Below are 72089 nucleotides of genomic sequence, written 5' to 3'. Positions count from 1 at the left end.
AGTTGTGGCTGCTTGGGGAGTCAATGGACGGAAGATCTTCCTCTCTTTCTTCCTCTCTACATATCTGACTTTACAATAAAAATAAATAAATTTTTTAAAAAATCTCCTGACCAACCAAGGACACAGTCAAGACTTGACAAACCTGCCCGACGTTCATTGAGGTTCCTGATGACTGTGTGACCCTGGGAGTTTTCAAGAATGGCCTAGAAGGTGCCTGTGAAGCAGTGCTTTTAGCTCAAGTCAGAACTACCCAAACTTTCTCCCAGTACAGAGAGACCCGTTGCTACAATACATGTCAGGTTTTGTTAATCATTTAAAACCATGCATTATTTTGGAACATTTCTCTAGAAGGTTAAATGTTGGATATTATTGTTCTCATACCAAATATCTACTATAGTATTCACAGTGCATTGTGTAAACAGGTAAAATAGCCCTTTTGGACCATCCTCTACTGCTTTTCTAGGTCACAAGCAGAGAACTGGATGGGAAGTAGAGCAGCTGGGATACAGATTGGCACCCTTATGGGATCCCACTGCCTGCAAGGTGGAGAATTAGCCAACTGAGCTAGGCTGGGTTCCCAGAAATCCATGTCTAACTAGCAATACAACCATAATACAAGTAATTAACTCTCCTCATTTACTTGTATCAGGCATTGTCTTAAAAACTTCGCATTTGTTCCTTCTTAATTCTATGACAATCCATGTGTATGGTATTAAATTACCTGGACTTTACATAGGAAAAACGTGAAGGTAAGTAGGTTCTTCACTGAAATTTGTGGTGGTGCTGTGAGGACAGTCAGGGTTTGACTCCAGGTAATCTGATTCCACACTAAGAGGAAGCTACCCTGCTCCTCAGTGTCTGCACTGATGTCCCTGTGTAGCGGACTGTTTGTACATGGACAGGAGATATTTAAACAGTTTACCGAAATGTACACTCTTTTATTTGATTTTCCGCAAGCTTTTTAAAAATCCTGTGTCAAAGCATGAAACAGAATATCAGTAACTGTCAAAATGGCTTTTTCAGTCTTCCCCCTGAGTTCTTGCTATGGCTACTAAGTTCAGCATCCTACCAAAGCACAATTACTATTCTCTGCAAAATTTGAATCTTGTTGAAGCTAGTTATTTCCATATAGATTTTCTGGACAGATCAGGAAAAGAATGACATGACCTGTATCTCTCATTACCCGTTTTCCGGTGCCCAAATCCACATACTGAAGTCTGCATGTTGCTGATTTGTATCTTCTGTGCAAGGTCAGGTTCATAGCTGCCCTTTGTCCACATTACAACTTTTGTCAGTTCTGGATTCAAAGAATTGGATAGGAAATAGGTTACTTCTTCATGTCCATCTGAAGTGCAGTACATGTAGTAGCCTTAGTAAAGAATTTAAGGTGATGTAATATGCCTGAGAGGTTCCTCACGTGAATAGACACCAACTCCACGACTGAAATGCGTGTGGGCTATCTCCATTTTGTCTGTGCACAGTCCCGTGTGCTAAGTGTTAATTTTTAGATTTCTTCTTACTCTGGAGGCATAGTAAAAATGATTAGGCTGAGAATCACAACCCTGGTAATTAGCTTGGAGATTCTGAATCAGGATGTGTGCTGCAGAAAAAAAAAATGAGTGATTTTTTTGAAGCATTTGGCCCTAAGGGGTTGGATAACCAGATGTCTCAGATTTTATACCTGCCAACATCTGGTTTGGTCAATAGTACTAGGAGATACAACAGAGCAGGTGGGACTTCTTTTTCTAACTGTTTGACCTCTGGAGAGTAAGACAAGCCCAGATTGTCTTATGGGAAAAAATACAGAATTATTTATATTGTATAGCATTTGCAATGGTTGGCAAGGATTTTTTTTTAATATTTTGCTCTCTGCTCAGTTTGAAGTGGACTTGCAAGCTATCTCCATGTTATGGTCTTTAGAAGAAAGCAGAAAGATGTAAATTTTTGCTTTGGTTTCCAAATGAGTTAATAGGACCCTAGAACAACTATTCAAGGGACCTTTCTGCTGTTTTTTTTTTCCTAGCTCCTATATCATCTTGTTTCAGATGCAAGTAAAACAAAGAGAGGGGAACAGAAAAGAGAATTTATAGAGGGATGAAGGAAGAAGATGTTAAAAAAGGAGGGTTTATGTACTGTGTTATCTCATTTTTTTGAATCTTAAATGTTGGTTGTGCTGTGTTTTACAAATATATTGCTAATCAGCTTAGAGGTCCAGAGAAAACATTACTAGTTTACTCTATAACTGGCATCATTTTGCTCTCTAGTGTCTACCCATCTGCTGCTAACCATTCTATATCAAGGAGAGAAAACAATACCAACGATGAAAACGGAAACTTACTCTAACTTACAGTGTTTAGGATACTTTAGACCTCCAGACTGCTTAATTAGTTCACAGTGGGGTTTTTTTTCCCCCCTTTCCTTTCTTTTTTGAAATGTAGCACCTGGGTTCAAAGCTGTAATGACCTTCTCAGGGTCATGCTGGTATTGGCTGCTGGGTAGCTTTGTTGGCCTTGGGTGAGCGTTGGCTGATCTCTGCTGACATGTGGTTTGATTGACAGCGTGCTGAGTGTTTTGGTCTCTACTGTTGTACAGCTAGTGTACTTTGTTATTCTTATTGCATGTCCTGGATTTGGTGTTTCTGAGGAGTGCATCCTTTCTACTCTCCAATGAATAACATCTAGGCCTTGGCCATCTCTTGTACTATGTAATTATACATTGGTTCTCTGGTTGCCATCTGTTTCTGACAATGGGAGGTGTTCCCTAGTAGGCCACCTGCTACCTTCTTCTGCTTCAGTGCACCAGGGGGACCTTCAGGTGACTTCCACAAAACAGGAGTGGAGCACTGTTTTGTGGCATTACCTCGGGTTCTTTCTAATATTCTGGTTTGGAAACTCATGCTAATGGTGGTAGAATGGCCACCAACTCAAATCTTGGAGTTGCAGAAGAGAAGAGAGGCAATGTCTTTTTGCTTTTGGTGTTTCTCTCAAAACATTTGAGACATAGGCCTCCTGTGGGACTGGTTCCTAGACCAAAGAATTACCCAGAGTGTTACCTGTTTCTTTACACGACCGAACTCTCAAAGGGTAATCTCTGTCTTTTTATGGTCTAGAAGAAATGTTTTCAACTTTGTAGTCTCCATTCTTTTATTTCAGTCTCATAATAATGAACAGAAGGAGATTTAAATCGTGATGTATTGAAAATATATAAAAGCTGTAAATCATGATATGTGTTTTTCATTGACCCAAGGAAATAGCTGCCAGAGAAACTTACACAGCAGAGTGATGGACTTGTGATTGATTGTGATGGAGTATACTGTTGTAATGATATGGAAGAATTACTGGAGGAGTGAGGATTTGGGGAAGGAGTTAGGGAAATCCCTGGAGCCTACAGAATTGTATCTTGGAATAATAAAATAAATAAATTTAAAACAGAGAACTGAGTCCTTAATGACTATGTTTTGACATGAAAAAAGAAAATCAAATCTGGTGATTCTAATCTCATTTCTATTTGTGTTGTGTTCAAGAGGTTAAAATTTTGGGGGGCAATCTTCACATTGTTGACAGTGTTTGTAGTTAGTGAATCTGTAGAAGTAGCACCAACTTGTACTATTGGAAGTGTGGATTCTTACTTTGTATGACTTAAAGCAATTTAACACGACGTAATTGTGTTTTCTTCATCTCCAGTACAGAAAAACAATTACATGTTATTTTAAAAATAAAATATGACTGCAGGTGGGAATGTCTTATATGAAGAGACTACCAATGGAGGTCTCAATTATTGAAAGCCTTTAGGCAGGTTCAGGGGTAGAGCTCAAGATTTCCTTTCTTACTTTCCTCAAGCATTCGTTAATGTCTGAATCTATCCAAGGTTGTTCCTTCAAGACTTCTTGTTTTTTGAATTTAGATCTCACTTGTGTGTTTGAATATAAAGATGACAGTGATTTTTAATTAAAAAATTTTTAGCCATGTATGGGGTTTTCCAATGGAGATTGAATGGTGCCATGGAGTTGTACAACATACCATCTGATTGTTATACAGTTGTCAGCATGATAAAAGAGTTAATATGGAGTAAAGCTAAATAGTCTTTAGCAGGATGTAGCCTATGTGATTATAAGAACAGTTCATATACCTATTTAAAATTTTAAAATTTTACTTTTAGTATTGTTTACATAGTTGAAAAGGATGCATGCCCATGTGGGCCTCCGGTTAGGTTAGAGGATCGAGGTATAGAGGAAGGTGGATGGGACGAATGTTTTTCTTCTCCTCCTTTTCCTCCTCCTCCTCCTTTTTCTTGTGTCCACTGTGATGAAAGTGAGAAGGGGAGGTATCTGCTCCTTCCTGTCAAACTGTAATGGGGATTGCCATTTGATGATGCCTTAGAGACCTCAATATGGGGGAGAATGTTCTGAAGATGTTTTGATAGTTCTGAGACATTGTTGGCTTCCTTGTACCAGGAGTGAGAAAATCTTTCCAAGGTTTGTTGACTGACCAAGTCCAGTGTAGTACATCCACAGACCCAGGAACTTGTTGCAAAGCTTGGCCAGGAAAGTTGTCCAGTCGTTTTTTCTTTCCATCTTCTGAGGAGGCACTTGACATCCTCTGGTAGCCAAATAAGTTGGTTGTAATGACCACCATGTACATCTGATTGTGCTGTCCATTGCACAAGCATCACAACTGAGGAGGCTAAGTCTTGATATATGTATTCCAAGGTTTGGCTGCATAATCTGATTTTCCCTGTGGCCATTAGAGTTCAATGATCTAGTTGGGAAGCCCCACAGGAAACTTAGTCTGGGGTGTTCCTGCTATAGCAGGATCAGGTTAACTTCCTTCATCAACCAACACACATACTGGTGGATACAGCTGCTGGGTCAGTCCCACTATCAGTCCAATCTCTGCAAGCTGATGGCTGGTGTGGCCCAGCCAGCACAGCCTACCACAGGCCCAGTCTTCATGTATACCACTGGGTGCTGTGGTCCAGTCAGGGTGATTCCCAATAACTCCCACCAGCCCTGTCCCAAGGTCTGGTCTTTGTGTGTGCTAGCATATACTGTGGTCTACCTTGGTCCATCCCACATCCTATCTGGCTATCCTGCACAACCATGGGTGCTGCAGCGTAGCTCAGCTCACCCTGCCCCCAGACCTGGCCTACACATACACTGATGGGTGTGACCAACCTTGCACACCCCAACCTTGCACACCCGAAGCCCTGGTTCTCATGCTTACCAGCAGAAGCTAAAGCCCAGCAGGTAAGTGCCTATAGTTCTGCTAGCAGGCCTGTTCCCCATCCTGCATCTTGCCACTTACACGGGTTGACTGCAGTTCAGTCTAAGATAACTCAACACCCAGTCCTGGCACTTGCCAGCTGCTGCTGCTGCAGCCTAGCCTGGCTGGTCTGCATCCATTTTGACTCTTTCCAGTGGGTGTGGCAGCCTAGCCTAGCTTCATCCATCTTCAGATCTAGCCCAAATGCCAATGGATGCTACAGCCCTGCATAGACCAGCCCACCCACCAATCCCAGTCACCAGTGGAAACAGTAGCCCGACAGGAGATTCCCCTAGGTTACACTACTTGACCCACTCTCAGTTCTAGGACTTGTGTGTGCCAGTGGGTGCCATGACCCAGTCAGCGATGTCCTGCCCCCAGTCTTGGCATTCACCAGCAAATGCTGCAGTCTGGCTCAGCCTTGCACACTCCCAGCCCCAGCCTGCATTGTGGTTCAACCTAGCCTGGCCAGCACCCTGTCTTGGCTCTTGCTTGTGTCAATGTGTGTTGTGAACTCGTCCAGCCTGGCCCTTGCCCAGACTCAGCCCACACATATGCTGATGGATGTTGTCCACCAGGCCTCGCAAGTACTGGTGAGTGTTGCTGTATAGCCTAACATTGCTGGCCCCCAGTACTGGCTCTCACCAGCAGGTACTGCAGCCTAGTCCCATTGGCCTACACCCATTTAGACTCTCACCAGTGGTGCAACAGCCTAGCAGAGGCTGGCCCATCCCCAGACCCGGTTCTTATGTGATTTGGTTGATGCCATGGCTTAGCCCGGCATGTCCCATACCCATTTGTGTTCTCATGAATGCCAGTGTGTGTGCTGAAGCCGCAGTCCAATCTGGCTTGCCCCGGACCCAACCCATACACATGCCAATGGGTACAGCAGCCTTTCCCAGCCTGGTCTGCTTACAATTCCAGCTCTCATATTTACCAATGGGAGCTACAACCCAGCAGGGAAGTCCCTAGAGTCCCTGCCATGCCTGTTCCCAGCCCTGGGTCTTGTGTGTGCTGGTGGGTGTTTAAACCTGTCCTGCCCCACCTAGTCTCAGCTCTCGCTGGTGAATATTGCAGTCTAACCCAGCCTGGGCTGTCCCCAGACCTGACTCAAAAATGCTGTTGAGTACTGCAGCCTTGCCTGGCCTGGCCCACTCCCAGCAGGAGATATAGCCTAGTAGGGCAGTTTTCCAAGTTTTCCCATTGATCTGCTCCCAGATCCCAGATCTCACAAGTGTTGGCAAATGCAGCAGATCTGTTTGCCATGGTCTGCCCTCAGTTCCAGCTTGGGTGCTGCAGCCTGGCTCCACCCAGCCGCCTCCTAGTCCCAGCTCCAGCAAGTGGCAGGTGCAGACTTGCTTGACCTATCATCAATGCCAGCTCTCACCTTAATTGGTGGGTGCTGCAGTCTCACAGGCAGTCCACAAGTCCCCTACAGAATCTGCCGCCAAGATCTAGTTCTCTTGTACCTTGGTGGGCACTGTGGCCCAAAACACAAGTGTGGCTACTGTGGCCTAACACAGCCAGGCCCTCCAGCCCTAGCTTTCCTGTGCACCAACTGCACCAGCAAGTGGTAGGTGATGCTACTTGCCTCAGCTGAGGTCTCCCATGTGGGCAGGTGCCTTGGCCTGTCCCAGGCATATTCCCTTGTTCCCCTCTATAAACTACCCTATCTCAGTTCCCAGTTTATGTGCAAGTGCAGAATGCCAGTCCATGAAAGCCCCCTGAAGTCAGTCCCCTGCATCAAACATGCCCTCAGTCACTTCCACTCCATGTCCCTAGACCTGCTTCTTTGGGTGATCTGCAGCACCCCTTGACTGTTGCTCCCCACAGTGGGGGCTGGGGTGGTGTGTCCCAGCCTAGCAGTCCCCACTTTCCCCACATATCTCTAGAAAAAAGTGGAATAGGCAACCATGGTGGCAGACAGATATGGTTAACACAGATTTGGCAAATTATGATAAAATCTGCCAGCTATTGGCTGTTTTTTTTCTCCCAGCAGTGAAACACTTGCCTAGGTACAAAGGCAACTTAGGCAGTTGCCTATATCTGGCAAAGTAGATACGTCTTTAATGTTTCATGTTTTTAAAATTTGATTTTATTTGAAAGGCAGAGTTAAAAGGGTTGGGGGAGACAGAAAAAGATCTTCCAGCTGCTGTTTCAGTCTCCACATGGCTACAATGTCTGGAGCTGGGCCTGTCCAGAGCCAGCAGCTTGGAGCTTCTTCTGGGAATCTCAGAGTGCGAAGACCAAAGGACCAAGTCCACCAGCAGGGTGCCCCATGGGATGCCGACACTGCCGCGGCTTAGTCTAGTGTACCACGTAGCAATCCCAGTTCATCTTATAGCTCATGTTTATTTACATCCTTTAATTCCATATCTGTCTATAAATGAAGTGCTTCAAAAAGTTCATGGAAAGATAAGACAAATTTATTTTGGTGCAAAAATTTGCAAACCATTTACAGCTTCTCATAATACCCATTTTCCATGAAATTCTCAAAAAAATCTTATTAGTATGAATTTCAAAATATTTATGCACCAAGTAAACTAATGTTTACCTCTTTTTCATAAACTTTGTGAAGTATATTTGTGTTTGCATACCATGTAATTAATATAAATTGATATAATGCACATAACAAACACACAAATATATATGCATACATATATATGTATAAATACAATTTTGGAAAGCTGGCATAAAACGAATATAAGCTCATAAAGCTCGTAGTGCCCTAGATTGTGGGTCTGTACTTCTAATTAAGTGAAGTAGTTGAGCTCTGTATGAACTTTGGTGAGATTGTTTTTCCCATATTATTAAGGAGTCTTCTCTATAGCTACTCTATAACTTCTTGTCTGGAGGTTTGCCAAAATAAAGTCCTACTACCCACACGAAAAATTGCTCTTGGCTGTTCTCTGTAATGCTAGCTCTTCAAGCTATTAAATCCCAAGCCAAAAGATTTTGTCTAACTTTTTGCATATACAAACAATTAACTTGTGGAATGGAGAAGCAGAAATCAAAGAGAAAGACAGTTACAGCTGGACTTCTTCAAATATCTATATGCTAAAATGGATAAACTCTTTGTTTTTCTTACTGTTAATGGCTGTGGACACAAGTCCCTGGAGAATCTATGTTGACCAAAAGTAATGGTGCGGGGGAAATATCTTGCTAACGTACCTGTGTTAATATACAATATTCAGTAGGCTACTTTCTAATCTTATTTTCTATGAATGTAAATGTTTCAAATCATAAAAGTTTTTAAGATAAATATGCTCAATGGCTAGTATCTGAAATGACTATAGATTTATTTTTAATGAAATAAAATGCCGTAATTTTTCTTATTTTGTTGATGTAATTCACCAAAAGAGGTATTATATCCCAAAACCAAGATGATGTTGTGAGAAATAAGATGAAATGAGACAATGAAAGTCATGATAATTTATAAATATTTAAAAAATAATACATTTACACTGTTACTTAAAATAAACAGTTCACAGTCAAGATCATGAGGCTCGGGTTTGTTGACATAGATCCTTTGAAGTCAGACAAGTTGGTGCTGTATTGAAGTAAGTATCTGGGGGATTTGGTTTCATATCACTTGAGGACCTTTTTTACATTAGCTTTCGAAAGGCAAGTATTCCTGAGCAGAGAAATGCCTTTACTTAATTTGGTATCATCATGGAAAATGCAAAGATAACATCAAAATGAATTACCAGCCTTCAAACGTAAACTTTTGTTTTTGAAATTGAATCAAAAGGGAGTTTGATTTTAGCTGCATCTATATGTATATTTAACTTGGGTCACTCATTTAAGGTTATTGAAGTAACCCAGTCTCAGAAGGACAAATATTGTGTTTTCCCTGATACATGGCAGCTAATATAAACCACAAAAAATGTACAGGACTGAGATAAGCACTTTGGGATATGATTAGTGTATTCAGCCTGTGTGTATACTATAATGCAACTGAGGTCTTCGTACTTTTTACTTGTTCTATATTATGATAGGTGGCAAAGTGAATATAGAGTGAATTCTAAGTATATCTTGTGAGAATTGATCAAGTGGGCAGAGGCAAGTAGGGATTCTAGGGGGCAGGGTGGAAGATGGATGCTATACTAGGGGAGGACATCCCCAAAGCTTGGGGTATGGTTCAGTAGTTGGAGTTGGAGGGTGACATTTTTGTTATCAGTTTAAAGAGTGGACTCAGTCCGTATTCCTCACATCTGAGTTCTAATTTCTTTCAGAAGCCTAGGATCTACTTGTATGTCCATTTTGCTTTTTTGTGGTGTTGTACTTTGATTTGAGATGAGCCATGTAGCTCAGTGACTGCAGTGTTAATTTACTCTTGATAAGAACAACTTAGTTTGACACTGACCTAGGCAGTTTTGTAGCCATAGACCAGACCTCTGATTTCTTAAGGGTACCTCCCAAATCCAAACTAAACGAACCCAATGCAGCCCAACAAACCAACCAAAGAAACAAACAAGAACTTGGCTTACTGTGGGGACAGAGTTAATGAGAGATGGGTACAAACATATCACCCACATCATTGAAATAAAGTGAAAAAAACCAAACTAAATTATGCCCTGCTAGTGACTGATGCTAAATCAGTAGTGTGAGTGGTTGCACCAAACAATTTCAGTGCATAGGCCTGGTGGGGTATACTAGGAACTAAAGTCCTTGCCTTACACGCGCTGGGATCCCATATTGGTGCTGGTTCTAATCCTGGCAGCCCTGCTTCCCATCCAGTTCCCTGCCTGTGACCTGGGAAAGCAGTTGAGTATGGCCCAAAGCCTTGGGACCCTGGACTTGCGTGGGAGACCTAGAAGAAGCTCTTGGCTCCTGGCTTTGGATCGACATAGCTACGGCCATTTTGGCTGCTTGGAGAGTGAATCAACGAACCAAAGATCTCTGTGCCTTCTCCTCTCTGTATATTTGTCTTTCCAATAAAAATAAATCTTTAAAAAACCCCAATTTCAATGCATTATTTTTCAGTGTTTTGCATTTTTGTACTGGCAACTAAGCTGCAGAAGTTCATATCCTAGACAGATCTCTGCAAACTAAATTCTAAAACAGAAAATGGTCAAAGTATCAATACTCTCTGTTCTTAGTTTAATTTCTGGAGTATTGGTTATTCAGAACTGTTCAAAGCCATGGAAGTAAGAGACATGGTAGGATTTACAGACAATAGCCAGACTTTTCTGTGGAGGAATGTCTTGGCTTCTACACTATTAGCATTAAAATGAATCTGCAAAGAATAATGTGCTGCTGCCTGGAATCATTTTGGTTTCTTAATTGAGCAGAGAAAATCCCTAGACAAGACTTCAACTTAGTTTTTCTCTGTCTTCTGATCATGATAGAGGACCTGTAGCAGCTTAAGAGGGAACAAAGAAGTCCAGATGTGGTTTGTCTGATTGCTAGAACTGAAAAGTGAGAATGCGAATGGCAATAAACAGTGACAAGGCTTATTGACCAGAGTAGCAGTGATGCCACCATTAGAGTTGTGTCAGGGAAGCAGAAATAATAAAAGAGAAAGTGAATTGGGTTGACAGAAGTTGTAAAAATAATTTAAGATGGATCTGAGTTCAAGAGAGTGTTTATGACCTTAGGAGCAGTAGTTGTAGTGGTGAGCCATGAAGAGGCACGGTGGGTTCTGGAGCACCTTTCACTGCTCCGTTAAGGTCATGCCTTTCTTGAGCAATTGCAGGTGGTTCATCATCAACAGACACTGAGAGCAGCAAAAGAGACAATCCCATGAATTAGTATATTAGTTGTAATTGCTCCAAGATTTTCTTTTATGACTATAATTTACCCTTAAATCTAAATGCAAACATTGGAAGAGCGAGCATTGTTACGGTTTTGTTAGACTTATGAAATGTCCATAAACTATTTATGTCTAAGCTTACTTTATGTGCTTAGAGTAATAGGTGGAAGCAAGTTTTAAGCAAATCACCGAAAATTACAGAAAAATATTGCAGTATGTCAAGTGATTTAAGTTGTCAGTAGGGATCAGGAATTAGTTCAGTTATTGAATTTCATGCTCAGTTTTCCTTTTCACCAAGTAAAACTGGAAAATAGAGTTTGGCTATTGCTCCTACTTTAGTACTTCTCCTCTAGATTAAAATTGACATCTTTATGTGGACCACAAAGCATACAAAATACAGCTATATTCCTGTTTTCCGAAAAAAAAAAAAGATTACATCACATAAAATTAAGAACATGCACTTGTTTCCATTTAGTTTACATTCTTCTGTTGGCAATAGAGGGCCTGCACTGATTTCCTATAGAAGATAGTTTCAGTAATGATTGTTCATGCCGCCCAAATACATTAATTTCCCAATCATTTTTGAAAGGACTGCTGCATACGCTATATTTTCTTGGTGGGCAGATACATTATTAAGTGGGAAAGACAGATTTCTGCTATAGAATTTACATGTGTAGAAAGGGGAGGCAGGAAATGAATAATTAAATGGTCAATAAGTAAGTTACAGTATTACAGAGGTGATAATGCTGCGACAGATGGCAAAGTAGATTAGTGTGGAGGAGTAGAGGCGTAACTTCAAGCTCAGATTTCATCTTACTGAAGTGACACACCTGAAAGCAAACTTAAAGAAGGTAAGGAATGTAGCTAAGATGATTTGTGGAGAAAGAAGAACCCAGAAAAAGAGCCTCATGTCCTTTTGAATTGGAAGAACAGCAGGAAGCCAGGTATCTTCTTCCTGTCCAGCCTGCCTTGTTAGGCATCAGATGGTTTGGGAAGTCGGGGATCTTCCGTTCATTCAGTAAATGCACGGCAAATGACTCTCTCAAAATCTCCCACAATTTTTTTTTTTTTTGAAAATCACCGTGTGTCTTGACATGTCAGAGTTTAAAATCTCTTAGAATTACTGTACAATAAACTGACAAAGCTTTCATGATAGTTGGAAAGTTTTCCAAAAGGTAAGAGAGGCCAGAGGAACATGACAGGAGAATTAAATTTTTAAAAAATTTTATTTGAGATAATGTGTGGTGATGTTCTGACTCCCAAGTACTTCATGTGTGGTTGTGTATGGAAGAAGGGTCATTGCAGGTGTCATTTCTAGTGTTAGGCCATGTGGAAGGGGCTCTTGATCCCGCATGCTGGTGTTCTGATTTGGAGGACCAAAAATGGAAACTCTTGGTGTAGACGAAGGGTAGAGTTATGTAGTCATTGGCCAAGAAATGCAGCTCAACGTCTGTAAAGATATCTTCTTTCAAATAAGGGAATATTCGCGTTGGTGGTATAGTGGTAAGCATAGCTGCCTTCCAAATAAGGGAATATTCACAGGTACCAGGAACTAGATTTTTAATGTATCTTTTTAGGGGGACATGATTTAACCTTTTATAACGCTATTGCCCTTATTCTATGAAAAATTGTCTGTAATCACTGTGTTTAATTTCTCACTATCTTATTTACTGCTGAATAATTTGGTTCCCATTTCCGGGATTTGTAAAGTAGCTGCTATGACAAAGGCGCCAAGAATTCCTTAATTGCTAAATCCCCTAAAACTTTTTAAGTCCTCATCTTTCATTTCTGAGTACTGGTGTCAAATGACTACTTTTTTTTTTTTTAATTTTCTCCACTCTTAGTTCCAAATGCAAAATTTTCATTTTCTTTATCTTGTTTAAATTTTAAACCTTGATTATATTGCTCTATTCCTATATTTATGCACTAACTACTGATTTTCTGAGAATCCTATGCACATGTTATGTTCATTCTTCTGTCTCTGTGTCTTTGTTCATTATGTGTTAAGTTGGGGACTTCCAAGCATGGATCTTCCACCAAGCCCATGTTGAAGTGCAGACTACAAAATTAAAATGCCTCTTGGACACCTCCAGTCACAGGTCCAAAACTGAGCTCTTGGTGTGTTTTCTGACCTATTATACTTACTCTTCATGTAGGGAATATTGTCACTTTCTATTCATTTGTCTGGGATTTCTGGAAGTTTAATTAGATTGCTTTGCTCCTGTCTTCACTCATAGTAATTTAATCTCAACATTTCCTTTTTGTTTTGTCTTTTCATCAACCCAGTCGAGCGTTTTTAACTGCTTTCATCTCCACTGCAGTTCCACCGTCCTTGGAACACAGTTTCTCGACTGCAACTTCGAACCTTCTCAGGTGGCTCTCCGTGTGGTCACAGAAGAACCTCATTGTGTAAACAGTCCACTTAGCCTGTGACCCTCTATGTTGCTCTAACTTTATTCTAGCTAGTCAGCTATTCTCATTCTGTTGAACTAAGTAGTCAGAGGTAACTCCGGGGGTTAGAGTATCCACGGTCAGCTGACTACAGCCTAATTTGTTTTTGGCTGGCCAGGTTGTAGATGTAAGTCACTCATACCTGGGGGGCTGCAGTTCCTCAAATATGCCAGGTACTCTCCACAGCACTTTTGTTTTGTTCATTCTCATGACTGTTAGTACAAGCCAAACTTCTGCTCTGCTCCACGCACCTTGGTGAACACTCTTCATATACTTTAAAATCTACCCCCCGGACTATATCTCCCAAGCTTCCCTGATCATCCCCATCTCTGAAACAGAAGAACACTTTGGGATGCTGCGTTATACCTTATGGCACATTATGAGTCATTTCTACTTCTACAGTACAAACATTTTGAGGGAAGGAACCGTCCTTTTCAGTCTTTTGAATAGTGTCTTAACTAGCTTTTTATGATTATTTTTTTACATTGTAGCATTGACAACTTTCAAATATTTCACTTTGAAAGAAAGAGCACACTGATTTTAGGATTTGGCTTCCCTTCATGTACCTGATTTCACCTCTGAGTTATTCAAAGGGAGGCCAGCCTTGAAGAAAATCTGGGGAAGACAAAAGATATCCAACTGAATAGGGAAAAACTTCCTAGCATAATAGATAATAAAATCCTGTACATCTAAATGTTTTTTATTTCAATATGGTTTGCTAATCATTTGTGTTTTAAATTTCTAAATTCATCAGTAGGTCATCACTCCACTCTGTCAACACCTCCCTCAGGAGGCAAGGCCTTTCTATCAGTGCTGGCATGAAAACACTTCACCAATACAGCCTTGTCATGGTGGAGGATGGGAGAGGTTGACCGAGCTGTGTGCAACAGCTAGGCCTGCATGGAAGGGCATGTCCAACGCAGTTTCCTCCTGGTGAGGAAACTGTTCCCAGCTCATTTGGAAGGCTTAGTGCCTCCTTACGCTTTTTGTGCATGGCTTTTCTCCTCTTTTCTCACTGCCTGGGCCCCTCCTCCAGGGCTCAGTAACACACTAGAGATGGTTTTTGACAGACAAGAGATAATCTTACACTTGACTTCCAATATCAAGGCATTTTAACTGGCACACTTTATATTGAATAATTCATGGGTATTCAAGCTTTCCTTCACTCCACAAAGAAAGTGCTTTCTCTTAGCAGCCACAGTAGATATGAGCAGCTAATTCATTATTTAAAGAGATTAAGTATTAGCAACTGGTACTGGCTCTTCAGAGCGCTCTTTATTCCCCTTGCTCGTGTTATCCCCAGTCTCTCAGCTGCTGAGAACAGTTCTTAGATTGATTTTTTACCATATTTAAGTCTTTTTAAAAAAACAGTGCTACCCCCCAAACCTCACTATTTTCAGAACTGCTTTGTCCTATTTTAAAAACGCAAGGCAATGTCTGTTAGCACTTTGAATCTCTGCAGGCTCACGGGAATACATACAATTGCAACTCTTTCTGCTTTCAGTTAAGAAAATGTGGCAGGTGGGAGGAATGTAAGAAATCCAAGTTCGCTCAAATTTACAGACCACTTGCTGCAACAGGCCAAGGAAGGTTTGGGCATTTTAAACAAGTTGTAAAAGTGGATGAAACCCTCACTTTCAAGTATTGTTACTCTGAAAGGAAAAGTCCCCATGGAGAACTGTCCTCTTTATATTTTCAGAGAAAAAGAGGGGAAGGATGTGTTTGAAATGTCCGTTTCTCCTTTGTAGACACATCCTCAGGTTGGCTCTCATTCAACACAAATTTTCACTCTTTCATTTCTCGTTAGGAGGAGAGAGGAAAGTTTGTCAAGAGGTTATCAGGTTTCTCTTTCCATAGACCTTGCCAGAGGGTAACATAGCAGTGTAATCGGAGCTGGAATGGTGAACTCATGAGAAACACAGACCTTGAAATACATCTTGAAAAAAGACATTCTAAAGAGGGATGTTTCTAGGACATGGGATGGAAGAAAACACTGGACATCATGTTGCTTAAAGCAGCACTCATCATAATAATAATGAAAACAGCAGTCTTCTTAATCTACATTATAGATGAGGGTTAGCTTTTCCTGAGAGTGTTTCGAAATAGATATTCTACTGGAGTGATTAAGTTGATGACTTTATTTCTACTGTGTACAACTTGAATAACAAGATGCTACTAAAACTTGGAGTCTGAACTCGGACAGCTTGCTTTTTCAGCCTGTTTAAATTATTAATGGGCATGGATTGTAAATGAATGCCCTGAATCGCTCGGATGATCTGGAAGTTTGGGAACCCTTTCCTTATTGCAGAGGGAAACAATATGGGGTCTTCACAAATTTCAAGGAACATGTATATGAAAATTAATCTACATGGATTTCGCAACTGTTATTATTTTACAGAAAAGTGAGCTGGTCTTTCAGCTCCATGTGTCCACACAAACTGTGTGAAGTATCCTTTTAAGTTTGAACTTCAATCATTCAAGAATTTCTCGAGTACAAAAATTAAAAAAAATTATGGTAGAGATTAGAAATGCACAAAAATGTATGCATTTATTAAGAGATTGATTCAACCTTGAAGTAGCTGAAGTTTGGATCACACTGTTAAAGGCAGAAGAATATGTGTGCATCACACATCAGTTCCCCTTTTGTTACATATACAGCAAAGTGCTGTGTGGTAAGAAATAATATCCACGAGTAAAATGTCCTTGCTCCCATTAAACGTAGTGTCTACATTGAACTAGGGTCCTTCAGAAAAGATGGAGGAAACTAAAAAACTAGAGATTTGCTGAGATTTTTACAAGTTCTTGCTTGGCTTAATATACACCAAAGAGCCCAACAAAACATTTTCTTCACAGAGGTGGTTGGTAGCTTGAGTTTTGAAGTTAAGGTGATCTATGTTTGAAATGGTTCTGCTATGCAGACAAGTGAGTTCGCATGAGTGGCTTTCATTCTGCTAAGGTTCATTTGTGTAAAGTGGGAATTTTAATGGTTTTTACCTCATGGGTGTGAAGATTAAGTAAGGTAATGCATGAAACTGTCTTAGCATGTGCGTTTCTGGAGAGTTGTTTCCTTTCTCCGTCCCTCCCTCCCCTCCCCTCCCCTTCCTTTTGTTTCCTTACCTTCCCTTCCTTTTTCCTCCTCTTCTTTCGTTTTCTCTGTCAGTTCCGCTCTTCTCCTGGCAGTGACGTTGGAATTTAATTTGTGATTGAGATGTTATAAGTTTACAAAATATTGTTTTGTACAACATTTGGAATTTTATGGAATGCTACAGTTGTCAATCATAGCTTAAATAGGCATTGAAGATCACTTTTCAAAACAAAACAAAACAAAAACCCAAACAAACAGGCTCGGTGTGGTAGTTCTTGCCTTGCATGTGCCAGGATCCCATATGGGTGCCAGTTCTAATTCCGGCAGCCCTGCTTCCTATCCAAGTCCCTGATTGTGGCCTGGGCGGGCAGTTGAGGACTGCCCAAGGCTTTGGGACCCTTCACCTGCGTGGGAGACCCACATGAAGCTCCAGGCTCCTGGCTTCAGATTGCAGCATCTCCAGCCTTTGCAGCCACTTGGAGTGAATCAACGGGTGGAAGATCTTCCTCTGTCTTTCCTCATCTCTGTATATCTGACTATACAACAGAAGTAAATAAATAAATAAACCATAAAAACATTGAGTCTACTCTTGCCTATAACTAGCTGTTGATGTTAAAAGACAGTTGCTCACAATGATTGAGCAGGTTCTGTGCCTTTTGGAGTAATTTTGCACACCTTCATTGAGGTAAAATAAGCCTTGGAAGAAAGAAATTGGAGCCTTGGTCATTTTGTAAAATTTTGTAACGCGTGTGATTTTTTGTACAAGTGATAAATTAATAAGATGTGTTGATTATTTTGACATTCAACTGAAATAGAGAAGCCATCTGAGCTTTTTTTCTTGAGTGGGAAAGATGATTTTTCTTCCTGGAAATAAAATCTCTTCTCCAAGAATTAGGATGTGAAATCAGGTTTGAACATTTTCCTATCATGTCATTCATCATACAGAATCAATATGTTTCTCGTATTGGATTTCTTCCAGAGACACTTTAAGACAGTGCTGGCTTTTTCTAACACACACACAGTACACTGATGTCCACAAAATTCTTGAAGGTAAGCAGTTACCCCACTTCCTTGGCATTGATGAAATTTCTGTAAAGGTGAGACAAGAATGAAAGACCAGAATATCGCGTATTTATAAAAAATTAATAAATCATTCTGAAACTTCCTGAAAGTAAGTTACTTTCCCCCTGTAAGCATACTTATTTTACTGTGGATTAAAAGTGCTGACGCACAGTCTGGAGGAACAAATTGTGTTTGACAGGTCTCATCTGCAATCAGCATATGAGGTCAGTCTTTAGTGGTAGGGTCACCTAACAGGAGCTGCATTATGTTCCATGACAACTATTGACTATTGACAACTGATAAGGTTATTCCTATAATGGAATCACTCATACTCATATATATATATATAAATACATATAAAATATATATATAATATATATTATATATATATAAATATATATAAATATATATATAAAAATATATATATATAAAATATATGTGTATAGGCAAATTGGCACATAAAAGCTGTGCTTAAGGAATACTATGTGGTGTTCCTGCGCATGTGCACTTTGTGTAGCAATCCTGTCTGCTCAAACATTTTCATTTCTTTATAATAAAAGCCTGTGCAATGGGACATCACAACTTACAAGCGTCTTTCCTAACAAAAGCTTATAACCTAGCACCTGTTACTCAGCTTCTCTCATTTCACCTTCCCATACCATTCACAGTTTCTGGTAATTACTGATTTATTCTTTAATCATGTATGTTCAACATTTTAGTTTCCAAATGGGAGAACATGAGGCATTTGTCTATGCTTGACTTATTTCAATGTAATAATCTGTTTCATCCATTTCATTGGAAATAACAGAATTTCATTCTTTTGTTTAATAATCTCCTATTCCACTCCGTGTATAAGAAGTTCTTAGCTATACTGTTTTGCCTAATAAAAGCTATTTTTTTGTAATTCTTAAAAGTACAATTCTCACGCCGTAAAAGTATTTTTTGAATTACATGCTAACTAAAAATACTACTATTGATCCGATTTTTCTCTTCTTAAAAAAGCAAAGCAAAACTTTTTTTTCCCCACCAAAATTTATGGCTTTTGGAAACATGATCTGATGTGTGAAGTATAATGGGGAAAAAGGTTGAGACACAATAGCCCAGTAGACTTCTGTGTACTTGTCATGTAAACACTATTGCAAGTATGCCTAAGAATCATTTTTTCCCCAATACATTGCCAGCTATAGATCTTGCCTCTGCTACTGTCACTGTTTTCTGAAGCTCAGATTTCCTGAAGTTCCAGGTTTTGTCATATTTCTCATATTCCTGTTAGGCCACTGACTGTCTACTTCTCCGAGAGGCTGATTTTAAGGTTGAGAAACTCCGATTACTGAGGAGTTCTTCAGATAGGCTGATCAGGCCCTTGAAGATACTCTTTGGACAGCTGGAGTTGTGTTTGAGGCCTGAGAATATAACTTTTTTTTTAAACCAAGAACAGGTGTGTTTTGGACTAATGTGAGTAACAGGGCTGAAAAAACTGAAAGTATGTGGTATGAAAAAGACCATAACAAAATACAAACGTACTGCTGGCCAGCTTTGGTGCTGAGCTTATGGGTTTTGCAAGTGATGTATCAAGTTAAATATGATGTTAGCAAAGGGGGAAAATGAGAGAAAGGAATAGTAACTAAAATTCTTTTGGTAATTTTAATGTATGATCCTAGTTCCTAAAGACCAAAGTTATCTCTCTCTCTCTCTCTCTCTCTCTCTCTTACCTACCTATGCATGTGCCTCAAATTTACTTTGTCCAAGACTACCAGATTTCAAACATAATAATTAGAATCTGACATGTGGCATGTGTAATCTACATGGTAAGTAATTTTGCGCATGGAGAACGCACAGTGATTTCCTGAGTGAGTTTGTTAAGTGGTATGTAAAAGAATCTTGTCAGAAACTAGGCAGCTATACCGTCTGCATCAGGTTATAAGGAATATTTAGTTCCGATTGTGAGTGATGACCCACTGAGACTTCCTGGAACATTTACTCTGTGAAATGGGACCAATAAAGATTCATGGAAAATATGAAACTAAGAAATTTAACACTTGAATTCTTCCTTTTAGTTGTCCTGGCTTTTGGGAATGATTAAATAAATATGTTTACCTATTCACCAAAGTCTTCTCTGTTTATATATCCATGTGCCAAATATAGCTTTGAATATATGCAAATATAAAATAATGTTAGATTAGTACTATGTTATATAAATAGATAAGATTTTTCCATACAGCCAAATCCTAGAGTAGGAAATGTTTTGGGTCCTAATACACAGAAGCTTGCAGAGGCCCTAGAGTATTTTGCCTGCACTTCTAGGAGCTCATAGTACTTCGGCTCTCAGACATCAGGATATTTGCTTTTATCCTTTATTCTTTCAACTGCACTTTGATTTGATGTCCAGTGGCCTATCTTCTGTTTCTCTATTGATCTCTGTTCTTTCTACTGCAGTTTGCACATTCCATATTACCTTAGACTAAGTCTCAGCTTAATAGAGTTGCCTGTACATTTTTGTTTAATAGGCTTCAGGGAAATTCCTGAGGAGCCACCTTCTGAGGATAGCACAGGGAATTGTGTTGAGGGAACTTGTGGAGCAAGCAAGTTGTATTTTTTCCTGTCATTCTCATTTATATCCCATGGGTGAAGGAGCTGATGGTCTAGCTGGTTAAAGCACAGATCTTTCACTGAACTGCACTTTCACAGGGAAAGGGTGACAGTAGTCCCAATTCTATGACCCATCCTTTCTCATATCCATCCAATCCATGCCACTTTTGAATTCCTTGATTAAATATATCAGTCCACTTTCCGGAGACACAGTTGGCTCACTGTGCTAAATCCTGCCCTCTCCCTTTCTGTTTCAGGCTTTCTTTGCCTATACTGTGTAGGCCAACCATATTTGGTGCATTCTGAGGCCTGGAAATATTAGAGTGTGGATCCTTACTGAGAGGCTGTTTTGGCAGTTAGCTGCTAATGGCAGAAGTTGTAGGGAGAGTGAACTGAGGTTGTTAAGAGACGCGAGGGGAGGCACTTTTCCAAACTGATAAAAACACCCATTTTCTCATTCAATGGTTCTTTTTTTTTAAATTTCATTTCATTTTATGACACAGTTTCATAGCCTCTGGGATTGCTCCAACCCCTCCCCATGCCCTCCCCCATGTTGGATTCCTCCACCGTGTTGCAGTGTTACAGTTCAAATCCAGTCATGATTCCTTCATTGCAAGCATGTACCACCATGCATAGAGTCCAGCATCTTATTGTCCAGATCAATTCAGCAGTTTCTTGGGGAGACCATCTCTGGTCTGAAAGCAGAGCTGGCAGAATATCATCCCGTCCAATGAAAAGCCCCAACATAACATCATCGACATTTTACAATATTATGGAGTTAATTGACATGGTATTGAGTAACCAATATGTTAGAAAATGCAAGTTCTTAACCACATCAGGTGACTACTTCATTGACATTTTCAGTTTATGCACAACTGGCTGCTATACACCTTAAAATAGCTATAAGGTACTATTCAGCTGTCTCGTGTCTATTTTCATTTTTCTATTTAGCAGTTTATAGTGTTGAAACACAATTTTTACTGAACTTGGTGAATTTTAGGATAATCCAAACTGGCTTATAACTCTTAACAAGGCATACGTCAACAATTGAGTTGCAGAAGAGTTTGTGCATATTCCTGGTCCAGAGTGAAAAGGCAGAGGGAGTGTCCTGAAAGCTTGCCCTTCCTGCTGACATGTCGGTGTGTGCTTCGTCTAGAGATGGTGCCATCTATTTTTCGGCTGTTTGGAGACACTAGTGTTCCTGTTTGGATTCTCAATAGAGACAGTTTCTGTCTAATTCAGTACTGGATATCAGAAATGCAACCCTAGCTATTTTAAGAATACATGATGCTTTTCCCTATAGAAACTTGCCTTTATTTATATGGAAAATCTTGTGGATGGAAGGAGTGTTAAGTTGAACTGATTTTGTTGTGCCATTTCACCCATTCAAGTAAAATTTGATTTGGAGAATCGGAGGCATTCTTTCCAGAAAGCCTAACCTAAATAATTTTCAATGAAATTTCAAACAACTGTTAGTTTGTATGCTCTCCATAAAAGGGAAAACTACCGGAGGTAAAAGCTAAACCCTAATTCAGATCACTTGTAGTAAGCTCCATTTAAGAGGTTCATAATTTTTTCATTAAAGGAAAAAGCATTTTCTTTTCCATTTCATTCTGCAAAATACTCTCCTTGTTGTGGAGGGTTTGCTCTAATGGGTATAGCTTGAGCCAACCTGAATTGCCCTTGTAGAGCCCAAGTTCTGATCGACTGAATTGTACCAAGATTATCAGAAACAGCAAGGATTGTTTGCCTGGAAGCTTTGAGGTATGGGACTCATAGTATGCAGGCAGGACAGAACAAAAAAACCCAGGAGAGGGAAGGAGTCCTGGCTGTTTCGGTGTGTATGCTGTGACTGGACAGTTATCTCAGACTGCTCTGATCAGATTTCAGTGAAACAAGTGCCTGTTGGTGTGGGTGGAGAGCTTCCACCAAGAACCAGACCCTTTGCATGTTGCCTTGTTTGGATGCTGCTTGGGCCCGTGGTGACTAGGGTGAGCTTTGAGCTGCTAAAACTCTGGAGTTTCATTTTGCGTACCATGTAGTCATGAGGGACACAGAATTTCTTTGAATTACTAAGGGATTACTTTTGAATTTCATGTTAGGCAGGTATCCCAGGGTTTCTACTCAGCATTTTTCTAAACCACTTATAGGATTTTCTTCTGGAACTAGCAAAACTCAGCTCTGGCAGGCACCTGATAACGTTCTAGCCCTGGATGAGAGTAAGAAATAAAATCTCATTGCAACCCTGTCTTCCAGGGAGGATAGATAAACAAGACTCATACGAAATGTATGTGTGTTGTGTCTCTCATTTTAGGAGGCCCCTCCACTCCCTGAGTACAGTCTGGGGAACTGTACTAAATTCCAGCTGCTAAAGAGTGATGCTGCAACTAAAATTAAAGACATGCAGAAAACGCAAATAGGAGCTAGCACTCTGTGTTTTAGATGGACTTGAAATTCATTTCAACCTTCCTTCTAAATACCTATAGACTCTTCAATAACTGGATCATGTTATCTTCATCAGACAAATTGGAAGGAAAACGCATAGCTATGTTCAGTTATCTCCCTGAAATATCTTTGACTTGAAGCTGTTAGGCTTGTATGGCCAATCCTAAGAGTTGCTGTTAAGCTCAATTGTTTTGGAAACAGCGTTTATGTTGCTTTATCCTCAGAATATAATCAGTATCAATAAGATTATTCAGAAGCACTGTATTAAACAGATTTTATTTACATTAGTTAACTATTTCAGGATGGAGGGAGAGAGATCTTTCATCTGCTGGTTCACTCCCTAAACTTTGCCATGTTCAGCACTGGGTCATGTTGATTCCTGGAACCAGGAGCTTCTGGGTCTCTTACTTGAGTGCAAGTACCAGAGCACTCAGGCCATTTTCTGTTGCATTAATATGTGCATTAGCATGGAGCTGAATCAGAAGTGGAACAGCCATGTTTCAAAATGGTGCCTATATGGGATGCTGACAGCACAGGTTGAAGCTTAATATACTATGCCACAATGCTGGCCAAAAATCCATTGGCTTTTACTTTTTTTAATTTTTTTTTTCCATTCAGTAGCATGTTATTTAACTTCATGGTGTTGTAAATTTCTATTTTTCTTTCTGTTAATTTTGTTTTGTGGCTTTTCATTTAAGGGGATGTATAGTAACTGTAATAGAGACTATTATATCCAGATGTGAAGGTTCAATGTAATATACATCTCTACTTCCACATCAAAGATGAATTCCCAATAAAACATTAAATATATTTTGACATTACGTTGCTGGGCTCTGCCGTTGTCCAGGGCTGCAATGATGGACTTATGATTGTTTATGAAGAATTATATATACTATTGTAATAATAGAGGGTAACTCAGTGTGTTTGGGGGAGGAGACTTGGAGAGAGGGTAAGGGAAATTTCAGGGCCTATGGAACTGTATCATAAAATTACAATAGTAATACATGAAAATATCCATTGAATTTTCTACTTGCAAAGAATTTCAAAATTTAGTTTCGTTTCATCATTTCAATCCTTTGAGAAAATACCCCCCTTTCCTTGAGAAAATACTTTAATTTAATAGTCTCCTGCCGCATACCAATTTGTACAGATAGGTTCTATACATGTAAAGGATTGTGGGCATTACAATTCCTTAAGTGGGCAGGGTTTTGGAGGGAAAGTGAGGTTGTGTTTGGGAGGAGTGATCTTTCTGTTTCTTTTTAGTCCACCACTATTTTAAGCAGTCTTTTCTCAAGCCCAAACTAGTATAATATTAAGGAAATGTAAAATTTTCCTTTTCTCGCAGAAAAAAAAAAAAGGAATTTGAGAGGTCCCTGCTTTGTTGCCACTGGCCATTGTCATTTCCCACCATGTGTGTCTTCCCTGTACTTAGACAACTCTATCTTGCTTTCTTGGTATTCTGACTTAGTGACTAATGAGTCCTCTGAAGAAACAGGTGAATACCACCGCCCTCCCTAGATAATGGCTGATCTGCAGGGACGGAGTGACTTGTGACTCAGCGGGTGCTGCTCCTGAGTCAGCCAGGAAGAAAAAAAATGCCCCTGGCTCTCTGAAAGACCCCTTAGATCTGACACCCATGGACACTGCAGTTAGGACACAGCAGTGAGTAATTGAGAATGGTCTTAGGAGAGCAGTTTTGTGCACGTCTCAATCTCTAATGAGACCCTCAAACCTCATGTTTCTGAACGTTTGTCTCACTTGCTTTCTGATCCAAGAAGGTGACCTCCTTCGTAGCAGGCCTGGCCTTGATTTACAATGAGTGCTGGGAGAGATGCCAGCACTGGCCTTTGGTCAATATGGAGTCTTCAGAGTGCGAAATTGCTGGTGACAAGCACTGCAGAGACAGAAGGTGATCATGTTGGGTTTCTGCTTTTCACAGAATACCGGATGGGATGTGGAAATGCCAAGTTCGGAGGTGACAGAGTTAAGGTGATTAGGGCTCTATTGCTACTCCAGAAGGCCATGGGCATGTGGGTGTGCATATTGGGGAAAGTTGGGCTAGCATGAGAGGAAAAGGGAGGAAGTGAGGTACCAAAAAATATGCTAAATTTCATAATGATAACCTTAGAATAGGAAGTGCAGGAGAAAAACAATCACTAAATTCAACCATCAGTATTCAAATGTGGTTATATAATCTATTTTTATACACACACATACACACAGATGCACCCAGTCAACCAGCAGCATGCATACACACATGAGAGTTCTTCAGAAAAGTTCATAGAAGTGCAGATTATTTAGAAAAAGTGCATGGATTTCAAAACTTGAAAATCTAGAGGAATTAAACTTTTACTCCTATTTCCCATGACCTACTTGACATCGTATTTCCGAGTTCATGGGAGAGCTCCCTTTCCACCTGTGCTATGAACTTATTACACCCCTGGTAATATATTGGCTGCTAGAAAAACAAAGATAAACAACCCATGGTTTCATACTTACATTTTCCCATTCCTTTGTATCTTCCAGGGTCTTTTTTGCGTAAATTAGCCTCTCTCTTCTTGTGACAGAGGGATAGTCTTGCTTGGGATATGATGGCTTCTCCGAGTCTCTGGGGAATGGTGTTGAGTATATTGATCTGTATCTTTTCTTTAGCTATGACTTTGGAAAGAAAGGAAAACTATAAAATCTGTGGAATCAGAACTGTCACCAGTGAGGATTAGCAGGTACTACTGTGTCTAACTCCTTAGCTCCTGGAACGCTGAGACGATAAGAATAATAGTTGGCGACACATACCTAATGTAGCTCCTGATTTTGCCTCCAGTATTCTGTGTGACTGACATGGGTCGTGCAATGGCAGAAGCAGAAGAGGGGGCTCTCCGTCCCAGAGCTGCTCGCCTCGCTGGGCTCCCTTTTCGCGTTCCTGATTGTCCAAGAGTGTGACCTGGGACATAGGCTTTTCTGTGCTGGCCTGCAGTCACTTCACAGGGAATCTCGGCATGGCTTTCTGGTCCTTGTCACTCCATGCTTCACTTTTCTCCTGCAGTGCTTACCTCTGTCGTCTTGAAAGTTAGCATTGGAGAAAGGTAGGCTTTGAAAGTGCGACTTTTTCTTTTCTTTCTTTTTTAAAGAGAACTGGAGTAATGAGTTCTGTGACATTATTTTGTGGTGAGAAGATAATTCTAGCGCAAACTTTTTGTATGAATCTGTTCCCACACACATTGGTAGGAAATATGCAAAATTTAAGCTACAGAAGAAAAGTGAAATAAAAGTCACTTTATTTTTAAAATGGAAGATCTAATGTTAAGTACATGTACAGTAAATGAAATTTTTATCCGTTATTTGAAAATAGAATGCACCGTGTTACTTAAGCATCATAACATATTAATTTCTTAAAGCTTTTTGTATTTTAGAAATTTGGAAGTCATTTTCATTTCTTAACAACACACCCATTTTCTGTTTCATTATAGTGTTGTGTTGGCTTTTCATGCCTGTTTTCTCCAGCTTGCTTCCACATGTGGCTTCTTATTTTTCAATAGAGTACCTTATGTTACCTCATGTTTGGTATTTTTAGTCTCCGGTGATTTGCCGTTGAAGTAAGAGTAAATTCTTGAATAAAAGCATGAGATTCTTTTATATTTGAAGCATATGAACTTAAATATGACTTCTGTCACACTAATTTTGCTCTTGGAGGCTTTTCATTTATTAATTTTTTTTAGTAAAAGTTGAAAAACATTCATGGAAAGCTCATATTCATTGTAAGTGTACATCATGAAAAAAATGGTGTATGGAATTGTTAATTGTTTTGCCTCCACCCCCAGGAAGAATCCACACACTCCATACTAACTTTTTATGCCAGTTTTAAGTAGGATCTAGATAAAGGCACTCAGAAGAACACAGTATCAGTCTGAAGAAAAAAAGTCCACCACATTGTAACAAAGATCCTGCTAAAATTGAAGGAAAAAAGTAGACCTCAGTTTTATGGTGAACCCTTGTTGGGAGATTGGGGAAATCACTGATGCTTGTTCTGAGTCGATGGGGACACTACAGCAGAAAAACAAGCAGTTTACAGAGCATGACATCTCGAGCAAGGATGCAGCCAGGTTAAACGTGCAGCCAGTAATCATCAGCCTGTGTGAAACAAATTCATTTTGTGCGTGTCCGAGTTGAATAGAAGTGATAGTTAACAGCACACACAGTAGTCAGCCCCACGGGCATCTAAATGGGCTCTGCTGATAGGATTCTGTCTGAAAAGTCAGAGTGGAGGAATGCTTGTGCTCGATGGGTGCTGAAGCTGTTGTGCCTAAATCCGCTACAGAGAAGGTTGACACTGGTATGTGAAGTTTGAACACATGGCGTCGAGATCCTAAAGAGTTCATTCTGAGAATTGGAACAGGCTTTGAAACGTGGCTTTGGCAGTATGTTTCTGAAGGCAAAATGCAATCAAAGCCAAGGGTACTGAGAGGTGTCTGCTGTTCAGAGAAACCTCAGACAGCCTGTACCACATGCAATAAGATATTGTGATATAACCAGTGAACCAACAGTCAATGTGAGTCAGACTGCTTATGATCTACATCAAAGAATTGTGAAACCTATTATACTTTTAAGACCCTATACTGCTCAGAAATGGGGTGGGGGGCCACAGAGAAATCTTCCATTTCTTTAGAATGTGTGAGGATGACGTGAAGTAAAACCTATCAGAAACATAACAGGTAACTCATAGACAACAGACTCAAATCAGCATTAGGCAATAGTAAAACTACAAAGACATATAGGGAATCAGGAGTGATTCCTGACAACGTCTTAACAGGAGGGCATATGCACAGAGCAGGGGGGACCCCAGAGTGGAGCAGGTGGACAGGAGGCGGCTTGCATCCCAACCCTGGAGACTCCCGGATCCTCACCAAGGACTATCAGTACAGGCACCAAGGACTACATCCCAACTGCCAAGGAGACCACTGGGAATTGGAGTGCCTTCAGAGACCGAGAACTCTGAGGTCATCTACCCTGCTGCCATACCTTCCCAAGACTCTCAGGTCTTTTCTTATTGTCCGAATGGCTAGTGTCATCTCCTACAGAAATACCTTGAACTTGATATGGCTTATGTTGGTATTTTTATCTTCTATTTCTTCATATAGGTTTTAAAATCCCAAAATGAGTATTTTTGTATAGATCTATTTTATCCAATTAGTAAATAACCATTTTTAGCTATAACTTTTCTATGCTTGCTTTTGTTTCTAATAATTTTATCTCAGAATCAATGTTAAGCATATTCCATGTGTGTTATGCCAAATAATATGCAAATAATACATCATGAATCTCTTCTTAGTGATATTTCGGAACTAGATGAATTATTTTCCTTCTTTTTCTGCATAAATAGAAGTAGAAGTTACAGTCAATATCCAGGACTGTTTAATAATATGAGTATATTTAATGATAATGAACTTTGCACTCCACAATCATGAATATGATAAAAATTACAAAAAAAAAAAAAAAAAAAAACCAGAATGAAGAAAGGGAAAGAAAAAAAAAAAGGTACTAGAAAGCTCAAGTGACTCCATGCTGGGAAAGAGGAAACAAAAAGGAAAAAAAAAAAACCTCAAAAAATGAAAACAACAAGAGTTTATTCCACAAGATATGTCCTCATGGCCTCAGGAAGAACGAAAATAAAGAAAAACAGACCTAATAATAAAAATAGCAAGTAAGACAATTGTAATTATTTAATTATAGAATTTAGAGTAATGCTTTAACTACATAATTCTGAGCAGTGATCAAGACAGTAGCAATTATTTAACCACAGTGTCCAGAATCGCATTGTTCTAGTGTTTCAGTGGTGGAACAAGTTGACAACGCAGAAAGTGCTGGGGAACAAAGGAGCTTCCCTTTCCTACAAGTTTGATGGGAAAATAACGTAACTGTAGCTTAAGAAGAGAAAGTGATTGGAAGGAGGAAAGGTGGGGCTTTATTGTGTAAGAGTTCTTGTTTCATCTTTATAGGGACATTAATGGTACAGCAAGGAAAAGCTTCAAAAAAAAATTAACAATTGAGTAGAAATTTAGGAACGATTTTTGGAAGAGAGTTTGAATGGCAAACTAAATAATTTTCCTTATTCTGCACTGAATACAATTTGAAAAGATTTTATTTGGGAATAGTTTCAGACCTAACCAAACACATATGAAAAGGGTTTCTTTATCAGTCTTTCACACATTATATAATCAGTTGTCTGAACCAAAAGTTATTGCTATTAATAGGTTTAATTCGCTTTATTTTTCTTGTGTACATTTCTATACATTAGCCATAGTTAGAGCATGTCTCTTCTGTTGGAGAGACTATGATGTGGGTCTGTAGTATGATCAGTGTGTTGTCTACAAGGGGTATGATATACATAGTCTCTCCCAAAAAGTTGGCCGTCAGAGAGTTTTAAACTGGTCCCGGATGACGTTAAAGATGGCCTTAACCAAGTTACCCAGGATGGCAATGTGTCCTTTGGCCATCATTAACAGCAGTTCCCTAGGTACAGTAATGAAATTATTAAATATCAGTTTAATTCTTATGCATTTTTCATATTCTATATTAAGTACCATGCATTAGAGCAAACATGATATTTACCTTTTTGGTACTAATCTACTTCTAGGAGCGTACTGATAGCAGTGGTAAAAGTGTAACATTCTTGTCTGGTTCGGATCTTAATGAAAATGTTTTCAGTGTTTTCCTATTCAGTATGATGCTGGCTGTGTTTTTTTTTTCATGTTACTGTTGTTTTGAGGAATGTTCCCGTATACCCAATTTTTAAAGGTTTTCTTTATCATGAAACAATGTTGTGTTTTATCAATGCCTTCTCTGTATTGAGAAAATTGAATGGTGTTTATTCTTCAGTTATTAATGTGCTATGTAGAATTTATTAACTTGTGAATGTTGAGACATCCCTGCATACCAGGAATAAATTCCACTTGGTTCATGTGAACGATTCTCTGGTTCTCTTATTGGATTCTCTTAGCTAGTATTTTTCATCTGTGTTCATAAGGGATATGGGTCTATAGTTCTTGTTCATTGTATCTTTTTCTTCTTTTTTTATTAAGGTAATGCTAGTCTCAGAGAAGAAGTTCGGGAGGATTTGACATTTTATATTGTGCATGCTAGTCCCCGGCCATATATATATATATATTGTATATATTGCCATGTATATATTGTATATATTGTATATATTGCCATGTCCTGATTTGAGTTTTTTTCTCCCCAATAATCAGCTACAAAGAAGTACATGCTGTATATTTCTGTTTTGTGAAGCTCCCGAAGCAGGGGACCTTATCAAGGTGTTGGCGTTGTGTTCATGTGTGCGCTTGTGTGTGGTGTGTGTGCGTGTGTCTTGCTATTTCAGTAAAAGGCAAAGCGTTGAAATGCATCAAAATACTTTTAGACAGAATCTACTTTAGTTACTGTCAAAGGAGGGGTGCTCAAGCCACTTAAATGTGGAAAAAAAGTTCTCTGCCTTCGGCAGTGTTGTCAACCCAACCCATGTGTATCTGGGTATTTTACAGGTACTCAATGCTCCCTGGATTAAGTGTGTCCTCAAATTAACCACTCCTTTTGGATAGATCGGCTGTATTTACCCTGTTCATCCTTCAGTCATTCAAACTTACCACATGGACATATCATCAACCAAACACCGGTACCTGTTGGTTTATTTGGTCTGCCTGGGTATTGCGTAAATCACGTTGTACAAGCAAACTTGCAGCCTTCAAGAGGTTTCTGGCTAGAACTCTGTTTTTCCTTTCATTTACTTTAAACTGTCTTCAAAGTTTTCCAGCCTTTGTAACAGGCAATTAACCATTGGAAATGGAAATGTTACCTAGCCTTTTCTGTAGCAATCTGTAGAACTTCTTGCCTAATTGGAGAATCTCCTAGATTTCTGGGTGCCTGTTCCTCTGTCTACTCTAAAGGAGGAAGTGTAAAGCATGCTGCATTAGAGTAAGCATCACTGTTGTTTCTGTGTGGTCTCTATATACCCTTTTCCATGATTGTAGCTACTGTCAAACAGTTTTGTCTTAATTTTTAAAAGTTACGAAGGATATAGTTTCCAGTTCACAATAAATACTTCCATTGTAAACTTAAAAACTGTAGTGTTATTCTTTTAAAAGTAACCTCATGGGATGTGTTGTACACACTGATATCAGATGTGCTACTGTAATGTTTGAGAAATGCTGTGCTTGACCTCATTCTCTGCATGAAATTTACAGATGTTATTATTTGTCTGAGTGGCAGAGTGGGAGTGAGTGAGTAGGATAGTCTGTCTTTGGTTCATTCTTAAATCCCTGCAGCAGCCAGAGCTTGGCTAAGCCCCTGCCTTATTTCATGTTTGAAAATATTATTCATATGCATAGGTGCGCAATTATATCTGTGTGAAAAATTAACTAAGATGGTTTTGAATGTCGGCTTTGTATCTACAGCGTTCAAACATGGCAGATGAAAGACAAGGCTTTGTGTGATTGTTTAGTGAACAAAAAGGCATGAATTTACATACTCTTTTTTTAAATTTTATTTTACCCTTCCTTTCAGGATTGCAGATGCCAGGATATCACGAGATGCTAAGCTATTTCAACAGACATGAGAAGTTAGGAGAATGGCTTGCAGTGTTAAAACTTAAAATCCTGTCTTTTCTGAAAAGGTTACCTACTATCTAGCTACAGAATAAGGTATTGGAGTTTATGGAAAATAGACACTGTTTGAAACTTACATGAAGAAATCCAAAATAGCATTGGATTGAAGAAACCTACTACTTTGAAGAATTTGGGTCATGAATTAAGAGAAAAGAGCATAGATACAGCATCCACATTTTTTTTCTCTTACATCTTATGATTTTTAAAATAAAGTCTGAACTCCAATTAGTTTCTTTTTTTTAAAATTTATTTTTTTATTTTTGACAATCTTTATGTAGTTAATTAGGGTAAAAATGTTCAAGGGCTATAGGAAAGTGGGCAAGACTATTATTCCCGTATTGTTTCCTTCATGCTTAAAGGGGGTTATTAAGGGAGAAGGCCCACCCAATTTCCCACCCTCCCCAGGTCGGATGTATGGCATGCTCCGAGTTTCTTGCTCAAGTGGTTTTGATTGTTCACCAGTTATGAATTGTTGCCAATCTTGCCACTCCAAGCACGATGAGGTCTGAAGAATCCACTGATTGACACAGTCCATCATAGAGTCTCCGTTGCCCCATATTTTGCTGCCAACATATAGCTGAGATGGTTGATTGACCTGTTCTGCCTTCTGTCTTTTCTTGGTTAGGGTTCTGAGTCCAGCATTTCGATTGGGGAGATCTCCAAAGAAACTTTGTCTGAGGTGTTCTCAGACCAGATTCTTATATGTACTAGCAAGTACAGGGCCCGCCACAGTCCATTGCCCTGCAGTTAGTTTCTTTGAGCTTGACTGGAGAGAAGGAAAGAGAAGAAAAATGCCCCAAGGAGATAATAAAATATTTGTCTATGAACATGGATGGCTAATTGAAATTGATAGTATCATTTCAAAGAAAGCATATATATATTTTTAAAGATTTATTCATTTTATTACAGCCAGATATACACAGAGGAGGAGAGACAGAGAGGAAGATCCTCCATCCGATGATTCACTCCCCAAGTGAGCCACAACGGGCAGTGCGCGCAGATCCGAAGCCGGGAACCTGGAACCTCTTCTGGGTCTCCCACACAGGTGCAGGGTCCCAATGCATTGGGCCGTCCTGACTGCTTTCCCAGGCCACAAGCAGGGAGCTGGATGGGAAGTGGAGCTGCCGGGATTAGAACCGGCGCCCATATGGGATCCCGGGGCGTTCAAGGCAAGGACTTTAGCCGCTAGGCCACCGCGCCGGGACCGAAAGCATATATTTTTAAAGGCAAAGATTATAAAGTTCATTTGGAATTTAGGAAGGAAAAGACACAGATGCGGACAACATTCGAAGTTATCACACAGAGAAGCTATGATAACATACTTTGCCGTAATCCTGAGTCCATGCAAGTGCATTTTCCTCGTAGTTAAAATCATATTTCCTGGCATATCTCGCTCTTACCATGTTTCATCAGATAAACACTTCAGAAACTTAATTTAATGACTGGAATTTTTCATCCTGTGGGTGGAGTATGCATTTAGCTTTTATTCTCATACTTCTGCTGTGATAGGTATCACAGGAATTTTTGAGTTAAAGAATTTTTAAAACAAAAAGCTAGAGATTCTGAGTTTATATTTCTAAATGTTTTTTACAGGAAGGTAGCAAAAATTGTAGTTCTCTTTCCAGTGTGAGTCAATGATCATTTCTTTGTATCCTCTCCATACCTGAATACTGAAAACTTTAAAAAAACTTTGCCAGTAGGGTTGGAGGGAAAGGCATTTTACTTCATCGTGTAGATTACTGCTGAGCTCATCAATTCCTCTCTCTCCCTCTGGCTTGTGTTTCAGATAATTCGTACTGGATAAAATATTCTTCACAAATGACTTCATTTAAAAATTGGTTAGGTTTTATAAATCATGGATGTTCCTAAAGGATATAAAGAGTGAATAAATCATAGCATACCCCAGGCGCCGTTGGTTTTTAGTATAGCCACACTATAGGTTTAATTTAAATGCGGTTCTCAAGTTTCAATCTCAGTAAACTTTGATGTTGAAAGTTCTTTGCAGTTATTTTCTTCATTTGTCTTTCAATACATGCTTCTCCAAATACTTTTTTCTTGTCATAATAGTGTATATTTGAAGGGGAGATGAGAGAAAGAGAAAGAGAGAGAGAAAGGGAAAGAGAGGAAGAGAGGAGGAAAGTAAGACTATCTTGTGTCTGCTAGTTTACACCTCAACTGACCAGAACGATTCGGGCTGTCAGACCAAATGTAGGAGCCTAGATCTTTGCCCGAGTCTCTCACATGGGTAGCAAGGACCAGATGATGTGGCACATCTCCTACTGCTTTCTCAGGTGCATTGGGAGATGGATTGACAGTAGAGTAGCCAGCCTCAAACTGGTGCTCTTACATGGAATGCTGGCATTGTAGGAAGCAGCTTTGCATGCTGTGGTCCACTAAATATCTTTTCAATGGTGTATTAGTTATACTAGAGTACTTCAAAAAGATTATGGAAAAGTGAAATTAAGAGGTAAGTTTGTTTCTGAGATTCATGAACATTTTTTTTTCGTGACACATATTTACAATGAGCCTTCTGATCCCTCATACTCATAATTCATTTTGGTAGACAGAATAAAGGTCTCCTGAATGTGTCCACATCCCACTTCATGTGGCTGTGACACTTGGCATGGCCAAGTGGTGTGATTCAGGAGGATGATCAGTGGATTGTCCTTAGACCATCTGAGTGGATCTGCTGTAAAGGATCCTTAAGAGTGGAATACGGAAGCAGGAGCCAGAGTAACTCAGCATGAATATGATTGGCTCACAGTGGCTGGCTTTGGGACTGGAGGACAATAGTCAGGGTCCACTGGGCCAGTCAGCTTCTGGAAGCTGGGAAGGATCAGGAACCCCATTGTCCCCTAGCACTTCCAGAGAGGAACACAGATCTGCTAACACCTTGCTTTTGGTCAGGGTGGCCCTTGTCCGACTTCTGATCAGCAGTAATATCTGTGCTGCTCTGGCCCACTGGATCTGTAGTAATCTATTAGAGCAGCAATAATAGACAAGTACAAACATGCATGCTTTTTTGGATATGTGATTTAGTAAGGATTTGGAATATTAAAACCATCTTTGATTCATGTTTTTTTTTTCACATTTCATTAGTATTCAAATTTAAAATGCTTTTGCCAAAACACTAATTGATATATTTTCTTCAGTTGGATTTTTTCCCCCAATAGGACTTAATAATATAGAACAGATGTTTACTTACTAATGTCACTTTGCATTTTTTGTGCACACTCATATTTTCATTTTTGGTACTGATCAAAATCCATTACTTTAGTACTTCGACTGGTATTTGTTGGATTGGCTTATAGCCCGATTTTATCATTTTGCCTGTTTTTTCGATAGTATTGAGGACCAATATCTTTTTTTTTTTTTTAAAGTTAAATGGTTGATTGCATTTATTGCCTGTCAGTCCCAAGCTGGCTTCCGTGGGTCCTAGCTTTTTTTTTTTTTAAGATTTATTTATTTTATTACAAAGTCAGATATACAGAGAGGAGGAGAGACAGAGAGGAAGATCCTCCATCCGATGATTCACTCCCCAAGTGAGCCACAACGGGCCGGTGCGCGCAGATCCGAAGCCGGGAACCTGGAACCTCTTCTGGGTCTCCCACGCGGGTGCAGGGTCCCAAGGCTTTGGGCTGTCCTCGACTGCTTTCCCAGGCCACAAGCAGGGAGCTGGATGGGAAGTGGAGCTGCTGGGATTAGAACCGGCGCCCATATGGGATCCCGGGGCATTCAAGGCAAGGACTTTAGCTGCTAGGCCACCGCGCTGGGCCCTGAGGGCCAATATCTTAACGGAAGAAAATGAAACAACAACAAGGAAACAAAGGTGATATTCTACTCTTCCACTGCTGTGAATCATCCCAAATGATTTCCAACATACTTCTCTGTGTTCAAGGTTTGTACTGCTTGGGCCTCCTTAGGGTCTGATTTTCTTTAAAGGGTGTGTTGGTGTACTTATTTAGTCAACGTATGTTGAATGCTACAGTTCAAGTTCTTGGTGAAGTGCTGATAATGCAGTGACGGAAATTTTTGGAAAGGTCACAGTTTCATCATGACGCAGGCAGGGAAGCCGATGAATGGGAAGCTCCCCAGAGTGACCCTCCGCAGGAGAAGCACAGTGAGATTCCCCATGTTCGTTCTTCTGACCAGCTTTCACTTTCTGAACTGATTTGCAAGTTTGCTTTTGGATTTCAATATGATTCACGGCTGAGACAGAATCCAGAGAAGTCACTTAGAAATAAGGCATATGGTGACGCTCAAAGCACCAACGTCCCGTGTAGTTCTCAGCTCCCTCATTGTGTGCTGACCTCTTCCTAGGGCCTGTGGACTGAAGGGGCCAATGTGTCTTACCAACTCCCAGCTCCTTTCTGCCCCAGAAGCACAGTTGCAAGTACCTTTGCATCTTCCACTGTTTAAAACGTAGGAAGCATGTTCCAGTCTTAGGCCTTTTGCACTTGCTGTTCTGTCTGGTGTGATTTTGTTGTAAGCATACACCTGGCTTGGTTCCTTGTTTGTTTGGGATTGCTACTGAAATAAGCTGTGATTCAGATTTTCACAGGCCATTCTGTTTCAGAGCAACCCTTCCACTAGACTTGCTGCCCTGGACCTCTGTCATCCTACTGAGTTTACTCTGACTTACTTGTTTCATATTTGGATTGTTGAGGAAACATCTGGGCTAATATGATCAGCACTGTTATCTTCAAATTGCAAAGCAGTGTTGAAATGAAACAAATTTGGTTTAGTTTCAGTGTTTTGGAAAGATTTACTTATGGAATTTACATTTGAAATAGTTAAAAGTAAAGAAAGCGTGATTGATTTATCCCATGTTCTCCACAGCTACGGCTGGGCTAGATGAAGGCTAGGAGCTCGGAACTCAACCCATGCCACACACATGGGTGGCAGAGACTTGGTTGATCATCTTTGCTGCCTCCAAGGGTGGACGGACAAAAAGCTGGAGTCAGAATTAGAGCCAGGGCTCTAGGCACTGTGATGTGGGTGGCAAGCATCCTGACTGATATCCTCACTGCTACAGCAGATGCCTGCTCTTGAGCTTGGTGTTGAAAGCTGACCGTGTGTGATTCTGAATGGGGAGTGAAGGGTGATCTAAACCAAGGACAAGGTCAGAGCTCAGGACAAAGTGCCCCTTGTGAAGCTCACGGGAGGCCTAGATGTGGGTGGAGGGAGGTTGCAAAGGAGGCTGAAGGCCATCAGAAGGGACTGATCCATAATAACTTGGGTGTGGGTCTAAGGGCTTAGATTTCTCTGTTTAATTGGAGAGTCATGAAAACGTTGAGCATATTATAACAGAACAAAATGTATGTTCTTAAAGATCACTCTGGCGTCCACATTTAGAACACATTGGACTTGATGGACAGTCTGGAGAAGGCTACAATCTAGTCGAAATGTCAGAGCCCTTGGCATTGTGATTATAAGCCCAAGTCTTCTATATTCAGTGGTACAATTATCTTCCCAAGGGTTTGACTCTCAGAGGATACTGAAGTTATGGCAAGGATTTTAGGCTTGACTCCAAGAGAACGTGTGGGCTATGACAGTGTGAGTGTCTAATCTTCCCTGCTTAGCATGGCAAATCCTTCTATAAGAAGTGCATTGAAGGTGGGTGGCCAACACTGTCTAGCTTGGGCAAAGTATTTGCTCTACTTTTGGCCAAGAGTTTTTGTTTTCAATTTTGAAAGTAAACACTGGTGATATCTCTGTTTTAACTAGTTTTTCTAATAATTTTCGTAGACATCTCAATGTAGGAAGAGAAAGGATATGTCTACCTCTCAGGCAAAAGAAAATCTTCAATAAGCTGTAACTTAAGCCTGGGATGGTATGGGCAGTGTTAGGTAATTTATGGAACTACACAGGTAGTATGGTATGGTTATTGCCTTCAAGATACTTATAATTTAATGAATGGAATGAAATAAGCAGCATATTCTCAAAACCACTATTTATAGAGTGTGTTACCCTATAGATATGTGACTTCATAGAATAATCATTTATCACTCAAAATTATTTATGGGTTAAGTGCTATTATCTATTTTTACTACAAATTATTATTATCATTATTATTATTTTATAATACAGTTTCATAGACTCTGGGATTTTCCTCACATCCTTCCCAAACTCCTTCCCCCACATTGAGTTTCCCTATATTAGTACAGTAGTATAGTCCTTCATAAACAGTCATTAAATCCATCATTCTGCTATTTAAGTGTATCCTGACATTGTAGGTATGGATAATTTGTAGCAAAGAGTCCAGAATCCTATTGTTAAGATATAGTTAACAGTTTCATTGGGAGTTCATCTTTGATTTTGAATTAGAGATGCATACTGCATTATAAGTTTACGTTTGCATAAGATAGTCAATATTATACAGTTACTATACATCCCCTTAAATGAAAAGCCGTAAAATAAAAATCAACAACAGAAAAAAAAATTAAAATTTACATAGGAAGAAATGATATGTTTGGGGGGGGGATAAGGAATTTCACCCAAGTCACAAAATTAGAAAAGATCAAGGCCAGTATTTAAATGCAAATATGTTGATTCCTAAAACCATGTTTTACTATACACTGTTTTTATGCCTAAACACAAAATTACATGTTTTGAAGATTCATTTCAATAAATAGCATTTACTATCCATATGTGTGTTGTCTCTTGGTGTCCAAAGTGTTGGTTCCAGAACCCTTTGCATACCAAAACCCACAAATGCTCAATTGCCTCATACTAAGTAGTGTGGTGCTTGCCTGTACCCAGTGCACATCCTCCAGGTTAATGATAGCAAATATCTGTTACGCTGGACTGAAAGAGTGCACACAGCTTCAAAATAGATACCATTCCTTTCCTGACTCTGAATATTTTTGGCCCAAGATTTTTGTGTCTCTGAATGTGAACCCATGAGTAGGGTTGGCTGTCTATGCACTTACTGCCTGTATTATCAGAGTATTAGAATAATTAAGTATGGGTTAGTCTCTGTTCTAATTGCACATGTGGCTACTTTTAAGCACCAGAAATCAGAAGATGGAAACATTCTTCTGCCCTGTCATTTTGCCTTAGTAGCAGGGTGGAAGGTTTTCATGGTTTAATCAGACTATTTTTTTTTTTTTTTGCCTTAAGGCAAAAAAATCAAATATTGTTTTCATAGTGTATTTGCTTTTGTTTGTGGCTTTTATGTTAAGTAATGGCTGTTATTAAGAAATCTAGTGGCATCAGGCTCTGGGCTGACACCTGCTTTCTAAGTAGGTCACTTTGTAAAAACTTGGCATGTGAAGAGGAGCAGTGGGTTTTTCAGGCCCAGTTAGTGTCTTGTGGGGTGACTCATTGGTTAACTATGCACCCCCCTCCCCCCCAGTGCTTTGCTGGAAAGGAGGAAGTTTTTTTCTGTTTAAACTCCAGAGACTGTGCCGGCTGCTGTAGAAGTGAAATGACTGATTAAAACAAAACTAAACATGAAAAAAGTAAAACTCATGAGATTCTGTTGTAAATTTTGAAAACCGTTTTCACTGCTGCTGTGAAATCTCAATTTCCTGAAATCCTTAAAAATTCAATAAAATCTCATTAACTTGATGTTGATATTTTAAAACCATTTCTAATTTGAGAGCAATTCTCACTGCACCTCAATTGGATTATCTTTATAAATACAAAGTTTGGAAATTTGGCCCTGGAGCTGTGTAACTCTAAACACAGCTAAATGTCAAACAACTGGGTGTTTGTTTTGTTTTGTTTTGCTTAATTTTTTTTAAACTCTGAAAGTGGTCACCATTAACTCACAATTTGTAAAGTGCCTAGCAGAAAAATAGAAAGGAAGAGGATTAAGCCATGTTTGTTTATTTTTTTCTCTGCCTCTTTTTTTTCCCCTTAAATCCCTTGTCAAATAGTAATTTGTGTCAATAGCCAGTGTTTTGCCTGAAGGAAAAATCTCGTTATGTGCTTGCTTAACTCACTTAAAAGCAAATAATGTTGAATTTATATATCTTTAATTCAAAGATGTTCCTTCTTAGTCTTTGGTATCTGAAATCATTAAGATTTAACATGAACTATTTTTGCATTCTCACCACAGAAACATAAAATTTTTTTAAAAACCAAGATTTCATAAACTGCATTTCATAAACACAAAATCCTTTTAAAAAAACAAACAGAATGTTCTCTCTTTTTTTTTTTTTTCTGGATAGAGCTTGAGTCAAACAAGTTAAAGAATCCTCAGGCTTGTCTGAAGCGTACCCCTTCTTTTCTTTGCACTCCCCCCTCAGAAGTGGCCGAATCGTCAGCACCTTTCATTGCTTCCTATTTGTGTGTGCCTTTTGCAGTCAACAATTTGCGGTGTTTATTGTAAAACACCTGGCATCCTGGCACTGCTGCCACACTTTGCAGTCCCCTTTATTCCTTTCTCTGGACACCCCATCCAGAATACACAGGAATTTAACTTCCTCTTTAAAAACTCAATAACTTGCTAGAATTCTAATTTTAAAAACTCAAACATGATTTTTTTTTGGTATTCCATCAAAGGGCTGTCCAAGTTGACTCTAATTCTGTCTTTTCAGATTTTATTTTACTGCTCTGGATATGCCCTAGATGTTGTAAGCAACAGTAACAATAATGCTCTTGGCGTCTGTACAGCCTTGCTAGTCAACTCTTGCAAACAGTTTTCAGTAGTGTCAGATGGAGCCGCTTGCAGAGCACACCTGCGTTTATGGCAGTCTAGAACAACTTCATGCCACAAATGTTGCTTTTAGCCACTGTAAGATGATGCATCTGCATTGTGTAATCCTCAGATGAATGAATTCTACGTATTTTTCCCCACCTAATAAAGCATAGTGCCTTATCATCCTGAGAATAAGCATTCTGCATGTTTGAGAAAACCCTGTTACCAGCATATAGAACTTCTGAGCAGGTGTAAGGGCTGCATAAGGGCATGGGCTCTCGTCACAGAGCAGCGGGAATCAGGTCTTGATTGCTGCTTGCTAACTCCCCAAGCTTGAACCTGTCTGCAATTCACTCTCCTGTCTGCAAATCTCACATGCTTATAACATGGATTCAATTAGTTAATGTTTGTAAAACACCTAGAACAGTGTCCAGTCTTGCAAACTAATAGTGTGAGTTCTAGGTACTAAAACCTGTATGCTACAGATGCACATTACAGGAAACCCAAATTCAGCATTTTCTCTTGCCTCGCTAAATTGAATTGTATCCAAGTGTCATTGCTGGATACTGGTTCTCCCATGAATTGTATGACATCAAATGAAACAACCCTTTCAATGTACTCCAATGAAGAGCTGTTGATGAACGTGATCAGGGCTGAGATATCTCACATGCCTTGTCCTCTACATCTACAGTCAGTTCTGGTGATCCAAGGCCCGTCCCCACAACACTGCACAGCCCTAGGAGATAAGCTTGCACTTAAATGGCCAGAGACCCTTCAAATAATTACAAAGCTCCTTAAAACATTTAAGGTTCTCGATCAATCCTATATGACAATCACACTGTATTAAATATTTTGTCATGTATAAATTTTAATACAACCCGACATGGTTTAAAGTATCATAACATCCATTTTGTAGAAAAAATTTGCTTAAGGGCATACCAGGAACAAGAATTCTAAAGTAGATGCATTTGATTTATTGCAACCTCTTTATCCTGCCACTTTCATCCCTAAGGATATCCCCTCTCCCCAACCTGTAGCCAATACAAATACTTGACTTTTGTCTTTGTAAGTACTGCCACAAGTGACAATAGTATGTGGCTTAAGTAATGAACGTTTATTTGGTCACAGTTCTGGGGTTAGGAAGGCAACGGCAGAAGCTGGCAGGTTTGGTGTCTTCTGGGGCCTTCCTTATTGACTTGCTCATTGCTGCCTTCTTTTGTGCCTTTCCGTGGTCTTTCTGCTGTACAAACCCATGGCTGGGGTCTCTCTCAATTTCTTCCTCTTGTACAGCTTCCAGTCAAATCAGATCATGGCCCTTCATCACCTCTTCAGTGACTATCTCAAAAAATGCAATAACATGTGGAAGTATTCAGAAGTAGGACTTCACCATGAATTTCTTTTGGGGGGGGGGTGGAGAGAGGACAATTCAGTTTATAAAATCTCTGTAATTTGTGACCCCTGAAATCCTTTCCAGAAATGTGTTTCCAAGATTGAAAACCTATCCCAAGCAAAATTTTCAGCTCTGTTCATATTTCTCTAGATTAATAAATGTTGAACAATTTTTTTCAACGCCAGTGGCTCAAGTCTCCCATCTTTTCCTGTTTGCTGTCATTTCAGCTCCTGGGGAGCTTAGCATCCTGTATCCCAGTGGAGCACCTGGGTTTGTGCCCACGTGACTCAGTTACCTTGTTCCCTCCATTTTTCTGCTCTCAGAGTGGATTTCATTGTTCTCTTTGGAGAGCCTGCATACATTGATTCAGGCCTCTTGTCTGTTCAGCTGCAACATTCCTGGAATTGAGAGAAGGAAAAGTAAACATTTTCTGCAATCAGAGCGTTCATGTGTATGAACTTTTACAAGACACCTGCTGGGAACCATGCCCTGGTGAATGAAGAACCAAGCTCTCTTCCACCTTAATTTCCTAAGTTGCTTCAAATTATTGCTCCAAAGATGAGAAAACTGATGATTAAAGGAACTGTGGTATTAAGTGCCAGAAAATTAGTAGATGGTGAAAATAGTGATTCACACATCAGGACATGGCATCTCAATCCAAGTTATATATAATGGCCTGGGTTTGGTAGAGTTGTGTCATTGTATATCACATTGTTGAGCAAGTCTTCCTATTTGTGATGGTGGTCCTTGTAGAAATTCACTTGAAAGAGGTAAGGTGTAGCGCTTTGATCCTCCTGATAGATACTGAAGAGTATAGAGATGATCAAAATGGATACATCTAAGTTGCAAAATGAGTATATTGTTGAGCATTTTGTATCCTTATACCAAATGTCTTTTTAGAGCCCCTGGGCTGTGTGCAGGTGCCAGACATAAATGGGGCTCTTATAGGAGCTGAGAAAAAGAATCCCAAGCTCCAAGTGTAAGTAGGAAAGCCAAATATTACACTGATTCTTGCTCTGGCAGAAGTACATACTGCTATATTCCTGCATGTCAGAATTTTTCAGGAATGAGCCTGGCGCCTTGGAGTGGAGCCAATGTGATTTTTCTACCATCTAAGTCTTGTTTCTTTTTAGGTCTCTTTGCCGTGTTCATTATGCAAATGACCACTTTCTGTCTCTGTGACTTTCCTCTTTCCCCGCACTATTGGAAACACCCTCAGCATTTCCCAAATTCTTGCTGATAGAACCAATGGTTTGTTGCTTTATAGCTAGCAGCTTGGCTTTGTACAAATTTGGGGGAAGACACAATTGATGAACCAGCATTGGACATATGGATCCATACTTTTAATTAATGACTATTGATTTTATTAATACAAATGTTCCAATAACAATCCCTACATTGTTCATTTTTGGTAGAACGAGGAAGATTTCCATTTATTTGTGCTGCTAAATATTGGAAACTTGTCTAAACTTTATTATTTTATTTTTTTATTTTCACTGGAAAGTCAGATATATACAGAGAAGGAGAAACAGAGAGGAAGGTCTTCCATCTGCTGCTTCACTCCCCAAGTGCACACATCCGAAGCCAGGAATCAGGAGCTTCTTTTGGGTCTTCCACATGGGTACAGGATCCCAAGGCATTGGACTGTCCTTGACTGCTTTCCAGCCCACAGGCAGGGAGCTGGATGGGAAGTGGGGCTACCAGGATATAGGATCCCGGTGCGTTCAAGGTGAGGACTTTAAGCGGCTAGGCTACTGCGCTGGGCCCTTGAATCTAAACTTTTAAAAAAGAATGATATGTTAAATTTAAAATGCATTTTGCTAATTACCAATGTAAAATCATCCTGGCAGATTCCTTCAGAACCTTTGGAAAGAGATAATTTCTCAATTGATTTAGAAAAATCAACAAACTCAAATCAGTACCTAAATAAAAACAGTGGTTCATATCATTTAGAAGTACTGATCGCTGCAATCTGTGATTATAAAAGCATTCAGTTAGCACACATGATCCGTATTGACTTGCTGTCAGCGAGACTCTAGGGTCAATTTTTAAGGTAACTGAATCTAAATAAAGTAGTTTCCAGATTCCTAGCATTTATGAATAGATTTTAAAAAAGCAAATGTGTCACACTGGAATGAGTTCAAAGAAGTATGCATCTTGTAGAAATCAAGCCATTTAGAACAGAATTCCATGGTTGCCTAAATTACAGAATTAAATGATGACGTGCTCTCAGCTTCTGAGGGGGAGTAGAAGTTTTGTTTAATGCAGTCAGTAAAAGAGGCCAAATCTGTATAGCGAAGATTTGTGTCTGAATGTATGTACTTATTTGAAAGGAAGAGTGATCAGGCAGAGAGAGAGAGAGAGAGAGAGAGAGAGAACGAACCTTCCATCTGCTGATTTACACCCCCAAATGGCTGCAGCAACCAGCTGTGGGTCAGGCTGAAGGCAGCAGGCAGGAAGTTACCTGGATCTGCCCTGAAGGTTGCAGGGACCCAAGTACTTGCCCTTGCTCTGTAACTTTCACATTAGCAGGGAGCCGAATCAGAAGCCGGTCAGTCTGGGCCTCAGGCTGTGACATGGGAGACCAGTGCCGCATATATGGCAGCTTAAACCTGGTTCCAGGATTTTTTGCATATTGAATTTCCCAAATCTTGCCTCCTGCAAACCTTCATTATCTTACTGAATACTACTCCTGAGTCACTCCTGAAAACATAAGTTTATTCCCATGTTTATGATGATCCATGAGTCCATTGTCACCAACTTCTGCAACGCTGCTGGAGTGGACAGCACAGTGGCGAATTGGCAGGAAGAGATGTGCCCTGATCAGGAAGGGAGGGGAGCAATCAGGAAACCCAAGCGGCTCTCCAGATCTTGAGTAGGGGTTCCCCACATGCTAATGCAAGGTATTAGGTATTTCTCTTGGGAAAGGGTGTTGGGTTCTGTGTGGAGGGGCCCTAGAACCATGCCCAAGCTCAACGATGCTTCAGGTGTCAGGAACGGAAGACTTGGTAGGCTCGGCATGGCTGGGATACCCCCAGTCCTTACAGCCACGAAGAGATCAAGATTGAAACCGGCAGGTTACAAAGGCCCTGGGACCCCACTGTAAAGCTGTTGGATGTGGAGTTCCCCAAGGACATGCCCGCTTACCTTGTGACCCGCTGAGCAGTTCAGCCGTGCCTGGTGCTCGGGGTTGTGCTGTGGTGCTTCTGGTGGTTGAAGGGCACTGTGCGACTGACCCCAGCCCCACAGGGAAGCTCAGTGCCCAGCCCTCAGGCAGGACGTTCTGGAAGCCCAGGTGCCTTAGCAAGAAGCCAAGGCCAAGGGCTAGTTCTGAAGAAAGGCCTTTCCTTGCGCTGTGCTGGACTGAGAATCCCAAGCTTGAGTGTTAACCCTTTTAGTAATCTTTTAGCTACAGAAAAGAAGTAGGCTATTTTGCTACAATTTTGTTCAGGGTAGCTCTTGATGTAATTAATAAAGCCGTTTGGCTCCTATCAATGAGCACTTCTCCATGGGAAAAACTATTGCACTGTTTTTGTTTGTAATTTGTAAAGAATTTAGTCAATAGCCCAGCGGTCTTGAAAGATAGCTGTGCAACTCAGTAACTTCTAATGATAAAAGAGGTGCATTTTAAATAAAATACTTAGATTTCTTTCCCTTTTTGGGACTTCGTATTTCTTTGGAGCAGCCAGAAGAACAAGACACAGAATACCAGTAATTTCAAATAGCGGCATAACACTTCCTTCGGGCACACTGCTTTACAAGCGTAACCTCCAGAGGCACTGATAGGCTTACTAGCCAGCTCTTAATGTCCAGATGCATAATGGGGCGTGAGGTGTGTTTGCGTAATAGGTTACTCAGCGAGAAACTCATTTGAAGCTAAAGAGCTGGAGTATTTCTAAAGTGTTGGTTTTGCAATGTGTCATTAAAGCTTTAGATGAAAGCCAGAACTGTCATGCATTCTAGTATTATCGGGTAAAAGTCGAAATACATTTGCTACTTTTGTTAGCAAAAAAATTTTGTTTGCTTTCTTGATTTTAAAACTAATAACTCCCTTCACTGTTGGAATGAGAGGAACAGTGGTTAGTACTGAAATCAGTTTATCATGAAAAATACATGTGGTTAGGATTCTACACAATCTGCATACTGTGGAGTCTAGGTACTATTGGTTTTTTGCTAATGGTTTATGTTGACACTAATGATCATTAACAGAAATTGTAAGAGTCATGCATATGTTTTGTGGCTTTTCTCACACTTTGGAAATTCTAGTTCCCATGAAAATAATTTCTTCAGTTAAATCATGGTATATCTAGCTTCCTCCATTATAAACTCAGAAGTATATTTATTTTTAAAATAGCAAAGTTGTTTAAGTTATTTGAAAAAGCAATATGTCTTGAGCTGATACCAACAGATATGACTGGTTTTCGTAAAAATCGCTTCTGAAAGAGTGAATGTGATAAGGGATTCTGACAAAGAGAAACGCAATGACATATAAAAACCAGTACCCTACTTACTCCGGGATATGATATGAGTAAAACTTCCATCATTGCCAGATTCCTCCAAGTGATAAAGTCCAAGACATGGGCCCAAGACATGCAGCCCCATGGACTAAGCTGCATGGAACAGGCGATGGTCTTGCTTTCAGTAAAGAAATGAAAATGGGCATCAGAAGTGTCTGTGTTCAGGACCCATTTCCAAAAGCCCAATTTAGTAGCTGCTCCCACCATTCTTATTACTTCTTCTAGCTGTTGTTTTTCTTATCAAACTTGACAGTTCTAGATAGATGTATGACAACTCCATTGTTAGTTTGACATTGCTAGATAAACTAATTCATGTTCGGAATGAACTCAATGTCCAGTGGCCCCAAGGGCTGTACATGGAGTATGGCAGGAATTTCTTCCTAGTTACTAAACTGTTCCAGTAATGATAAATGAAGAATTAAAATTTTTGTGGTAACTATGTTTTTTTCTGGCTGTGTTGTATTTTTCACACTGAGGGTCAGCACAAACTCCTGTTTTTAAGTAACATTTCTTGTCTTTTTGTTCTTGGAAAGTCAGAGATACAGAGAGGAGGAGAGACAGAGAGGAAGATCTTCCATCCATTGATTCACTGCCCAAGTGACCACACAGCCAGAGTTGCACTGATCTCAAGCCAGGAGCCCAGAGCCTCTTCCGGGTCTCCCACATGGGTGCAGGGTCCCAAGGCTTTGGGCCGTCCTCCACTGCTTTCCCAGGCCAGAAACAGGGAGCTAGCTGGGTGGTAAGTGGGGCCACCAAGATTAGAACTGGTATGGGATCTTGACACGTGTAAAGCAGGGCATTAGCTTGTAGGCTACTGCACCAGGCTCTAGTCAATATTTCTGAAGTGATTTTCACTGAAAGAAATCATGATTTGCTTTTGAAATAGTTGACTTTTCAAATATAAATATAGATTGACTTATTTTTAAAGTTCAAACACTATATCCAAGTCAGTTTAAACCTCTATATTGCAATAATGACTTGCTTTCCCACTTGGAGAAGATAAGCTGGTAAGGGTTTTTTTTTTTTTTAACTCTTTCCAACATTCCTAAGCAAAATACAGCTCAAACACATGATGTACAAGGTTTCTACAATGATACGATCATACTGATTATAGTAGTTACCTCCCAAAAGTTCCAAATATGGAAAAATAACAAAGCACAAGAGAATCAGTTACATCCCAGATGTACATATTGAGGCCTTACTTAAGGCAAAGCACAACATTGTATCCTTTGAGGGATATTATAAAAGTTAAACCTAATATTCTAAGGAAAAATGGTTGATGTCTTTTCTCAGAGTAGCTCAACCTACGCAGAGGTGATGATGCGTTCAGAAACGACCTATATGGAAGAAGCTCATGGAAACAAAAAGATCTGAAGGCAACTCCATGGAGGAAGTGTTCAAAATAATCATCTGGGTGGTAGATACGGTTCAGCCATGCGGTGGAAGGATAGAAAGATGTGTTGGGATAAACTAAAGGACTCGGGAAGGTGGGAGAAGCAGGCACGGTGTTCGGAATGATGGCAGAGTGCTTCCAGCCGTCCCAGCTTTCAGTTGCTGGAATGTGTCACTAATGTGCGCTAGTGTCCAGCGCTTCTGGACTCCCCATTTGCAAGGGAAATCTGAGTGTTGTAGTTATTGTCTTCTTATATCTAAACTCTGTATCCTGTCCTCTTGCCTGAATGCTTGGGTGTCCTACAGTGATTCTTGTCAGCAGTAGGATTTAGGGGAGCCAGATTGGGAAGGACAGTGGAAGGAAATTCAAATATGTATTTTTGATGCTAGCCTTCTACTTTTCTAGAAATCTTGCAAACCTGAGGAGTATTGGAAGTAGTGTGATAAAAGTGCTTTTCCTATTTTCTGCAAGCTTCCAGCTGATTCAGGCTCTTCTTCCCAATACCCACACAGCTTTGCTCAGGATCTCTGCAGGGGTCTGTCTTGATGTGCATGTGACATTTGTGATTGACAGCCCATGGGAATGACTCATTTTCAAGTGTTCACAGATAAAATGCCGTTTTCTGTCTGCTTATGAGTTATTTCCAGAGATACTGAGATCAGGGAGGCAGGGTAGGGAGGAGTGCTTTTGGAAAGTGGTTTGTTTCTTTTGAGATTTCATTGAGTGTGATGCTCTCGTGGCTCCTACAGGGTGCAATAGATGGGAGTGGAAAGGCTGATTGCTCCAGAATTGACTAGGCTGAGATGCCTGGGATGCGGGCGAGGAGGAGGGAAATCTCACGACGGAGCAGAACATCCTGCTGTCGTCTGTAGATGCCAAACTGCAGCTTTAACCATGCAACCTGCACACAGCTTGAAGCCCTAGAATAAACCACCTGGATTTGCCCCTGGATCATAACCTAATACTTGCTTTAAGGCAAATAACAAAGCTCTTTATAAAATTAGGAAAATGCTGGTACCATCTTCAGAACTGTCGGAATCATTTGCTCTGAAGTAGGTAGGTACTCATGGATAATGGAAGGTACTCAGAACAGTACTCAGTGGGAGAGTTTACATTTTAGTGTGTATTTAAGCTGCTCTCCTTTATGATGGCATGCTTCATTCCTTTTTTTTTCTTTTAGATTTATTTATTTTTATTTGAAAGTCAGATTTATAGAGAGAAGGAATGGCAGAGAGATCTTTCAGCTGCTGGTTTGCTTTCTAGATGGCCACAACGGCTGGAGCTGAGCTGATCCAAAGCCAGGATCCAGGACTTTGTTCTGGGTTTTGCATGTGGGTGTAGGGGCCCAACAACTTGAACCATCCTCTGTTGCCCTCCGAGGTCATTGCAGGGAGCTGTGTTGAAATGAAATAGCCAGGGCACAAACCAGTGTCCATATGCGATGCTGGTGCTACAGATGAAACACACTAACCTGCATGCTTAACTTCTGATCCAGCTTTCCATTAATGAGGTGGGAAGGCAGTGGAAGATGGTCCAAGCCATCCATGTAATAGACCCTGATAGGTTCTTAACTCTTGGCTTCATTTGGCCTGGCCCAGCCCTGGCTGTTGCAGCCGTTTGAGAAGCAAACCAGAAGATGGAAGATTCTCATTTTCTCTCTCTCTCCTCTCTGTAACTCTGTCTTTTAAGTAAGTAAGTTAATCTTTAAAAAGGAAAAGAGTCGTACTTGACCCATAGTGAAGTTAAATCCTAGGTATTATTACTGAATGGAGGCAAGTGATTTGTGATGTAGCTCAGAGCCTTTTATCATTGTAGCCTGGTTTCAGGAAGAGACTCCGACATGCATAGCATCATACTGGAGGCATCTGAAGGGTGACTAGCTACCCAAATGATTTGTAGTTTGTAGTATAATGGAGTAACCGGTTCATGGATTAGGTATCATCAAAGTGTAGTGTATCACTGATGTGTGTGTGGGACAGAATGGACAGATGCATCCCCCAAACAGGCTGCACTGCTTTTGGCATCAGTCACATGTGATGTCTAACAAGGAAAGATAATATAATGTAGTTGAAGATGCTAAAATTAGTAAAAGTTAAAAGTCATAGGTTGATATGCATTAAATGACAAATGCTGAAATAAAAGATGTTAAGTCTTCACCTGTCCTGAGGTCAGTGATGGCAGCTTGGCATTCCGTAATCCTCACATGCTCCTCTGCCTCTCTTCTTGCTGTTTTCAAAGAGCTGTTGTGCAGGAGCTAAGTTGGTGTAGTGGGAAAAGCCACCACCTGTGATGCAGGCATTCTGTATGGCTAATGATTCAAGTTCTGCCTGCTCCACTTCCAACTCATTCGCAGGAGGAAATGCGGAAGAAGATAATCCAAGGGCTTCGGGTCTGGCATTCATCTGGGAGCCCTGGAAGAAGCTCCTGGCTCCTGACTTTGGTCTGACCAGTCCTGGATTTTCTGGCCAGGTGGGAAGTAAAAGAAACAGCACGTGAATGGTCTCTCTCTCCCTTGCGCTCTCTCACTTTCAGATTAATAAATACATCTTTACAGAGAAATTTCAGAGAAACTGCCAATTATAGACAACATACTTGAGTTACTAAGAAACTTGACCCTGTTCTTTTCTGGTCTGTGGGAGTACTTGGGTGCTAGGAGGAAGAGCCAGTCCATCAGATTTTCCAGTGTGAGTACTGGTAAAGAATAGCCACAAATCTCTTTGGGTGGTTACTCTACTAGAAGAATGAAAAAGTGAAAAAAAAATTGTGATGAACTTCATGATCTGAAAAGCCATGTTCTTGTGAGGATAGGCTGTTTTCTCGTTCACCTGGCAAGTAGGAAGAATCAGCTTTTATCCAAGGAAGGATGAACCGAGTCATGAGGTTCACTCTCATGCAGCGTTAGGTCCAGTTTTGTTTTCTGAACTCTTGCTTCAGAGAAATAAAATGAAAGTAAAAACTTGTAACCATTGCATCACACGATCTGTGCATGTGCGTGTCTGTATCTGCTTGTCATCTACCTATTTCCATGTTTCTGCTGATTTCAAATTATAATTGTTTACTGTGTGTGAATCACACACTCTGGATTCAGTCTGGTAAGTGAAAGCAGGTTTCCATGTACTGATTCGTTTTATGCTTTCTCTTTTGGGGGGGTGGGGAAGTTGGGCAATGTTAAGATTTCCCTCATAATATATATCTTAGCTATCTTTTCTCCTTTGCCAAAATTCCTTTGTGTTTCCATAGTTTATAAAGGAAAAATGCAGTTCCAAACCTAACATGCCCAAATACAGTGACCCAAATTAGAGAGGCAGTATGAAAATGAGGCCAAGACTAACTAAGCACTTGTCTGTCTTCATGCATTTTAGAAATCAGTGCAGTGAGTGGCATAGTGTTTAGACTTGGTGTGGAATGATGAGAGGGATGGGGAAAATCAAATGCCAACTCAAAATAGCCGACATTTCATTGGTTTTTTTTCTACCTAATGGATGACTTTGTCATTTCTGTATTATTGATTGTCAGTATTCTTTAAAACAAATCAAAAAACTTATTTAAGAAGTAAACGGCCAGGAAAAGATTAGAAAGTTCTTATATGCTGGTTCAATCTTCAAAGATTCACAGCATCTAGGGAGGTGTGCAGCCACCAGTCAGGAACCTAACTGGTGCCTCCAGCTTGTGGGCCAGAAACCCAATGAATTGAGCCAATGAGCAAATCTCAATACAGTAGATTTGCCTCTTTGTTATTACCTATCCATGTGGTATGACGCATCTCACTTTTCAAAGGTGATTGTGTGGCTGTATAGCCCATTTCAAATGCTTTTCTGGCAATATGACAGGCATGCCCTTTCATTCGGAGGTGGGTTCTGTACTTTCAGACCTTGAACCTGAGCCCATCTGTTATAGCAATCCCCTTCATGAAGTGAATATGATGAAGCTCATGTTGTGAGACTTTGAGGGACAAGTCACAAAGAGTGTGGGGCTCCCAACTGTCTGTTTAGGGCATGTAATACAGCAAGGCGGAGTTGCTGCGGGGGAGGTGTGGCTTCTTAAGAGGTTACCCTATAGATAAAAGGGTCTTCAGTGTTTCAGCACCAGGAGACAGATACCTGAGTGAGTGAACTCCGGGTTTCAGGTATCCAGAAACACCAAGACTGCTTTAAGTTCCCACAAAACCCAGACTGCAATTTCATAAGGAAGTAAAAAGTTACTGATGTCTAAACTCGAATTAAGAAAATATACTTTATTGAGAACATTTTCTTTGGTTATATTGTATTGAGTACATGCATATGTACAGATATCTGAAATTCACCATTTTGAGCTGTTTGAATCAGGGGTTTGTACTCCACTCACAGGATTGTCCTACTGTCTGTACTTTCGGTTGCAGAATATCTTCATCACCTGAAAAAGAAGCCATTCCCCATGAGCAGCTACTCACTGTTTCCTTCTGCCCTGATCTGTGCCAGCCCTGCCACTTTATCTCTTTACAGGCTTTTCTATTCTGGGAATCTTAAGAATGGAATAATAAGTGGCCTTTGTGCCTGACATCTCTCACTTAGCAAAGTGTTGTTAAGTTTCATGTTGTAGCAAGCATCCTCATTTAGCAACTAAAAAGTTTTATTTAACAACAAACTCATTTATTTGAGAGACTGAGAGATGCCGGGGATGGCTGGCGATGTGTTGGGCTGAAGCCAACAGCTGGGAACAGAAGTCCAGTTTTCCTGCGAGGGTGACAGGAAACCAAACACTTAAGCCCTCATTGCTGCTTTCTGAGACAACACAAGTCTAACAAGAGTCAGGAATTGGAAGCAAGGATCAAAATCAAGTACTCTGACTGGGGATGTGTGTATCTTAACTGCTGCCTTAGCTACTGGGCTATGAGGCTAACTTTCTATGCCATCTACCTTTTTTATGGTCGAATGATATTCTGTCACAAGAATGTACCACATTGTAAAAAATTGGAAGTTCTTTATTTAACTTTGACGAAAATCCATGTTATTTTTGAAAGTAACTGCATCATTCCACCTTCCCACCTGCTATTTATGAGGGTTTCAATTTCGATTTTAACCAACCATTGTTTTGTATGTATTTTGTATTCTATCTATTTTGAATATCTATCTATTTGGGATAAATATTGTCCTAGAGGAAGTGAAGTGACTGAGTTTTAGGGGTCATTTGTTAGATAACCTCTATAACTGGAACATATAATTTCGTGGGAGATAATAAATTGGGAATCAGGAGGTAAGGTTTTTTTTTTCTTCAATTCTATGTTTAATAACCAGTTGATTGTTAATATACGTATTCCCAGTCACTGAAGAGACTAACAGTTCTCGCTGTTGTGGCCATTTGGGGAGTGAATCAGTGGATGAAAGATAAGTCTGTCTGTCTCTCCTCTCTGAAAATCTGCCCTTCCAATATCAATAAACAAGTCCAAAGAAAAAGAAGAAAGAAAGAAATTTATACCACTCAAGTTAGATCACCTCAGTCCCAGTCTTTAATCATCTTGACATAGTCTAATCTCTGTTTAATCTTTCATGGTTTGAAGTAGATAAACACTGACCTAGAATTTTATCTCTTTCCTTAATCTGAACTATACTCTTCGATGTTGCTGATGTAATAAATCATTTGTACTGAATATGTTTCAAGGAAAGCAGTGTTTTCTGGATGACATGATGTCAAAATTTCACTCTTCTTTATGTCCGAAATGATATGATATCTGTCGCCTAAGCTACCAGGAAAGAACAGATGAAAGACTTGTAATTGCATTCTTTTGATGTGAACTCTACAAAGATAGCTTTGTTTTGGTGTACTTCTTCACTGTCCCATGTAGAGCACTACTCCACATGGACATGTAGTAAATGTACCACATGCTAAGTGGTAAATTTTCTCATCTAAATCTATAAAATATTTGACTACATTGTTTAAACTAGGATGCAAAATAGTTAGCTGCACATGTAAACTTTTGTCAGCTTGAATTGGTAATTGGGTGCTTGCTGTTAATTATTAACTGGAACATCATGTTTACATGTTGTTGGAATAGAGAATAAAAAAAGCTGTTCCCATAGATATGACATACTATCATGGCATTTTGCAAGATTTTGCAAGTTGTAGGTACATTTCAAACTTTGCTTGAAATATCTTTCTGGTGGCAGATATCTCATTAGATATTCAGTTATCTGGGTGGGTCAATTTGAACATAACCTTGAAATTGGACTCATTTATTTTGTGCGGACTTGAGATGAAAAATAACAAGTGACAAACGAACACAATTAGCTTCCTGCTTTTTGGGGGCATGTGGCTGTGCAAAGGTCTGGATTAGTTAAGTAACCTGGAGCCAGGGTGAGTTTTCCCCACGCTCCAACCCCATCCAAGGTTGCTCAGGCAACACAGTGTGTTACTTTGTACTGCAGAAGACAAACTCACCATTAAGAATTTATCCGCTTTCAGTTTTGGAGCTATCCAAAATAGAATACACCTGCCGGGGGAGTGACACTGAATCCATTAGGCAATCACCTGCTAATATTTGAATTTCGAGAGGATGGTATTAAGTTTTTGTTAATATAATATGCTCAGAACTCGAAGTCTTGACAGTTTGCTGAGGTAACGTTAAAACAAATGTGAAATCCCTGAAACCTGCATCAGAGACACGTTGAAGCCTCGGCGAGTGCCAGCACCGTGATCTGTGTGGCTGGCTGTGTGGGCCCAGAGATTTCCATAAAGAAAAACAAACATTACCTGTTCAGTTGTTTTTCACAAGGGAAAAGAAATGAAACATTTGAGCATAAGTGTTTTAATGAGCTGTGATTCAAAATGATGAAATAGTAATGGTTTGGGTAAAAAAAAAAACCATTCTGTTAATGAGCTTTTATTTCTATCAAAGCCTACAAGATCTACAATTCTCCAAGGATGAAGTTTAGTTGGCAAAACAATGTTAAGTTTCTGAAAATGAAAATCCCTAATACTTATCTGTTTTATTTAAACAAACACACTTATTCATTATTGATCTTATCATAGAAAGACGTGTCAAAAGAAAGCAATCATATGATCCAAATGGGTTATGTTTATACTACTAGTTTAGCAAAGAACTTAACTTGCCTGCAAGGTAAACTTCTCTGGCTGATTTTTGAGATTTTTTTGATTTTGTTGTTGCAGATACCGACCAGTCAAAAAAGTTGGTGCACATGAAATAGTGAAATCACTGGCGTCTTCATCTAGGTATCCCACATGGGCACAGGCGCCCGTTAGTTGGAGCTGTATTAGATACAGGACAGCCAGAACACACCGGCAGTAACATAGGATGCCTTCGTCACAGGCAGCAGCTTAACCTGCCACGCGGCCATGCCAGCCCTCAGAAGCTATTCTAAACATGGATAACATTATGGTTAATCAAACTATTCCCTGCCCTAATTGTGTTTATAGTCTAGAGCATATATCATATAGGACTTTACAATGCTCATAAAATACGTGTAAGAGAAATCCATACACACATAAATTCTTCCATGTTTTAGTTGAAAACATAAAAATAGGTCACAATTGATTTCACAACTTATAAACATTTAGATATTTCTCATTTTGCTAATGTAGTGAAGGATACTCTGTGCACGTGTCTCCTTGTGTATATGAGAGTTTTGTTAAAAGATTAATTTATTTAAAGGAGGGAGGGGGAGAGAGAGAGAAAGAGAAGGGCTGCAGTAGCCAGGATAGGACAGGCTGAGGTCAGGTTACAAAGGACCAAAGCTGGCAGCTGAGGACACTAACAGGGTCTCCCATGTCAGTGGCAGGAGCCCGGGCATTTGAGCCATCACTGCTTCCTCCCTCCCTCCCTCCCTCCCAGGATTTACTGTAGCAGGAAGCTGGTGCCAGGAACATAGCCAAAAATTGACCTGAGGCACTCTTACTGGAGATGGTCTTGAATAGCAGGCTAAAGGTCTGCTATTGTGTGAGAATTTTTGTCAGATAAAGGTATTTATGTATTTGTCAAGACAAACTGGCTTTGCTTCCATGTGGAAGGCTGCACGCATGGTGCTTTGTTTTACCATAGCTCTGCGGACAAGTTACACCCACACATTTCCAGGACTTGCCTGGGAACCTTAGTGCCTCTGTTTAACTTTAACTTAGTCTCAGGATTTGGCAGTTGGCAGAAAGCACACACACGTTTGACTTCACGTGAAAGTGAAATTGTACTTGAGAACCTATCAAGGTGAGATTCTATGAGAAAGTGTTGAGTGCACCTGCCGGCAATGCTGGACCCAGAAGGGACCTTTACACAGAAGGTAGGTCACTGGAGCAGTCTGCAGCAAGGTTGCTCAACTTGGACAGTTTGTTACTCTTTTATGTCCTTTTGATTCACATCTGTGTTTTTCAAAGGAAAATATAATAGCTTTGAGATTAATATTACAGGCTAATTCAGTGAGTTGGGCCATTTCCCAGGTAATTGTGTTTTTTAGCCTTAGTACCTTTGTATTTGAGTCTGAAGCGGAAGTGTATCTGCCTCTTGCTTTCCTCAGGTAGTCTCTGTGTTAGCATACATTTCCTCTGTGAGATGCCACCAGAGACTGGCTTCACTTATATTTTTATTTATTTGCTTTTCAGTAAGCAACGTACATCCTGAATTTGGGTTAGAAAGGGTTGTTTCTGTTTTCTTCTGGCTTTTTCTTCCTGGGGTTTCAGTGGGGGTTCTTAACATCTGACCTGAAGAGTGAGCCTCTCAGAGTTGTGCATAGCCAAGGCCCTCTGGGAATTAAACACCTCCTTCCTTGTCTGTTATCTGTGGGCAAGACCGGAGCTCAGGGTTTGGTCTTCTCTCTCTCCCTTCTGTGTGTGTTCCGTGGATGCGGTGTGACTCATGGTTTTGACTTTCCATGTTAATGGGCCTCCTTTTTACGGAACTTCATCTATTTATACATTGGTTGGGTTCCAAAAGGTTGGTTTAAGTCTGTTTGCAAAGTGACAACTAAAATGAGTAACTGTGAACACTCTAATGGTATTGGGCAAAAGTGCACTCCCCCCCCCCCCCCCCCCCCGCCTCTGGCTCAGTGCTTTGTTTGAGTCATCAGAGAAACTTTAGTTTAACTGATCCAGGCTTCAGAGCACTGTGCTGTGTTGGCTTTGGGGACTAACTCCTGGGGTGTACTATCTTTTGAAAGCAAGTGTATTAAAATGTAAGATCCCCCCCCTTTGCCCCACCCTGAATAATATGGGTCTTTTCTCCTTTAAATGATCCTACTAAAGTCACTGGGACTGCTCTCTGGCTTTCCTCTGTGTAACTGATTTACAAAAAAATAGATAGTTATTACAAACCTGCAGCATTTTGTGGCCTGCACATTCCTTGCCCTATCTTTGTAAGCTGGTTACCGCATGAATCACACTTTGGGAGTGATGAGATCTCTTCTTTGGCTTCCACGGCTCCTCCCTCGTGCTCCTTTGCCCACACCAGTCACTGTCACTGTGCGTTACCTTAATATATGAATTTTTCTTCATGTTGCATTGTAATTGTGTAGGTTTAATTTTAAATATTTGCTATTGCTTAGAATCTGTGGTTCTGAGATGAACATTTTTGGCTTTAAATCTTTGTATAATTTCAGGTTTTTCTTCGTTATTCTAATAGAAATGAATGATTGGACAAAAAGTATAGAAATTTTAGTTAATAATTGTTATTGCCAAATTGCTTACGAGTGTTTTCACTAATTTATAATTGTAAATCAAGATTATATAAAAGTCCTATCTTGAGTATAACTAGTCTTTTTGCCGTCTAATGAGAGTTTAAATGGTTACAAACAGTAGAATTTTTCAAAAATCTCTAATTCTCAGATTCTTCTATAAAAGAGACAATCTACAGCATAGATTTTTAAAGGAGTTATTTTCGTTTGAAAGAGTTACAGAGAAGAATGGAAAGACAGAGAAAGAAAAAGAGGTTCCATTTGTTGGTTGGCTTCCCAGATGAGCTCAACCGTCACAGGTGGGCCAGTGCAAAGCCAGGGGCCAACAGCCTTGTCTGAGTGTGGCCCCAAGGACTGGAGCCACCCTCTGTTGCTTTCCCAGGCCGTAAGCAAGCATCCAGGACATGGAATATTGGTGCCACAAATGGAGGCCTAACCCTCTGCACGGTGGCACCAATCCAACAATATAGATTATTAAAAAACATTTAATATTTCACATATTGCCCAACACAAAGATGCAATAGTCAACAAATGGTAGTTGCTAGGATTAGAGTGGACTAGCTATTATACAAATTACGTATAACTCCATTTAAAGTCCTTCACTTTGAGCTTCACACATTTGCTAGCAAAAGACAATTTTCCAAATGGCTTCTTTAAATTAATGCTAAGAACTGTTACATTAAAAAATTTTTTTAAATAAATGCCAACACTGGAAAGTAGAGACTCTGTTATTATATAACCTTCAACTTCACATAGTTACGTGTCACTTAATGATGAAGCAGTACTCGGAATGGCAGTGTTAGATGATGAAGACAGTTGTGTGGTTGTGCAAGCACCGTAGAGTGTGCTTGCATGAACTGTATGGCTGTGACATCAGTAGGTGACAGCATCTTAAAGGACCACTGTCCTCTGAACCCATCTACGTGTAGAGAGAGCATACCCTGTGTTGCCAAATGTCAGGTAATACACTGCTCGTTTTGTCCCTTAAATCTCCAGAAGCACCAATTTGCCTGCATTCTCTTTTACCGAAAGTTTACGCAGAGACATCAGTCAACGTTCAGACAGTTCCATTAAACAGGATGTCGGTGTGATGTGGGAAGCTCACCTGGGCTTTGTGGAGCCCTAATCTCAGACAACATGGAACAACTTTTAAAGAAAAATGGTCATTCTTCGAATTCAAAATTGCTGGGGTTTCTGCCAGGGCCTTGGTAAAGGATCATTCAAAGCTGAAACCCTAAAGTTACCTTGACTGTTTAAAAAATCAGGTGCTGCATCTTGGCCGACCCCAGCTTTCACTGTAGAGTACTTTTCACACTGTAGGTGCTTAGAGCACACTTACTGATGTAAGCAAGGATGAGAGAATGGTCTCGGGTGCTTCTTTGCATTCAGTAACGGTTCTGGCCGTAGTTCATCAGGATCCTCACGGAATGGTGTTGTGGAAGAGAAATGTGATAGCACATTAAAAATAGACAAAAATCCACTCTGGATCTTTGGTGACACTCATTCCAGCCCAGTGACACGGCGTCTGCCATCAAGATACTTCCAGCTTTCCCTAATTTTGCCCTTCCCCACAGCACTGAAACTTAAGGTGTTCATTTGCCAAGCTCGCTGGATGTTCTTGCTTTAGTTTTGTGCTGGCAGAGTTGGAGCAGTTGACTAACAGCCTTATTGCTGGAATGAAACCCTAATCCCAGAGCTGTCTCTGTTAACACTCTGTTAAGGGTTCAAGAATTTAAACTTGGTCTCCTTAATAAAGCACCATTTTTTCAAACTAACTTAATTTTGGATTAAATGTTGTGAATAGGGAATGATTGAGGATTGAATATGTGGCACTGGGTTGGGACCGAGACATGGCTTATGATGCCTGTACCCTGTAACTGAGGGCCTGGGTTCACTCCCAGCTCCAGCTTCCTGCCGACGCAGACCCTGTGAGGTGATGGTCATGATAGCACAGTGGCTTGTTACAAGCCACCCAGAGGGAGATCTGGACTGTGCAGGCTACTGACAAGTGATCCAATGGGTGGGAATTCTCTCCATTTCTTTGTCCCTCAAATAAATAAACAAGTAAATAATAAATATAATTAGAGTTTATAATTTCCATTTGATTTAAGCTTAGCTGCTTAAAAATAGTTTCCACATGTTCTACATATGGAGATGGCCAGCAAACCAGTAGCAACATGAATAGGAGGTGAGTAGTATTCTCTGGAATATGCTAAATGTGGGCCCAAACACTATACTCCTTTAAACTCAGGGAGGATATTTTCCCATGTCAGGCTGCTGCTACTTTTGTACTGTATGAGAGTCTTGTTTTGCAACCTTGGATTTCGGCAAGAAACTCTGCTATAGTTGCCGGGAATTTTACTGACTGCCGTTTGACACGTCCACTCTTGAGTGTTCCTCACCAGAGAGAACTTTCGATTTGTGCATGCGTCTGTGTCTTTCCAAGTTCCTGGATCCCTTTGTCACCTGCATACCTTACTGCTGACTACTCTAAGAGCTTGCCTTCATACCTCCTTGCAATAAAGAACAAAATGTTCCTGGTATGATAATGCTGCTTAGGAATGGATAGATTCTCACATACTTAAATTGTGAAAGGTGCATGAGGTGGCCTCTGCTAAACGACAGGTTGCCATGGTTACATTCTTCTGTGGCTCAGATGGGGATGGGGCCAATTATCAAGTTTTGTTTGGTTGATTTTAAGTAGTTTGTTACCTGGATACTCAACAAATAAGAAAGCTAAGAGGAAAAAAAATGTTTTCTTCTTCCCTGGAAAGGAAACAGTTATTGTGTGTGTTGGGGGTGGGGGATGGGAGGGTGAATCCTTTAAATTCCAAACAACTTGGCAAGTTTTTTATTTCAAATAGTTTCTAAACTGTTGATTTTATTTATAGAGTAACACGGGCCTTTTGAATGAGCATAGCTTTAATGCTACATGTTGGGTTTCTTCAGCTCTGGGGATCCTTTCATATTTGTTGGAAATCACCTCCCTCTTTCTCTGTAGATTGGTTGGGTGCTTCTTGAGGGGTGTGTGTGTGTGTGTGTGTGTGTATGTATGTGTGTGTGCATGCGTGCGCTTTCACAGCGACTCCTTTTGTCAGTTTTGCTGCCCAGCTTTGCACCTCCCTCCCGTGGTAGAAATGGGACGGTTAATTAATGATATTCCAGAGGCAATTTCTGCAGTGACTATTGGAAACCCTTCTTAATTAACAAAATGATAAATTCCCCCACTGCACCAGTGCTGCAGTGAAGTTCATCTGTGTCATTCAAAACCCATAATCTCCAAATGCCCTCCAAGGTTTTTGTGAGGACATGGGGTACATCCTGTCCAGATCTTCTGTCGAAGGGGCGAAGGGGCCGCAGAGGGCCAGAGAAGGAAAAGTGAGGAGGGAGAAGGAGCAAGCAGAACTGGCCAGGATTACAGTGCTCTTCTGTGCCTGTTCACAGGCAGTGACAGGAGAGCACTTTACTTCTGTCAAGTGTGTCGGCAGCTACTCATCCCTTCCCCTTCCTGCTTGTTACAGAGCTTTTGGATTAAATGTAAAGATATGAATGCATCGCCGTCATAAATTCATAAGTGGGTATTTAAAGAGGAGAGATTTGAATGACACAAATGAACCTCGGTGTAGAGGTAAAGTGGCAAGGAATTGTAGAACGATGCCAGAGTCAGAAATGACTGCTGGAGTCACCTTAATTAAAATAAAAAAATCCAAACTGGGTGAGCTTCTACAGAAAGCAGCTCGTATGAAATTAGGCTCAGTTGCCATTATTCCTTCCATTTTAAAATAATGTAATAAACACTTTAGGAAATCTGCTTAAGCTGCTATTCAAATTTAAGGCAAATATCTGGACAATGGAAAGCTGAACTGTTAAATTGAGGAGTAGGCTGTAAGAGTCCAACGTTAAAACATTAGGTTATTAAAAACATAGGGATTTCTATTTCAGACGTCTAATACGCAATTCAATTTTTCAAAATTTCTTTGCAGAGTGAGTGGTAATCATGTATTCAACGTGAGAGGTGACGCTTGCTAAGGGAGCCTGGCGTAACTCCCCACAAGAGGCCCAGTGTTTGTGCAGGTGTCCCTGGGAAATTCCATGTCACCTGAGCCACTCCTGGTGTGCGAGTGTGTAGTGGCATGGTGGTGGTGTGCAAAACATGGCTGTTCCTAACGTGGTAGGAAGTCCAGCTGCCAAGAGTTGATGTGTGATGAAGACCCTGGGAACAGGCATGGGCATTAATGATTTGACAGGATCTGGAAGCAGCCTGGCTTTTATAATGACACTCAAGCAACAGATAACCCCGCAGGCAGGCAGAGACGGATCAGGTGGACATAGCAGATGTTAGCAAGGAGATGAAGAAGCGTTCCTGTAGTGTCTGACCTGCTATTTGAAAGGCGTGCTGCTTGACCGTGTCCACTAGTCCTTTGTCGTCTTACGTCTGCTGCCTCCCGGGTAATATGAGGAAGCACTTTTGCTTATCTGCTTTTCACACAGCCAGGCCCGAGTAAGGATAAATTTATAAGGACTGTAGGAAGAGGGAGAGCAAAATGCATAGAAAATAGCAATGGAAAAGAAATGTTCAGAATAAGAAAGACCTGGTTTTCAGATCTTATCCAAACTAGTATCCTACCCAAATAATGATATGTACCTTGACCTTGAATGGAGTGGGAGGGAAAGGAAAATTTGAGATTCAGTGATATGTTTTCAGTTGGCAGTTACACCACAGAATGCTGGTATTTAAAAAAGCATGTACAAGGGGCCTGGTGCAATAGGCTAGTAGCTAAATCCTCACCTTGCAACTGCTGGGATCCCATAATGGCACAGATTATTCATTTACCCTGATTATTAGTGAGCAATGTCTTAGGTAGGGTCTGTCAATTTTAAATAGCATCGCACATTCTTGAAGGATGATTTGCTTTTATTGACTCACATCTTACCAAGGTCTGCCGTGTGCATTCCTCCTTGGGTTTTCTTAGCTACTTCTGAAGTAGGTTGCTTTCGACATCTCAGATTTCCTAAGGCTTTACAGATAGCAGGTAGTGCAACTAGAATTGAAGTGTAGGTTTTTGCATGTCAAACAGGGATACTTGCTACCATTCTTGTGATTTGTATTTTTAGACATTTTTAATATTACCTAACAATGTTAAGGGCACCCCATTGGCATATTTTGGAGACAAGCAAAATGTGCCTTATAAAAACTTCACTATTTGCTCAAACTCATATAACTTGTTTGTGGGAAACTCAGTTCTTGAATTCATGATTTTTGATTAAAAATCTCGATATCTTTTTATACTTTCCATTTAACCAAAGAGAAAAAATATATAGTTACTAGAAAATTAAGAATGAAAATCAAAGGATAAAACCTTTTAATTTTAGAAGACAAATTGAGAAATTTACTTAAAAAAAAAAACCAGCACAAATGACTAATTAAGGTGCAGAAATTTGGCAATGGTTGATAAAACTGAAGAGTGTTCTTGGATATATATGTAGCACAAAATACTATTTTATTATTCATTGTTTAATGACTGAACAGTTTATAAAGCCATGGGGAACTGAACAAAATGCAGAATTTAAAGTGGGCATGTAAAAAGAAAGATAAACAGAATTGGGGCCTAGAGCTAATCCATAGACAGTGTAAAAGAGGAAAGGGCTCTTGTTCGTGTTGCCTGCCCTTGGTGGTTGCCTGCAAGAGAAAGGTGCTACATGTTCCGTAATTCACCTTCTTCAAAATAGAATAATAAACCAGTGACTAGAAAAGGCAAAAAGTTCTTTGAAATAAAACCAGAGAAAACATTTTTTTAATCTGAAGGTTTCCATAAAATGGCATTGTATAGCGTCATGAATATTTTCAGTAGCATTCTTACCTTTCTCTAAAGTTTCTTGCAGTGTTCCTCAAAGGAAGATGAACACATCACACTGCAATGCAATTCAGCAAAGAAGTTCACTATTATGTCCCACAAAACACAGAAATCAGGACACTTAAGAAAGAAAAGGCTTTGACGATAGAAGAATCCAAGTTTTGAATAAGTCCGTATGAGACTATTTCTTTCCTTTGGGGTCTTCCTTCTGATGCAGTCTCTTGTCTTTAAGGGATTTTGATAGAGACGCAAAATGGCAATACAATTTCAAACACATTTCTACTAAGACGTCTCCAGTGATAGCTATAGGAGAAAGTGAAGTGTGTGGGGAGAAAGCAGGATGGAGATGGGAGTTAGAGAGAAAAACAAGCTCATCAGCGCCTACTCTTCAAATTGGTGTTGCTTGTATGTTAATGACATCATCTCTGAACCAAAGATGCTTCTGGAAGCTGTGGCTCATTTTGAGGTGACTTTGATTGGGCCTCAGCATGGGCAACACACTTAAGAACTGTGCTTTGGTGAGCATTAACTAAAGGGTCTAAGAGGAAGGTAATTTATTTCAATTGTTGATTTTTTAATATTTTAAACTTTACATTATCAAAATACGAAGAAAACAGGGAAGTTATAAAGGCTAATGTCATTGAATACTCTTTGTGAGCATGGTGTTATTTTGCTGTTTTAATTTCAGACTTTAATAACCTTGTAGCTCTCTTAGCCCACCTTGATATGAGCTGCTCCTGCAATTTTGTTTGATTTCCTAGTAAAAAGTGTTTTTCCTTACTATTTCTGTTACTACTTATAGAGTCATTTACAAAAACATAAACCATTATTTCTAAACGTTCTGATAGAATCAACCAAGATACATAATTTTGTAAATTCTTATTTCAACATTATAGTTTCAAAAGTCTTGATTTTTGTGGAAATGTTTTAGTAATTTAAACCTTCTGTTTCATTAAGAAATGTACTACTATTTGTTTATGTCATCAGGCTATTGATATTTATTAAGTTTTTATTTTTCTTTGTTATAAAAATAAATATCAGCACTTAAGCCTGTCTATATTAACATTATATGTGGCTAGCAGTGTAATTATTGGAGCTAATGCCTATATGTTCTTAATGAGATGTTAAAAGTTATCATTATAATCCTGTGAAGTATCGTAAAATTTTTATCAACATATTTGGGTTAACATATAAATTCAACAAGAATTTGCCTTGTTCAAGTTGGGGAGGTTGAATATGCATTTTTGTATCAGTTCACAATTGGATTTTTCCAGTCTGGGAATATTTATAATTTTTGCTCATTTTTCTATTGGTTTATTTTTATTTCCTTATTTGTCATATTTTATTTATTTTGCATAATGTCTTTTTGTTTTTCTACATAGTGTCTAACTACCTTCTTCAAGGATCTGTTTTGAAGGAAATGCGTGTGTCCTTTAACTAGGTTTATAGAATCCTTTTAAGAACATAGTTTCAAATTTTAGCCAAGATCAGTTTCCCACTTTATATTTGTTATGTTGGCACATAACATCTTACAAAGGCCATGAAATATTCTGCAAACTTTTCTCCTAAACTTTTTAACGTTTGAAACTGTTTTGAATTGATGTGACTGATGGATTGTATAGGAATTCAATTTTCTTGTCCTATCTGACTTTCTAACCATTGACAAACAAGAAATTGTTTCCCAGATAGATGGCAAATATTTCCCTGTGTGGGCAGTTGCCAAGTACTTGCAGTGCTGGAAGGAGACAGGGTCAGTTCTGGGTTCCTCTGTTCCACTATCTAGGCAGTACCTTCCCCCAGCAATTCCTTCTTTGCTTCAGAAATGCCACAACTCTGGTTGGCCATTTAGTCTGACGCACACACTTGCAAATCTTTTCCAGGTTTCATGAAGAGGCTTGTCTGGTTCTGGAATCCTGTTTGCTCTAGCTTCGTGAAGTGACTAGAGAAGCACTTCCTCCTTTCTAGTTTCTTGGACAGATTTCACGAGATACAGATTATCTGTTTATTAAAGGCTTTTTAGACACATTTCTAAAATTGGTTCTGTTCGTATCTTTTCTGTGGGAATGGATTTTGGATGAATAACTTAAAATATCCATAATTCTTCAATTTTCTACTTATATTTAGTCAATTCAAATAATATAGGTTTTTCCAGACAAGTAAAAGCTTTTTTTGAAATTTAAAATGTCATCATTTGTACACTGTATTTCTTAAAAATTTTATTTTCATGTACTTAAAAGACAGATATCATGGGATAAAGAGAGAGGAAAAAAGATTTATCCACTAATTTATTTTAATATTTTATTTTAATATTTATTTTAGTATTTTTATCCACTAATTTATCCACTAATTTATTTCTACAATGCCTGCCACAGCTGGGGCCAGACCAGGCTGAAGGCAGGAGCCAGGAACTTCATCCGGTTCTCTCACATGGATGACAGGAAGAGCACTTGGGCTAGCCTCTCCTGATGCCCAGGATGAATTAGCAGACAGGTGGATTAGGAGCAGAGTAGGCATGACTCCATTCAGGAGTTCCAATGTGGGTTGGGGTGTCCCAACTCGAGCCTTAACAATTTCTGCAATTATTTTTTCAATTTTATTGAGTTTCACCATCTTATTTCCTGGCTACTTCTTTAAGATCATTCTATATTTTTCTTGGTTTTCTGGATCTCATTCTTAATTACTGTAAGTCACTACTATTTTTTAATAAGTATTTCAGATTATAAACTTCTCTGTGAATTTCATATTGGATACATTACATAAATTAAAAAATGAAATTTTCTTATTTCCATCTAATTTTAATATTTCATGATTGATATTAAACTCTTTGACCAAGGTATTGGTTCATGATTTGTCGTTTATGGCATCATCCTCTTAAACATTCAGTCTTTAACTTAGGAGATGTTTTTCAATTTCCAAATATATATTGTATGCTATTATCACTGTTGATTTTTGTTATCCATGGTGGAGAACATGGCCTATGTGTTAGTAAATTTTTTTTAACATTTATTTATTTTTATTGGAAAGGCAGAATTACAGAGAGAAGGAGAGACACAGAAAGAACTTCCATTTGCTGATTCATTCCCCTTGTTGCTGCAGTGGTCGGAGCTGAGCTAATCCAAAGCTAGGAGCCAAGAGTTTCATCTGGGTGTCCCACGTGGGTGCAGGGTCCTAAAGTTTCGGGCCATACTTTACTACTTTCCCAGGCGACAAGCAGGGAGCTGGATGACAAGTTGAGCAGCCAGGATACGAACTGGCACCCAAATGGGATCTTGGCATAATCAAAGTGAGGATTTAGCCACCGGGCCATTGTACAGGGCCCTTAACAGGGATGTTTAAAAATATGTATTGTATTTTTTGTGCCTCAGACTGGAGGAATATGGGTACATGTTTCTAAATGTGCTCAAAAAGAATGTATGTTTTGGGTTTTGGAGGCTGTAATGTTTTGAAAGCAGTTGATAGTCATCTGAATGTGTAGTTCAAGTTTTATATAGCCTTCTAACTTTTAACATGTTTATTCTGCCAGCTTCTGAAACAGAAACTCTAGCAGATTCTATTTTGATTGTCAGTATTTTCCTTATTATTCTATGATATTTTTCCCTCATGTTTTCAATGTAATCAATTTATATATATATGTAAGTTCAATTATCCTGTTGGTGGATTGTTTTGACATATGTAGGTTCCCCTTTTGTCTCTGTTAATGCTACTTATCATTTTTTTCTACTATGGGTGTAGCTACACTATATTTGTTTTGTTTAATGTTTGCTGTGAGTTGATTAACAGTATACCTACACTCTGAGAAATTGGAACATTCTACATTTACTAAGCCACTGGCTGGGGTCCTAATCGAAGCTGAACATAACACTTAGCATCATGACACTGCCAATTACTTGATTTCAAACATTGCCTTCTTTGATGTCATGACCCCACGCTGGATGTGAACTGTGGATTCAGAATCAAGTTCTACATTTGGATTTATTTCTAGGTTGATGTTAGATTCTTCTGTGGCAGTTCCTGGATGGCTTGTAGTCGAGTTAGCTAGGGTGTGACACAAGACTTCGAAACATCCCGTACCAGATTGCCACTTTTTTTCCCATTTGGCATAGATTCCCAAAGAAGTAAAGGATAATGTATAAGAGAACCTGCAAACAGATTACATGAGGTTTATGTGACACTTCTGAAGAATGTGGAAGTGAGGCAAGCAAGATTGTTCCTAGAAAGCTAAGCTGCAGAAAAAAAAATTCATAGCTATATCGATGTTGAGAAATGTTAAGTTGCTTGAAAGATACATCATTGCAAACTTAGTTTCCACACAAACACAGACATTAAAGAAATCATTTTCCAAAAAGAAGAGGAGGTGTCATCTCTCAAGGAAAGAGAAAAGAAAGGCAGAGAATCTACTTTGGATGTATTTATCCACAACACTTGTCCAAGGGAAGGAGCCTTACTCCTTACAAAACCAAGGGGTTTTGGACTGTGAGAGACCATTCACCAAACCATGTTGTCTGAAGACATGAGTGCAGTACGTGGATGGTACTGAACTGTCGGGGTTGTGCTAGAAATAGAAAGTCTGTTCCTGTAGCGATTATATTTGAATGTTAGCTGAGTCGTCTTGTTCTGATTCCATGCTCACCAAGAAGCTCTCAGGTATTATTCATGTTACTCTGCAGATCAGCTGCTGGGAGAGTGTCTAGGCACCTGTACTGAAGATTGTGGCGCTGAAGTAAAGTAACTATAAATCAACTACCATTGAATTAACAATCTCACTGCTAATTGATCTCATTATTAGCATGTATCATGTGCTTCAAATACTCCACATTAGGATTATCCTAGGAATCAAATGTCCCTTTCTGTCTTCTTCCACATCTGGAGTACAGATCTGTGATTTTGCATGTGATCGTTCTTTCAAAGCCTTGCAACCCACCTACCAAGGTGGTTGATCCAACGTGAAATTGTATGCTTTTTGTGAATCATATCTGTTGTCCTGTTTGTCTCATATTAATGATGTATCAGAATCAGTGAGAATTAATGTCCATGTAAAATACTTCTATGTATTTTTTACTGTGGTTCTTGCAAATGGAAACTATAGAACTGTTAAATTATTTGGAACATAATATATACCTTTCCCCTTCTCTCTTCAGACAGACAGACACACACACACACTGAATTTGCAAGTTAGACATTCAGTCAACTTTGCATGAATTTTAATGTTCATGGCAAAACACATTTTTTTACACATAAGGAGTTTCACTGTTACCTTTTAAAATTCTCCAATAGAGTTCCACAGAATAAAAAAGATTCTTTTATGGAAGGGAAAAATGTTTCTTCCCTTTCATTTTTATCTGTGCTGTACTATAAATGTCTGTTTAGTTCCCATGGAAATGCAAACTGAAATTTAAAGGATCTGTGTGCATGTGATTGTGCATGTGTATGTTAAAAAGCACGTTATAATAAAACCCTCAGTCATGCTGGTTAATATCCTGCTTTTGACACCGAGATCCATTGAATTTGGCAGGAAGATATATTTGTAACCTGTGGAGTAAGATCCACGAGCCAAAGGCAGCAAAGTATATACAGGATAAGTCAAAGTTCTCCAGAAAACACATGTGTTTGAGTTATTTATTTAATAATTTATTATATTATTATAATACATTTATTATTTAATACATTTTCTGAATTCTTCATGCTGTAGCAAGTTCTATGATTTCCTTGAGTGGAAGCCATAAGATAACACCGAGACAGGTGCAGCATTGAAACACTTCAAGCCCAGTCATGTACTCTGTGTAGATACCAATGAACCCACTGTGCTTGTTCCGCCATCTTGAACAGCCCTGAAGATCCACAGCTTGGTTCCATGTCAAAACCCCTCACTTGGAATCTTCCTAGCTAAGTCTCTGTTATTTCTTTCACTTATTTCATAGATGAGTAGCATGGCTAAAATCAGACAAGATGTTTGTCTAGTGTCGCAGAGCAATTCATGCCATGAAGTGAGACACTGGGTATACTTTTAAGAATGGCAGGCTTACAGGCTTGGATACCACTTAGCGTCCTGGGGTTGGTCCTGTAGCATTTATGCTCATCAAAATTCAGAGGCAATAATTTGATAAGCCTACACACTAACACTACTGCCAAGTATTCTTGATACATTCCTTTCATGTTTTGGAGAACAGGTAGAACATATGCAGACTGAAATTTTCAATAATCAGAGAAGAGTGTCGCTATAGGAATTCCTTTTGCCTAAAATGATAATATCTTCTAGAATCATAAAAGTTTTAAGCTGGCAAGTCATGTGATTTAATCCCTAAAACAGGAACATTTGTCAGTTTTCCTAATGAAATTTAATGAACTTTTGTTTTGCTATATCCAGTTTCAGGGAATTTATCAGTTTTGAAACAAGTTCATCCTGTAGATGAGTAACCATAACAAACATTTCCGCAGGGTGAGTTAGTTACCTTTTTTTTTTTCTTTCTTTTTGAATTGCACCTGGGGTATGTGCTGTATTTGCTGTACTATTATCACAACTGATTATACCACCACTGATAATCCCAGGTGTCTAAAACCAGACAGGTTTTGTGTTTCCAGGCTGAGAAATGAAGAAAAAGCAGCATCTTGCTTCTCATTACCGTCCATGTATGTGAATAGTTCAAGCATCACTCTGCCGCAACAGCGAGCAATTCTAGATAAAAATTAATTAAAAGAAATTTAGAAGAAACTGACTTTCCCAAAGGTAAGTGTCCTAAGAAGCAGTGTGCCAAATGGTCCTGAACCCATGAGCCCATGGGTGCCAATGCCTCCCCAGAGCGAGAGAAACAAAGAAAACCCATAAAAGCAACAAAATACCCACCCACCCACCCACTCACCCAAACAAACAAAAGGAAAGGAGCTCAGCTCCTGGGCAAAGGGGAAAGGCACAGCAGCAAAGCTCATTAGATGAAACTAGAGCCTGGAGTAGATCCTACGTTCACCTGTCCTGCCCTAGCCTATGATAGGAAAGTCAATGTAATGTTTCAAAACTTATTTGTCCTTTAATTTTCATCAAAGTTTAATTCTATGCCATTCATGTGCCTCTGCTCAATCTGAGGAGTATTCGATTGCTTCTTTTTGTTCTTCTGTGTCCTGGACAAAAGTCTAACAGAGCACTTGGAATAGATAACCGAGTTGATTTGTCGATTTGTCTGGCCGACTCAGAGGGCAAGAGCTCCTTGACAATAGACACTTTGTCATTTTCTGTTCTGGACAGACCCTAGTGTAGTTCTCGACCCAGAGAAGGTAATAAGATTACATTTATAGAGGAAAGAAGCAAAAGAAGGCGAACGTTTTCTCATTGCAGAACACTTAATTCCCGTTTCCCCCCCGCAGTAATTCACCTTGGCTGGATAGAATTGTGCAGTTGTTCCTGCTTCTCTGGTGCTGGAACTTTGTCTCCTAGCGCCTACCTCGTGTCAGTAAGAAATGTGAACCAGATTCACTCAGTGGATGCACCCTAGAAGGAGGGAAAAACACTTAGTTATAGCTTGTTTTACGAACCCTGCTTTATTGTTGCGAGTGGCAAAACGGCAAAAGAGTGATGCAACACTTGGGTAGGAAACCATCACTGTTGAAGTAATTTGAATTGTTTTCTGTGAGTACACTGCCACTGATCTAATTCCTACTAAATGTTAAGCAAGTTTAATGCTAAAAATATACTGAGCTGAAGCAGTGGCTTAAGAATGATGATGTTCTAAATCCCATGTTGTAATTTTCATTTAATGGGTCTAAATTCCTTGACGTCTCAGACTTTAAAATGACTTGCAGAGATCTTTAGTTGCAGTACTGAATCCCTTTGGAGGAGGTGCTTATGAATATTAAGTGTACCTTAGGATGTACTGTGTTGGTACAAGACTCATTTGAGTACAGAATTAGTGAGAGGTGAATGACGAATAATGGGCCCAGTGTGTGGAGTTTAAATATTCCAAAGAACAGACTCTGTATGGTATTGTAAAATGTCTTGTAGCTTCATTTCTGATTTTGAAATGTTACAGTGCATGCTTATTGTCACAGCGTGATCTGCAGCACAGCTGGGTAGTACTTTTTAAAGTAATGCAAATGCATGCATGTCAGAAATACCTTCAGATATCGGGGACTGCATCTTTAAGGAGTGCATTTGGCATTAAACAGCCTTTTCCAGCTAATGAATTTCCCAAGTTACAAGAATAATGGCCTTTTTAATCTTAGCAAGAGTAATTAAACAGACATTTGTTATTAATGATGTTGTTAATGGCAGAAGATATTGAATTCTCACTTTACATATCACATTGCTTAGGAGTGATTATTTTGAATATCAGACATATGAGCATATGATGGTTTGAAACGTGCAGTATCTTCTCAAAGGCACTGTGAAGACCTACTTATTTAAAAAAGAGGAAATGACCTTAACTTCTAACAATACCAAGAACACAAAACAGTTCTGTGCTGAACCAGAACTGACTTTTAAGGACAAAGAATTCTCATTAGATTACTTCTGTTCATCATTGGAAATGCTGTTTTCTTCTGTGGAGACAGAGATTGGCCTAGTTAGGATCCTCCAAGGAGAGCAGAAGCAATGGGATAACCCAGCTGCAGAGAGAAAAGTGGTGGGCACTGGTTTGTGTGGCTACCGAGGCTAAGAAGTCTCGGTAGGTGTTGCTGTGCCCAGGCTGTGGACTCAGGAAGCATGATGGCATGATTCAATCCTAGGCCAAAGGCCTGAGGGTTGGGGCTGGGGTTCACTCTTACAACTTTCAGTCAGGGTGTCTGGGCTCAGAACCAGGAGCTCCTCTGGCTGAGAGTAGAAATAGGATATCCCAGATCAAGAAGAGAACATCAATTTCTTTTCTCTGTGTCTTGCTGTCCTATTTGAGTCCTCCATGGATTGAATGATATCAAAACCCATCCGTCCATTATGTCAAAGGAAATCCCTCACAAACACCTTCACAGTCGCTAGCAGAAATGACAGGCATCTCTTAATGCAGCCAACCTGACAACTCAAACTAAAACACACCATGTGGCAACCCAAGGGTTGAGATTCAAAGTAAGAAGGCTGGCCATAGCACTGAAATCGCAGTCCCTTTCCTAACAGGTTCCTCATTTTCATTTAGTAAGCAACCCAGCCTCCAGCTTCAAAGATCATGCAAGCTCATTCAATTTTTCACCAAATTTTTTTGTTACAGCAGTTATGGACAAACAACATTCTGAGCCCTGGTGTTATAGCTGTAGAAGCAGATTAAAAAATATTGCAAATAATTAAAAAGCAGATATACAAAAAGGCAAAAATCTTTACCTGTTGTGAATGAGATTTTTAGCTAATTACTATAGAGCTG

The sequence above is a fragment of the Ochotona princeps genome, chromosome 28, assembly GCF_030435755.1.
Source record: "Ochotona princeps isolate mOchPri1 chromosome 28, mOchPri1.hap1, whole genome shotgun sequence".
NCBI lineage: Eukaryota > Metazoa > Chordata > Mammalia > Lagomorpha > Ochotonidae > Ochotona > Ochotona princeps.
Note: the sequence above shows the minus strand (reverse complement) of the source record.